The following is a 72,089-nucleotide window of genomic DNA, read 5'->3' on the forward strand; positions in this document are numbered from 1 at the left end:
AACGTCGGGATTACCGCATGCGCTACACCGGGGCCGCACGCTTCAGCTTCACTGGTTAACCATACGTACGGACTGCTTGGGCGGTGATTTTTTATATAAACTTTAATTGCGATTCGAGCAAACAGGTATACAAATTTAGGTGTGAAGTTTGCGATACTGGGCTGACGGAAACCGCAATCCACGCCGCAAAGTTCAATCACTTAAAGCAAGAGAAATACGCAAAGTTAGCTCGCAGTTCCTAGGCCGTAACCTCAAGCTGTATAAAGGTACGCCCTATAGAGGCGGGGGCGGATGCAGGGTAACCACGGGAGTGCCTTGTTGCATGGTGTTCTACACTGGCAGTGATGAAAACCAACAAGTCGCCTACCTGGTGTAGCGATCCTTAGATGTAGTGGTACAAGCCTTCTGTGGATAGAAAATGTGGTTGGGCTTCAGCACTGCTGGGTGCTTTGACGAAGTGTTACCGGCAAAGGGTATTAGACAGTTATAGTTTAGCGTTAGCGTGATAGCGGGGGTTAAGGGAATAGCGTTACCGTGCCGCAAACGTTGGTTGCGGAAAGCGTGTTTTAGTTTAGCGGGATAGCGTTTACGTGTCCAAGCCGGGACGGTGGCGCCACCTAGCGAAGGGTGAATGCGTTAAAAAAAGTGAAAAGAACAAAACCGAGAACGCTCGCCTGTATCCCCGCACGCAGCAATATTACTCCTTTTTTTAGTGAAAATAAAAGTAAATAAATACGAACTAAGCCCCAAAAGCGAAAATTTTCATGTTGCAGACTTGTTTACACCGATCTTTTAGATAGGCCTAGGGACGTTCGAAATGGGAAGCGATCTCAAAAACTACGCCAAGTTATCCGTAATACCGTGTCGTCGAAGCTACCTCAAGTCAAGCGAAGGCATTTCGCACAGTCGTTTGCTGCGAAAGAAGTGGATCCGTCCACATCAACGCTAAATTCAGTTTGAAGCGGGCGTCGAAAACCGCCGCCATGTTTTACGTACACTACGTTAACCACGCAAACACGGTAACGCTAAATCTGAAAAATAGCGTGCGTACGGTAAACGCTACGGGTCGTTTACGGTACTGCGCATGCGCACTTCGATCCCGCTATTCCGGCAAGCCCGCTATTCCGTTAAACCCGCTAAACTATAACTGTCTATTATTGTATATTTTCGTGCGCGGCTCTTTTCCTGGCGCCGCCCTGCTATCTATTGGCCTCGAGGCCCACCACTGGAAACGCCGGCGCCACCGTCGGCGTGACCTGCTTGGCAGGATCACGTGGTCTCAGCGGCCGCGTCGGCTGCTTGTGGCGCACTGCCGCCTGCTTTGAAAACGAGTTTCAAGTCCCACATGCGCTGCGGTCTGTTCAAATTCGGAAGTTTTCTCTCATTTTCTGCTCAATTGAAACCATTGTAATAGAGTGGCTGCCTCCGAAGGCGACGAACATGAGGCTCTACCGCTCGGTGCCGCAGTGCAGCGCTTACACAAAGGAGCCCAGTGTCAGCCTGCACTGGTAACCGCGGGACAAGAAACAGCGTGAAGCATGGGTTGTAAAGCTAAGAACCAGCAAGTAGCCATCCGCTGCGAGTCTTGAGTGCAACAAGCACTTCCACGACGAAGACTTTTGTTACTGCGTCCGGCCTGCTGTTCGGTGAGTAGCAGACAGCGCGCACTTAGACGATGGCTCGCGCGCGCTTCCCGCCGGCAAATGATGCTTATCTGCCACAGGATGGTAAAAGCACTACCTTTTACCACGTGCGATGCCATCTGAGAACCCTCCAATGCGACCTCTTGATCGTCAGCCCCGTGCTCAGCGTCCACAAAATCGGCTGCAGATGCGCAAGTCATTGTTTAGATACGTTAAATTAAAAAACGCACAGGGTCCCTTATGCATTCGTTAAAGATGACTAGAAGGCGAAAGCCATCTTCTCCTTGTCAGTCAATGTACTGATTCTCCCGCGCCCCCCTCCAAAAGCGTTCTGCGCCTAACACGGTTTTGCACGGCCTCCGTGACCGATCACGGAGACAATGCAAAGCGACAATGACGTATGAATACGTCATCATGTGACGTCGTATTATGCGACTTCATAATGACGCTACATATTTTGACGATCTGTGACGTCATGATGACGTCATATGGTGACACCATCACGTGACGATTATTTTTTGCATCACTCGTGTTGACGCCGACGGGCAACCTTCCCATTTGATGAGGCATGCATTGCTTCATAAGCTACATAAATTTTGCATTGCCTCCGTGATCGGCCCACCGGCCAACCCCATCTATTTTCTTGGAGCCTCATTTATTTACGTGGGAAAGATGCCACCCTGTTGGCGTTAGACACGACACTGCTGCCAAAATTCCTGGGGTACTCGCCAAATAATTACGATCCTGTTTTGCGGCTGCTGGTTGCTGCAATACCTTCTATTTTATTCACCGCTATTTCAAGTTCATGTGGGTCCTAGTTCACAGCCGACGTTCGCAGAACAAGTCCGGCAAACGTTACTGTATTTTCTTTCTTTTTCTAGGCGTCGCATGCTACTACATGCTCGGTCTCGTAGACTGGTTCTTCTTCCACCAGCAATCTCGAAGTGGTGAAGCTTTGGTCTATGAATTTGTTGATGACAGAGAGCGGCAAGTTCACTGGAATGCAAACGGAACGATAATTAAGGAGCATTAAAAAAAGGCGTCGCATTTGCTCACGTTTTGTGTGAGCACCAAACGAAACGAATGCGCCGAATAAAGAAACAGAAGCAGCGGCATTTGCCCGCTGAGAAGACCGATCAATACGCTGTGCGAGACAACTTGTCAAATCACATTGAAACGTACCCGAATTTAGACCAAAAAAGAAAAAAAAACTGAATCGTCGGGACGGCAGATCACAAAGTTGCCATGCGCACCGAAGCCGCAGTTGTAAGGAAATTGTTTTTGAACTGCTCTGATAGCGTCCGCGCAACAGTAGTTGTTTGTTTACTCACAAATTCTCATATTTTGCGGCCTAAAGTTCACAGCGCGGTGCCAAAACGCGCTCGTAGCAAAAGCGAAACCATCAGTACGAACATACATGCAGACGCTCATACCTGCAGAGGCACCGTCAGTCGTCGCGAACCCGTGCGATCGCTGGCTTGAGGCTTCTTTCTGTTATGCTCCGTTTGGTTATACAGGTAGTCTACTCTAACGAGATATTTCACATAGTATGCACTCAGCGAGTGACCTTTCACGCAAGAAGCCGGTTCAGGTGTCTCCAACGCGGGGACAGCGTGAAGCGGGTGCTCGGTTTTCCGCAAAGAGACAGCGACTGTAGACTATCTTGTGCTTTCAGTTCGTCGAAAATGATTATTTTGACAATAAAGAACACAGTTCATTTCGAAAGTACTTACAGAAATGCCCTGGAGGGCTTCCGCGAGGTGTTTTTGTAGAGCACCGACAGCAAAACCTATGGGGAGCGCGCCGGCGGTATCCTGCCTAGCACGCCATCTAGGCGCGTCCGATAGAGGGCGACTCCGTAACTCCTCGAGGCCAATGCGGAAGGTATTTTTCTTACACCGTGCCCTGCAGTCAGCCAAAGTTCCTGCCAATTCGATTCATTGTTACTGGCTGAAATCTGCAAGAACCTCTTATGAGGAACGCCGCCATGGGGTTTTCCTGAACACTTGGGATGGACGCAAATATACCGGGTGTTCAAAGCTAGGCTTTCTTATTTTGTTAAAACTCATCAATGAGAAGAACACAAAGTGAGACAACAATTATCGCTGTCGGCCATCCAATAACTAAGGTTGAATAATGAACGCTTTAATGATTGCAGCAAGCGGGCATGTTTGTATTGAAAAGTTGGAGGCAGTCGTCTTTCTACACAGATTCACTTGAAAGAATTTTTCTAGCATGTCTGTGCCCCGAGATATCTCGCTGCAAAGTTTAATTGCAGTTTTCATGATTACGCATGCAAGACGGTGAGGATCGGCGCAATGTTCCCTCCTGATGTAGCAAGTAGTCATTACTTACTATCGCCAGCCAGCAGCAAAACGGTAACCGTTATCATCTTTGCCTAAGCCTTCGACCCGTGGTCACATTAAACGCCTCACGCAACTACCGCGGGGCATCGGGAAGGAGCTTTGTGCCAGTGCTCACTGTCTTGCACGCGTAATAATGCAAACCGCAATTAAACTTTGCAGTGGAATATCTCGGAGCGCATACACGCTAGACCATTTTTTCCAAGTGGAACTGTGTAGAAGCCTGCCCACATATCATATGCAGGCTTCATGTGGAGGAAGGAATCACGTTAACATGTCTAATAGTGTTTTAGAAGAGCAAAAAGACAACCAGGCGTCACCTCAGGCGAACTGCATAACGAGTGGGTAGTTGAATGCTTCCAAACCATAACAGAGGCTCAACCATAATTCTTCATCGTCATCAGCTATAGCATCAACAAAGTGCACATAATGCCTTAGAGATGTGTAGTAGGTACCACAGTTCTCCAAGGAATTACGAATAATAGCATAGTGGACGTTTCAATACTAGGAAAAAAAGATGATGATTTATGCCGTAGTGGGTACCTTGCAAATGTACTTGTATTAGTTGCCAATGAAAAACGCTAACATATGTAACATAGCGTGGTAGGAGAGTGAGACTGCGGCCGGGTGTCACACTATACGAATTATGTACTAGTTAGTCGCTTAAATCCTCCAACCCATTGCAATCACTCAGCCATAATTCTTCATAGTCATCAGCCATCGCATCAACAAAGTGCACATAATGCATTACACATATGTACACTCTAAGAAAAAAAAAGAGTATAGGTGACTCTTTTCGGAGAGTTCTGACTTGCCGCGTATACGACGCTCTTTAAAGTGTCACGTTGACTCTCTTGGTGAATCAGAGTCGGCGCGCTCTAGGAGAGTTCCCTGACCCTCCAGGAAGCGTTGAAGGACACTTATCCGAATTGTAGCAATGCCTTGGAAATGTGCAGTGGATCGTCCTCTCCAGCCTTTTCCAGCAAAGCAATATAGAAAGCGCGAAAAGATTATCTGTGATTTCCAATTAAGAAGTTGAAGTATCCCTTACTTACATGCTTCTATGAGTATAGCGAACAAAAATGTGTGACTGATGGGCATAATGTCATATGGTGCAAAATAAACTGCAGAAATCGGCATCACTTTTTAATATTAATTCCTTATGACTACGAATAAAAGAAAAAGTGGTGACGGCTGTGCGCATCACACTTGTGACTTGTAGGTGTTCGCTCCTGTTCAGCGTGAGCACCATGAAAAACGGTATCTGAAAAGCAGAACGTGACATTATGATGAGAAAATTAAATTTGAGTAAAAGTTTGCAAAACCTACACAATAAGTGGTTCAAACAGACATAATGAAGGCTCACAACAAAACAACAAATATAAACAGGCGTGGTAAGGAAGTAAGTGTTTTGCCGTTACCGTGTAAAACACAACTTGCAAATAGTTGCTTTTCTTACACGTCACTTGGCGGCAAATTTGCAGCACAAGATGATGTGGGCCTCTTTTAAACAACAAACGAAATTGGTTTAGGCGCCTTTGCGTGGGTGCCACTTACCTCTTTTCCAACGTCGTCTTGTCCAACCAGGAGAAGTGTAGGACCGACTGCCTCGTTTCGTTGACAGGGCGAACGCCGCTGCGTATTTTCCCATCACGAGCGGTGAGGCGCCAGACCATAGCGACACCTTCGTTTCCCCGAGTGTGGCTGTCAACTGGAGTGAAGAGGCGGGAGAAGTGATCCGGGATTCTGAGAATAACCAAAATATACACGCTGATTATTTGTATTCAACACCACCCTTTGTTCAACACACCGTTACTGTACACACATGTGACACAAGTGTTTCGTTCGAAATTATTTCGCAACGAAAACAAATTTTCTCGTAAAAGGCAGCAGGAACCTCGTTCTGCAATATGCACTGGCTATGCACGAATCAAAGCACTTCTTTCTTGAGAAATCGCTTCAAAATTTGGTTTCAGAATACGCACGGCTTTGCGCCGGCATATTGCGACACCCAAGCACATCCTCCGGCAGTCAGGGGCACGGCGTGAGCAGTTACTGACCGCATGTTTTACAAACGTAGCCCATCCTTAGATACTTAGATAAACACATGCGAGTACGAGCGCCCGAACGACACGCAGCGCGCGCGGATGCCGTCTACGTCAAGATCAGACACGTCATATGCTCGAATGACCGCACACAGCTGCCAAAGTCAGGTACACTCACTCGATTCTGTTATAACGTCAAACGTCATCGCAGGTGTAGGCAAACCACGAAAACAAAAACGAGGGAAAAAGAGTGCATGGCGGCGGCCGCAACACAGCGCGCCGTCGAAAATCTCTAGATTTTTTAACTTACCGGCGCAGGGTGTCCAACTTAGTGACTACCACGTACGTCTAAGTGTTCTGTACACGGACTTTTTTTTTCACGTTCCCATGCGCGGAAGCACGCTGCACACTCAAGGTCGATGGAAATGTTGTGAAGTAGACTAAAGCGCATCTCAAAACGACATCACGCGGCTTCAGTAGTGCAGACAAAATGTGCGATCAGCAAAAATTGACCCTTGATATTTGTTTGTATTTCTCATTTTATGGGAGCCTGTACAGCAATGAGCATCACGGCGTCAACTCGTTCACTGACAGCTTTAGCTGGGTATCCGCAACAGCCCTGAGGACGCAGGCTGCTGTTGGAAATGGCTGGCAGATAACTTCCGCAGAGCTCCTGCAGACGCCCAGCTAAAGTTGTATAATTAGTATCTCTGAAAGCAGTACACCCACCGATCACAGGCGCACGTTGTCCGTGTCCGCAGCTCCATGAATATTCCGCCCTCCAAGCGTCACTTCGAGCAGGGAGACTGACGTCACCGCCACCGAAGATACGCATGTTTGCTCGAGCACAAAACTACAACACGGGCAACGGACGCAACCCGCGCAACGAACGCAATGCATTAAAAAAAATCACAGCATATCCACGGGGTGAATGATGATGAGTGGGGCGATGCTACGGAGGGAATCATCTGTAAACCGTGAAACTCTTCCGTGAAATGCGCCCAGTACATAATATAAAGAGTGTGAAACATCGTGTATATATTAAACATCAAACTTTTATTGTACTGTTGGTTTACGTGGTCCCTTCATTATCACTTGTGATCGGTGAAATGCAAGGAAGAAGTCCGCTCCCGAGCGAAAGAGCGCCAAGAGCGACCGCATTCCCCGCTCGCCCTGTGCGAATTAAAGGCAAGGCTAGAGGGAAGACAGGACGCGCGTTCCACGACGCGAGGTCGGTAGCATGCCCAACGAAAGCCAACGGAACGCGATCGTGCAAGTGCTCCGGCTTCGCATCGCCTCATGGTTCCATTTAGCGTCCCAAAACCAAATATATTGCTCAAGGTGTGCCTTGCGTTTTTCGTAGAAATAATTTCTTTATCATGTACATTAAGACGAAAAGTTCAAAGCTCACTAGAGTGTATCGCCCGCAAAGTATCTCTTTTAGTGTGATTTAACTCTCGTACGGTAGGGTCCTCGCGCCGTTGCCGGTCCACCTCGCCCGTTGACGATCGGGCGAGGTGGCTGCATACAACTACTACTACTACACTTTAAGAAAAACATCTGGCGTTCTTTCGTTCTGCTTTTACAAAACATCTGGCGTCTTTCGTTGGTTTATTTCATCAATCAACGGCGTTTTGAACAAAATTTTTATTGTTTAATCACGCACAGGAGAAATCTCACCAGGCACTACCTTGGAGGTAAACAATGGCTGCTAATGGGAATGAGAGACAGAAGAAGTCGGCTTTTAGCTAACACTTACACTTCTACTTCTACTAACGTTTCCTACTGGAACATGCCAATGGCTGCTAATGGGGAATGAGAGACAGAAGAATTCGGCTTTTAGTTAACGCGCACGCTGCGAATTTTTTATTGTTCAACAACGCACAGGAGAAATCTCCCACCGGCACCACCTTGGAGGTCAAAGCGTAAGACTTGTTACGGACTACTACGATGACGACAATTACGAGGGACGAACGGGTGCCGCCTTAAGGAGCTTCGCCCCTAATAACGAGGAGACAGAGAGGAGGCGGAACGGCGCGCCACCCCGGCACCATCGGCGAGCGAGGCGAGCCAACGCTCCACAACGGCGTCGAAGGGCAAACGCCCGATATGTACGGTGTATGGTGCCTTGATGCGCGTTTTCTTGCGCGTTTTGTCCAGGGTGAGGACATCTGCGGCGTCTCACCCCTCTACGGCAGCTGCGCTGAGAGGCACGAGACGCGGGGCAAAAAATGGCGTCATGGCGGCATCAGCCCCTTCAAAGAATGGCAACACCCTAATGGGGGCGCACACATCGAGGCACACTAGTACGGTGTATACGACAGCGCCTTCCTCACGGAAGCCAATCGAAACGTTCTTCAGGAGAGTCCGGTGACTCCTGCTGAAATGCTCTCTTTCTCTGCCTCTACCTTCCAAAAGGGGTTAAATGGACAGCCGAAGAGAGTCATGGTGCAGTGACCCTCTTTTGCCTCTTTTTTTTTTCTTAGAGTGTAGCGTGTACGTCGCTTCTCCACAAAATAACGGGTCGATTCCACGAAAGATCGAAAAAGGGTGTATATTCGATGTTTCCGATTTTCCTGATAATTTTGTATGTTGTGCACATATGACTGCACAGCACGAAATCGCAGTTCGTTTTCAAATAAAAAATTTTTTCAACACAGCAAAATTCGACAAGTGTCGCCGGTTGACGACGACCATTTTACGAAGAATGCGTTTTCGTAACTTCGGAACCATGCTGGCAGTTACTCAAGCTGCATATTACAAATATCTTTCTTTTTGGTGGAAGTAGAAGTAAAGAGGAAATAGCTCTTATCATTTCATGGAATTCTGAATAAATTATGTATTTTTAAAAATTCACGAAAAACGCTGCGTTTTTGAAAATCAGTCAAATTTGGGACGCTATGGCTACTTCTGTGAACATCTTAGCTTGTTCATATTTGCAGTATGAATAGGCCTTTATGTGAATAATGAACCTCTGCATTTGTATTTCTCTAATAATTTTCAAAGTAGTAAATTTTTATGCTCGAAACACCAAAAAGAGAAAAGTGCTCCTCCATTCAAAAATCTATAATAAAAAAAACCCAATCTCAATTTTGTTCAAAGTCCCCCAAAATGTTCTCAAAGGACTGCAGAATGATATTATGAAAAAACATGTTGCATCATTTTTGTTAGAACAAAAGCAGAAAATGTCAAACATTGTGTTTCCAGAGCGTGGTGGCCACTGCGTAAAGGACATCTCTAGTAACAAGAAAATACAGTAACACGTCTTTTTTTCTTCTCTGAGCTTCGCTAAACAGCAGTAATGATGTATTGTTGGAAAGTGGGAACTGTTTCGTGAAGAAAAAAAAAGATCGTTCCAATTAAATGCATTTGCGACACCACTTACATTATTCGTCGACGGGCAGCACGGACATTTTCATTCCTCTGGATAATTTTTTTTTAGTAAATGCGCTTATATAAAAGTAACGAAGCTAAACGCGAAATATGTGTAGCTGAGTCGATCATGCATTGTAAGAATCTGAGAAATCGCAAATGGCGGCAGTGGTGAACGGCGAGTACCGCAGTGCAACCTAAGCACAGCAGCCACACATTGTTTGCCAGGCTTTGTCGCTATGCACGAGAAAAAGCTGGGGTGTCGATTGCGTTGGTTACACGATACATTTTTCACCGCTCGTCGCTCTCCCGCCCGGTCTCTGGATCCGCACCGGGCGAATCGTGTGGCGGATCGTGTGGCCCGCGCTACAAGCACTCGTGTAAACGGAGTAGCATGCGTTAGGCGGACAGGTGCAAAGGGCGGCGCGATAGACGCCCGCCTGAGCAGACGACAGCGACGAGTACGGCTGTGCCAGTCAGCCAAACACCACCTGAGATAGAAGTTAAGCATCCAAATTGTGCTTCACTTTAATGCGATCACTATCCTACGCTCTGAAGGTGGCTACGGGTAGGCGTTATAGCCATGGCCGAGATTTTGTACGGACTGCCTCATGGTGCACAAAAAGAAAATTCCGCTGCAGCAGAATTTTCGTTACGTAGAAGATATCGGGTGGAGACTCTTTTGCGGAGGGTCATGAAGCAGGATGCGCGCTCAATTCAAGAGGGAAACCAGATCTGCCAGCACTCCTTCAAGAGAAAGAAGGATATGCAAAACAAAGCAGATGCAATGCAAACAAAACGTGTTTTGTCCGTGGCCAGAACTGCTGCCACCAATCTTCACGTAATCGATTCTTTTTAAATTCTGCATTGATCACATTAGGTTTGACAATGTACACATTTGGGTCAACAAAAGCCACACCTCTTGGCGACCGCTCTCCAGAAATTCATTTCCATTCATGAAGAGACCTTGGCTTTTATACCAATCTCTCAATTCTGGCACAGCACATCATCATAAGAGACGCATGGAGGGAATGCGTTCTTTAGCATTCAAGATATGAATTATACTCAACTGAAATAGATGAAAGAAAAAGAGGCTACAACTGAAAGTGCCTACTGTGGACTGAGGGATGTCTAACACTGGCGTGAAGTCGCAAACCACGCGAATGCATTTAATTGGAACGGTCTTTTTCTTTACAAAACAGTTCCCAATTTCCGACCATAGATCATTACTGTTGTTTAGCGAAGCTCAGAGAAGAAAAAAAGACGTGTTACTGTATTTTCTTGTTACTAGAGATGTCCTTTACGCAGTGGCCACCACGCTCTGGAAACACAATGTTTGACATTTTCTGCTTTTGTTCTAACAAAAATGATGCAACATGTTTTTTCATAATATCATTCTGCAGTCCTTTGAGAACATTTTGGGGGACTTTGAACAAAATTGAGATTGGGTTTTTTTTATTATAGATTTTTGAATGGAGGAGCACTTTTCTCTTTTTGGTGTTTCGAGCATGAAAATTTACTACTTTGAAAATTATTAGAGAAATACAAATGCAGAGGTTCATTATTCACATAAAGGTCTATTCATACTGCAAATATGAACAAGCTAAGATGTTCACAGAAGTAGCCATAGCGTCCCAAATTTCACTGATTTTCAAAAACGCAGCGTTTTTCGTGAATTTTTAAAAATACATAATTTATTCAGAATTCCATGAAATGATAAGAGCTATTTCCTCTTTACTTCTACTTCCGCCAAAAAGAAAGATATTTGTAATATACAGCTTGAGTAGCTGCCAGCATGGTTCCGAAGTTACGAAAACGCATTCTTCGTAAAATGGTCGTCGTCAACCGGCGACACTTGTCGAATTTTGCTGTGTTGAAAAAAATTTTTATTTGAAAACGAACTGCGATTTCGTGCTGTGCAGTCATATGTGCACAACATACAAAATTATCAGGAAAATCGGAAACATCAAATATACACCCTTTTTCGATCTTTCGTGGAATCGACCAACGAATAATGGCGTAGTGGGTGCTTGCCTATTTAACAAAGGTTATGCTATATTGCGTAGTGGGTACCATGCAAATGGAGTTGTAGTAGGTGCCCCAAGGGTGTATAAGAAAGGCTCTAGAAAGGCCGCTCTTGCAGCTTTCGCTGTTACTGTGCTGCGCGTTCCGCGCAGGCCTGGCATTCTTCTTTTTGCAAAGCAGATTAACAATCACGAACACTTCGTGGAAAAATGGAATTTTCTCATCAATATAACACATGGTTACCAGACAGACACGGCCAAACTTATTTAACCAGACTGTGCTTGTGTACGGTTTTTAATATTTTTCGTTTGGTTACAGCATTATCGACATTAAAAGTTATGTTTTGCTCAATAGCGTTGCTTTGTTTCATCAATCACAGGAACAAGCCCTGCTTAGCTCATGTTTGATGTGGAAGGACATTAGCGGTGCACCTGGCTGACAGCTTGTTTTTCAAGTTTCATCGCTGCTCTCCCGAACAACGTACCTTGCGCCTGTTTATGAAGTACGAAGTCGCATGATTATCCTTTAGACGTCTGCTACTTAACAACTTTACAAACTAAATTTTGTGATTGCTTAGGAATACTTGCGATGTACTATTCCAGGAGGCGTCTTCAAAACAATTGCTTTATTATATTGTCGGTTTTCGTTCTAAGAAAAGTTAAGAAAAAAAAGAGCAATTGACAAGCGGAAGGTGGAGGCCTTGTCACCAAATCAGAAAAGACAGTGCTGATACGAAGACGAGGTCGAAGAAAAAAAGCGCCCACTCCGCGACTGGCGACGATGGGGCCTGCACAAACAAGAGAAAACCCAAGCACATTTTAAACGCCTAAGCATTCCAGTGTTGACTGAACGAGAAACGTGTCGCTGCGGCTGTCCCTCTTAGACGATCGTAACTACAAAGAATAAGTTGACCCAGGCCCTGACGCTCTGAATGCGAATATCTAAAACACTGACCTCCATACCAAGGCTGGCAGAATGTTAATTCCGCCCAAAAACAAGATTCGACGGAATGCCACTACAATACATTTTCATACGGTAAGAAACTCTACGCTTACGGATTTTCTTACAGAAGTCATACAGGTTAGTCTGGGTGCAGTTTTAGCAAATCACAGAAATTAATCAGTTTTCCAATGTGTGTATTCAACTCTGCATTTTTAAAACCTACGTCTGCTTGCAAGCCACTTTGCAACATTCAACCGGCTCGAGACCCGGTTCAGTGTACACATTGCAGATGCAAATGAGGGTGGGGAAAGTGAGGTTACAGCCCATAAGCATCGTTTGCGTTCTATCATGCATTGTCCTCATAGGCGCGCGCAAGGGGGGGGGGGGTCGGGGGGAGGGGGGCTGCTACCTCTAATTATCTAAAGGAGGGCGCCAATTCTGTCCTATACAATTACTTAGAAGGACCTTTCACGTCATTTTTCAATACGCAGAGTTATGATTATGCAGGTTTGTTGACGATAATGACTAGCAAGGACTCCTGTTGGTGCATTCATAGAACAGTACTTCCCACCTTTACCCCAGAAAGCTGGGGGCTACTAAGATGCTTATGCGACAACCACGAAAACGCATTATTTTCATTTTTGCAATTATTGCGAGACTCGTTTTCTTTGAGAGTTCACGAACCGGGGGTTGGGGGCAACGCTGTGGTGAAACTTGCCCCCCCTCCCACCTTACGAAGAACCCTGCGCCCGCCTATGCTTGTCTTTGAGTTCCGCACACTTCACTTGCAGCAAAGAGCGCTATTTTCACCAGCAGTACCCGAACCAATCTCACATTTTGTGCTTTTGTCAAGGCAGTTTCACAAGCTTACAATGCAGCTAGGCACATTTGCGGCGCGCGTGCCCTATTTTTCGAGTGATATGCAGTGGATTCTGAGGCTTGATAATCACACAGATCAGTGGTGACAGAGTGCGAATAAGCGTTTATTGCGCACAGAGCAATAGATGTCTCGTTCCCTCGGTTTCACTGAATCGAAAGTTATTCCAAATCTTTTGCTCAGCTCTGCGTTCACTATTTATGAGCGATATTTCCTGGCACTCTACTGGAACATGCTGGCGGCATGAGTGTATAATATCTAGCACAATTTATCCTCTTCTGACTGTTCATCACAACAGAGTTTTGACCACGGGTAATCGCAATGATCAAATGGAATCTGTTCGAGCATGCGTGTGCGGAAAAAGTGCAATTATTCATTGATGCCGTTCCAGGGTATCTTGCTGAACACTGTCGCGCAAGTAAGGTGGTTTTTATGACTACTATCGTACCGCTGTTCGATGGTAAAAATGAGTACGCGAAGAAGCACAGCGTTATTGCTGGCCTAGGGAGAACTTAGTCGAATATTGAGCGTCGCGCAACTGAATGTGACCGCTTCATGTTAGTGGAATGTAAAGCAGTGGTGTAAGACGTAGCTTACCCAAACGCTCGTTTGTTAGAACGTGTAGAAAAAAGATGACGCAGGCCCCTATTGTCAGAGGCGTATTGGCGTCATGAAGGACTATGAGAAGGTTTCTTGACGGGCCCTCCTGCACAGACAAAAAGTATGATAGTTGCATGAAATTGTTACCACTTTCAGCTTCCAACAAATTTATGAAATTGTACATTTGTATAAATTTATTGGTTGGTAGAATGGCTTTACTGTCACCTTACGAGACCACTTCAAGAACATTTGTGTGTACAGTGATGTCTATTGCCAGCTTCTACCCTTAGAAGAGATAAGTATTCATTCTCGCATAGCGTGAAACACCACTTGTTCTGTTTACCACTTTACTTTGTTCTGTTAAATGAAACCACCGTTTTATCGAAGGAAGAAAACCATTGAGCTGCTATAATACAGTAGAGAAATGAATGTTGTGAAAAGCATCGACGAAGCGAACAATTTTAGGCGAAGCGACAGGCTTTAATCGTATTGCACGCGTAGACGGCATTTCAAGCTTAAGCTGTACGTTCTTCTTAATTTACTGGTGACTTAATCGTTGCAGCTGCGCATTCATGAAAATTCGTTGTGCACTTGCAGTCGCGACAGTGCAATGACACCTTCTTCCGTTGGGTAGTATGTGGGGCTTAACAACCCAAATCAATTCAATCTATGAGAGGCGCCGCAGTGGAGTGCATCTATCCCGTCGTTGTGAGCGATTCGAGCCGAATGTTAGCGAAGAAAACGCATTGATTGAAGCGTATTGATTACTCTTCACCTTGTCAATTGCCGAATATATGCATGAAGGCCACTAAATATTATTTACTATTACTTGTGAGAAAAGTGCGCAATCTGCCGATAAAAGGGATTCTCGCCCGCGGGGAGAGCCTGCGTTTTCACGTTTAATGACATTTATTTATTTTGTTGTGTGAGTTTAGCTGGTGTTCCGCCCAATAGATAACCATCTAGATACCCCCTTAACGAAAAGGAAGCCCGTATTCTTGCGCGATCAGTTCAAATAGCACTTTGTGTACTGCATGCACAAATATTCATCCGCATTTATTCCTTATTCAGTTCTCCTTGAAATGTACGACACCTGACACGTTTAGTCAGGATAGCTACGTGGCTGACAGCAATTTTCGCTACGGAGGCGTTTAACACGTACGCGCTTGTTTTCATTCCAGCAGCAGCATACAGCGGTAACAACACATCACAGAGCTTACTTCGATTTGTTACTTGCACTACAGTATTCCAACAAAGATCCGGTTATTTTATAGGACAAAAGCATGTTTTTCTAAGCCAATTATGTCGGGTGCCTTCCGTCAAACTCTCGCACAAATGCTTAAGATAAGGTAAAAAAAAAGATTACGTTTTGCGTGAAATAACTACGATTTAAATATAAGGCACGCCGTCTGCATTAATTTTGACTATCCGGCTTCTTTAACGCATACCTAAATATAAACGCACGGGAGCTTTTGTATCAATTTCGCCTCAAGGAAAAATTGCGCAAGGCAACTCAATTTCACTATTTCCGTATCATTCCATCTTCTGTCCTTTTTCGGGGAATAATTAGGTACCAAAGTGTCAGACTTCACACAAATATTTCTGTGTAGTGAGGCAAGAACTGTAGTAAGTAAAGCTCGTCACGTAACCTATAAACGGCAATCCCGAAGTCATACACCTAGCACAACGCGCAAGCGCATGACTTCGAACTTTGTTTTACCACTGATTCGCTAAAACGCTGTATTCGCGCGGTATTTGATACTCCTCATGTTTAGGACAACGTGCTTCTCGCTAATGGAGGGTACAACTAGCACGCACAGCATTCTGGACAAATGCATTCCCTGATCTTATTACGGTCCATATTCTGCCTAGCAAGACCAAATGCTTCTGTACACCATGTTAGGCATAAGTACGAGCAGCTAAAGTTGCACTACCACAACGGAACAAACCGCCCTTTGAGGACCTGCATGGCGTACGAGCACATGGAAACACGATGTGGCTAGCAAACGACGCAGGGAGCCATCCACACTAGGCGCGGGCCGGCCAGTAGTCGCCAGGCGGCGACTCCGCTCGCTCTCGCGGCTGATAACAATACAGGAGAGCTCTTGTCCTGTTGCCTGTCATGTATTCGTCTTTTGTAGCGCGATAATCAAGATATCAAGCGAATATAGACTTTATTACACACTTCGTGAACCTAATGAGACAACCTGCGTAGATTAAAGAGAAAGACATGCAGTTTCTCATACATGGTGATTTTAGGGTGGCAAAAAGAAGCTTATATATTTACCCCTATGACTTAACAAGCTATACGCTGCTTGTACTTAGTTTCGATAATATTGACATCTGTGGTGTAACGTGAGTGTCGGCATTAGAGGTGTGTACGGGCCTGGGCCCGCCCGAAGGCCCGGGTCCGGCACGGCCCGTGGGTCTGGCTCGGGCAGCCCGGCGTAAATATAGTCGGGCCCGTGCCGGGCTCGGGCTGGCAGGCATAAGTCATCGGGCGGGCAGTCCTTGTTCATTTGCGTGCTTTCTTTTGCGGGTAGAAGTACACTTCTACCCTCGAAAATATTTGTTTTGTCATTTTTTTAGTTTTGGCATATATGGGTTAATAGCTGAAGTTCACGGCTTTTAACACTAAGGGCTGAGGGAACAGCACAGATATGTACTAGAAGTAAAAAAAACTGGCAAACGTTTCGTAAATGTTGTGTTTTTCAGCGTATACATATTGAAAATAAAAGAAAATGGAGGGAGGAGGGCACTTATCTCGAGTCATATGCAATGTATTAACAATTTTTGTGGTGTCACGTACAGTGACCACGATACGAATATGATGCACGTGCCTCATGTTCATATCGTGGTCATGGCACGCAACAGTGGACTATCACAGTGGTACGCCACAGTGGCCGGACGGGGCCGGGCCTTGGGTATGACACGCCGGGCCGGCCTGGGCGGGCCGTGCACATCTCTAGTCGGCGTTACATCAGCTAATCGGGTGCTATTTAGACGGTAGTGCAGTTGCTCAGATTACAGAAATACGTTGATTCAGCTTGTAAGAACTGACTCAAAGTGCGGCATATGCAGTTACTCGACTGATTCGCATAAGGTAAAATCCCAAAATGCATGGGAGCTTTAAAATAATTTTTTACAGCCGTGTGTGCTCAATGCTTATACGTGCAGAATCGACCTTCTTTACAACGAACTTTGTGCATTATACCTCTACGATACTGTGCAAGTTTCTTGGAGACTTGTATGAAACATATATTGCTCTACCTTGTCTATCACACCTGCGTTTCTTTCTCTGCATTTTAACGCATACCTTCCCGGGCTTATTTCCATATCCGCTATCAATTTTAGTGCATACAATATCCGTTGAATGTAGGGAATCTCTACTCTCTTCTAGATTTCGATGCGTCCTGTAACTATATTCAATCTAGACGAAATGATAGACTCCTTAAAGAGCACAGAAATAGTTATTTGATGCTGCATTGTGCCTGCTATGCGTAACAACCATTTCAACAACGCGTGACACTTGCCTGTATTACTATATTGGGCGAATCATACAGTACTGTAATAATCGTCATAATCACTTTTTTCTACAACACCAAGAAGTTATATGCATAGTTAATGCAATAGTGGTGCGCTGTGGATTTGAACGCTGTATTAATATTGTAAAGCTTTCAAAGCACAATGACAACATATTTGTGAACGGTCACCCGTTCAGTCGTGGCAAATAATACAATTATTTAGGTACCTCACCTCGTTGTCAGTCACCGCTGAAAATGCGTCCCAGGAAGTTGACCTTGCCAGGTACGTCGTCACTACGTAGGCCGCTACGCCAAAGTAGTGGGTGGTTTCATTGCCAGCTTCAGACGACGGAGCAATGACTGGGAGTGCCCAAGCTACGGTGGTTGTAACTTGATTGAAGACGAACATATTCTTCATTACCTCCTCGTAGAGAACATGTTCTCTGGCGGGTTGGACTACCGCACAACTGGAATAGTAGCCCAGTCGAAGCCTCGCCACGCTCCCAACGGCGGTCACGCCTCCCCACACCCAAGGTGCTTTTGCCGTTTGGGAACTTATTGTCCGGGGAACATATACCATGGAGCCTGGGCAAAAAGAAACATAAGCGAGTAGTTAGATGACACTGCACAACGTCAAGCAAAGCCATCTTGACACGTGCGTTTTGGTGCAGTGCCTTGTAACAGATTACTGAGAGAAATAAACTAGGCGACAAGCAAAGAAATACGACCGTGACATCCTCATTTAAATCTACGTTGTGACTACAGGAAAAGGAACGCAAGAGAAATACACAGCGTACGACAGTTACGGTAATTAAACGTTGTTATGAACGTGATAAATTGTCACTCACTTCGTGCGAGGAGACATAAAGTACGACTGCCACAACATGTAAAAGAACATAAAAAACTACTACACAGAACTTCATATGTCACGTGCTACAGAAGGACTTGAACTTGGAAATACTGCGCCGGCAGAGACGCACACAAGGCTGGGAAGATGGCTGCCAACACAACAACAACAACAATCCTGAGCGAGAGCGCGCACTGTCCCAGAACGTCTTCTTCCATTCTTGTGGATTGTTGGCTCGCGCTCGCCGTACCTGTCATGTTGGGCAGGTGGCATTACTCCCCCTCTTAAAAAAAGAGAAACAGGCATCCTTTCGATGCTCTGCAAGTGAATATGCAAAGACGAAAAAGAGGAAAATATAAGGAAATTTTAATATTCACTCGAAGCTTTCACAATTACTTCTTCTGTAGCCACAGACATCTTCAGCTGGCTGAAGACATGATTTGAGACTGTAATTGAGATAGGTAATAAATAACGTTTTGTTAGTGGAGTTACACGGGTATGCGAAATAGGAAAATTGAAGTCCTTCATGCGAAGAATCCGTTGCAGCTTATAGATTTCGAAAAAGTGGCCTCTAGTAATATTTGCGAAGCAATGAAGTTCAAGCAAACTCAGCAGCGAAACCGAAACCAAAACGTGGAAGAGCGCAACTGCCATATCCTTCTGATACGTCCAGAATGAGTGAGCGTCGTTATATCTCCCGCCAATTCACTTCGTGGTGTGGGTGTGCGGGCTGCGCTTGTAATTATAGCACGCACGGCGCACATACTGTCGCGTTACTGCCACAGTGTCGGGGCAGACGCGCAGAAAAAGGCAAGAGACGAGCGTTCAAGCCCTAAACCCAGAAAAGCTCCTTGTTTATTGTCTGTCCTGCTTTTATAGCCTCAGTGGGCGGAGCAGTCACCGGTGAGTTCAGACGCCGCAGCCGTCCAGGAACGCGGGCGTCGCTTGGTCGTGTGGCGCATGTGTGGCGAGCACGTCGATGCGTTGTAATATTTCAGTGTATGTGGTCAGGTGGGCCGTCTGATCTGGAGGGTCTGGAGTCCCTACACTGAAGGTAGAGTCCCGGGGTAAGAGAGCTCGGGCGGAGGCATGAGGTTGCTCGTTGCCTCTGACTCCACAGTGGCCAGGTATCCATATGACTTGTTTCCAGTCCCCCTCAGTACGGCCTTCTGCTGCTTGTGAAAGTATTCTGCGTGCTAGAGGACTGATTTTGCCTTTAAGGTAGTTGCGATAAGCCGTCATTGAGTCCGTAAGGACGAAGGTCGACGCTGGGTTTCTGAGCGCGAGGGCGATAGCGACCTCCTCCATGCTTGTAATACAAAACCAAAGGCTTGCGCGGAGGAAATATCCTCCACCACATCCTCAACTCAGTAAAGCCACACAGGTAGCCTGGCGCCGCTTACAAACGTTATCGTATCCCAACCCACACATACTCTCCAAAATCGACCCTGACAAGTACCCCTCACCAACATGCAGGCTACGCAACACCAATCTAGCTACACTTTATCACATGGCATGGGAGTGCCAGTGCAACACATCCAAAACATATTTCTTTAAGGATTTCAGTAGAGATGGATGGGAGGCGGCACTGTCCAGCCCGGACCGGGGGGTCCAAGAGGCCCTGGTGGCCCGCGCAAGGACCGGGGCGCAAGCCAATGGGATCCCGGACTAGGGACTCCACCCATTCACCAATATGTATAATAAAGTTTTTCATCATCATCACGTCGATGCGTTCTGAACGCGTTCCTCGAAGCGCTGTCGCGTTCGATGCAACACCACACATACGTTAACGAACGCAGAAGAACTACACATCTGTAATTGTTATCTTGAACAGCGACGTCATTCTGGCGTCTGCTTGTTGCGCTCATCGGTGCTTCGGTTTCGGTTTCAGCGTCAACTTTGGTTGAATTTCATTACGCCAGAATAAGTACTATAATCGGTGACATGCTAAGAATAAAAAGTAAACTGTACCGCTGTCCATTTGTATTATGCGCGTCCAACTACGGCCGATCTTTACATTGACGTAACGGTTAAGACGAACCAATGAGAAATGCAACATGGCGCCGTTCGCGACGAGAGACGAGGTACCGCTGCATCGAGACCGAGATCCGTCATCTCGAATTTCCTGCGGTGTTTGTTTCTTCCAGAAGATGCCATTTCCTACTGTTATTCGTACGTACCCAGCATCGTCCTCGCCGGTCGTCATCCGATGCAGTAGAAGCTTGTGACTGTGCCGCGTTTGAAGTGCACCGGAGCGGCGGCAGCTCGGAGTGTTTTACAACGATTTAGCGCATTCCGTCGTTTCGGCAGCGTCAAGTTGCAACACGGCGTGTGTTCCTTCTATCGCTCGGATACACCAAGCATATCGCCTGAGGGTCACCACATCGGCGATTGTCGTCGCGTTCATTCGTGTGCAGTGGGGTGAAAGTGAAGTCTGAATGTGCGCGTCTGTGTACGATTTACCGCCCGCAAAAGCCATGGCATTAGCGTTGCCACATGTGCGCGTGTGTGTGTTACTTCGAGCTCGCGACGTGGGAACCTTGGTGATCTATTGTGATATGCGCCGTGCTGTGCGCCTATATAAGCGACGTATGTGCGGACGAAGCGTGAGAAAAAGAAATCGACGAACATAGCCCGTTAGCGCAACACAATGCAAAGGTAAACAAACCTGGTGTGGAGAATATGCAGTGGTCTGTGATTTATAAGAAGATCATTGTGGTCATCTGATGCGTTTGTGATTATGTGACGTGTGCCTATTGGGGCAGTTGCGTCGTATCAACGGAATTTATTTCCACCAGCCCAGAATGATGTGCTAGGTTGAAGCGCCCGTCGCGTAAGTGTCGCGCTCGATGCACGAACGCCTTGCAATGAGAAACGCCGTGCGAGGTAATCGTTGTCTACAAACCGTGAATTAATGCACTCGCTGTGACACGTCGATTGCATGGATCCTGATCGTAACTGAAGTGACGCCGCTAAAACTATTATTGAGTGAAAAAAAAAAGCTTTTGTTTTTAATGGCGTTGCATCATACTTCACGATATAATATTTGGAATCCTTGTTTTTGTCTAACGTGCGTTTTTTAGCATTTCGTGTGTTTTGTGTGCATGTATTACGCAGTGATAATTTGTTTATATTAAACCCGTGAAGCTTATAGTGCATAGACCCTTTTTTTAAGCGCTTATCCCTTCTTGTGAAGCCTCACCCCCTCACTATACTTCACGAACAAATGAAGAGGGGGGAGACTGAGAGCTGGGCCTTGACTCCTTGGGCTTGACAATGTACGAAAGAAATGTACTTACTGATTGTGTCCACCGAGATTATCTATGTACACATCTATATGTTTTCCTTTTTTTTTTCTTCGAGGATGCACGTGCTTTCTCAATGTCCGAGTGTATATTTGTCGTCTTTTGGCTCCTGATTTTTTCATTTCTAATTTTTTTCTTATTTTTTTTTTTTGTTGCTTCACCTGCACGGAGGACGATGCTATAAAAACGCATCGAAGCCTCGTAAATGGTTCGTTAATAAAGATCGGTCTCCGATCGAAATGTTGACAAATAAACTCTTTTGAGAAGCGTGTATCCTTTTCCGATTTGTCTTACGGCAACCGATGACAGCCTCTTCACAATCCACGTATAGATACATATATACCTTCGCACAGACACACAAATATAGAGAAGGTAGGGGCCCCTCGTCTAGCAAAAGTGGGCCCTCCTGCTGTAATGCCCACTGGGTTGACGCAGGTATGTAATAAATAAATAAATAAATAAATAAATAAATAAATAAATAAATAAATTAACTAAAAACTTGAACGTTCAAGGGGTAATGGCAGTGCCAGTGCAAGTTGTCGAAGCAAGAAACAATCCCACGTAAAGCTTTTAGTCAATGCCAATTTAGCCGCGTACACCTCCTTGGCGTGAACGGCAACGCACGCAATGGCCCCCACAGTTAAACGCCATGTGTGCAACATACTTTTATTTCGTTGAAACAAGACGTCAAATGAAGCCTTGGCGTCTTCCTCAAACACGATTACAAGCACGGCGACTAGAGGCGCAAATGCGGTATTTACGGCAACACCAGAGTCGAAATTCACAAAGGCCATCTCAGACCACTTCGCCATACTTCGCTTTGAGTCACAGTTGCCATAGTTACAGCAGACTGAAAACTGGCGGCGAGAGTTTCACAAAAAAATTACAAACGACCTTATTAAACGTGATTAATGTCCCTGTTTTGTTCTGTGAAACCGTAAAATAACGAATCCTTTAGTTTAAGATTTATGTTAAATCTGCTATTCTTTGTTTTATTACCACATTAGGTACTGCTCAGAAACATCGCCCTTGAGATGTACATTACTTCTTCGTATAGACTCGGAGATGAACGCGGCGGGGGGTGCGATTTAAACAACACATATATTGTTATGCTGACGCTGAACTCCGTGCCTTCACAATTTATTTTATCTAGCTTTGCTATCTTTATTTCAATATCAGTGCAGTATTGCAAAATAAGGTTTATATGAGTGAAAATTATTGCCATTGTTTAGGAACTACTTCGTTTGTAGCGCGGATGCATGCAAAATATGAGCAATGCGGCCTCGTGGGCGGAGCTTATATTTATTCTTAGGTTGTAACCGACTATAGAGGCCATTTTTTCGAAATCTGAAACCTGCAATGGGATCTTCCCATGAAGTACTTCAGTTCTCCTCTTTGACATAACCGCCTAACTCCACTACATGAAAATACAACTCTCTTAGCTACTGTTCGAAGTAATGTGTTTAACCATCTTAAGATGCCTGTGGCTACAGAAAAAGCTGTGGTGAAGACATCGAACTAATATAGCATTTCCTAATTTCTGAGAATTTTAGACACATTTCTATAAACACCTGGTATACAACACTGTGTCTTTAATTGCGACCTTTGAACAGGGCTAGGAATGATCACGGTGGTCTTCCGATGCAGTTCAATTAGCTCACTGTTCAAAATCTGAACAGCATGGAGACATCCGTCGTTAACTGATACTTTCACTCCTTTCTTACTCAAGATAACTGCGAACTTCCTCCTTCCCGAGGCGCCATAGCATCTTCACATGATGATCTAAATGTCTCACGCAGTGGTGTTTTAAAGTTGGTGTTAAAACTTGATAAGAAAAAGCCGAGTGATCCCGATAATGTATACAATGTTTCCCTTATTCGTTATGCACATTGGTCATGTCGTTGCCTTACTAATATATTTAATTGCCCATTATAACAGTAAGGTAACGACTGGACAGTTACTTAAAAAAGCAGTGACATCAGATTGAAGCAAGTAATATTTTTTTATACGCACGAGTAGTTATCGACCCCCTAGTAGCGATTCTCTGCCATGAAACTGAGAGACGAATAACTATCAGTTTCTTCATTAATGGGACCTCTATCTAGCACGATTCAAAACGGGCGCAAAGCCCTTTGAGTGGTAGCGCCGGCAGCGCTATCTCGCGGACACCTCCAGACAGGGCCCCAGCTGATCACTTGATCACAGAAAGGAGTCAAGCGAGGCTCAGCTCACATTTTGTCTGCTAGGCATAGAGATAGTCATGCCACCAGCATCACTGTCGTCACCGTCAACAGTGTCCACAAGTTATGAAGATGAAATTGTGTAATTGCGAATCGTGGCGCTTCTCGAAGTCCCAATTCATTCTTTCTTCGACCGTTTGGAAAACAGACTCAGAAATGGACGCCGTTCCCAGCAGCGACGAAGAGGTGCCCGGGGACAAAAGCTAGGGCCATGCTCGGTGGTATGTCTCACTTTACTGTATTAGAGCCGTGCTACCACGAACGAGTAATCATTGTGGACTAGCGGGAAGCTCAGGATTAAGCCATATAGACGGTATTGTGAATACACCGTTGCGGGCTGGGTCATCATGAACATCAAAGGATTATATTGAGCTAGCGGAGCGCCCAAAATGGGGGTGGTCATTTTTGACAGTTGGCCAAGGACGTTTCGTTCCCTTCCCCTGTACGGACAGCAGGGAATAGTTTTCGAGACAGATTTCTCCGTCTTTTTACCTAATACCCCTCATAAAAAGGGCGCGGCAGCAATGCCAAAATGCATCGCTCAAACCCCTTCTTGTTTGCCGTCCAGGTTATGCTTGGCATGCTGCTTTCTTCAGCTGCACCGACATCGGGCAACCTATCAATGGATTTTCACCACATTCCCACGAACACGGGACATCCTGGCCTTATCATCGGGCATCGGATGGCGTTGGCAGCCACTTCCCAGCGAACAGCGCAACATCATCCGAGACCATGACATCACGGACCTGCTACTTAAGAGGCTTGGCCAGGGATCCTTCAGTGGGCGCGGCAGCAATGCCAAAATGCTTCGCTCAAACCCCTTCTTGTTTGTCGTCCAGGTGAGAAAGCGATTTGGCAAATGCTTTCGCAGCAGTAACGTATGCCTCTGTTTGCTGCCGTGCCCACACCTTTTGCTTGAATGGTTCTGTGATTTATATTCTTCCTTGCGTTTCTTGCTGCTTCTGGCGGGGGACGTCGACACTAATCCTGGGCCTCGAGACACTGTGCTTGAAGAACAGGTCAAAATAATTGCAAAGGATATCCAGGAGATAAAGAACGAAAAAATGGTGACCAACCAAAAGCTTGCAGCTATAGATAAAAAGTTAGAAAAAATAGGCAAAATGGAAAAGCAGGTTGTGGAATGCGTGGCCAGGATTGATAAACCTGAAAATATGGTTCTATATTTGACTAAAAAAATCGACGAGCTAGATAACAGAGGCCGTAGGTCTAACCTTGTTGTGTATGATGTCAAAGAACTTGAAACTTAAAAACACCAGGATCTGCTTGATGCTGTCGAAAAGAGAATTTTTGACGATAAGATTGGAATAAAAACGGCTGGCATAGAAAGAATTCACCGTCTTGGGCGACGCAAGACCACTGGCAGTCCTAAAAGAGACCTGTAATGTTAAGTTGCTTGACTATCGGGATAAAGACAACATATTTAGAATTGCAAGAAGCTAAAAGGAACGGAATGCTCAATTAGCGACGATTGTTCGCCCGTAGTCAGAGAAATTATAAGAAAGCTCTGGGAAAGAACAAAGGAACACCGAGACCAGAAAGACAAAGTTTTCTTGTCTTACGATAAAGTCACAATTAATAATCGCCTGTACACCTGGGATGACCAAAGTAACGACATAGTGGAAGTCGCAAAAAACGGAAGCAAGGACAACGAACAAGCCGGGCGACCTCGAAACCGCCCTCGGCGCTAGTTGTGCTTGACGTTAATGCGCTCAGCCTTATAAACAAAATCGAACACTTGAAGCAAACCTGATTGCACTCGAACCCGACATTATTTGCGTGACTGAGACTTGGCTGCATTGTGATATTGGAAACTGGCTCCACCGGGCTACCTCATTATCCCAAAAGAAAGAACAGCTTGAGGCGGTGGTGTCGCCTTGCTCCTAAAACAAGGCATAAGTTACACAGTGATGCCAGGCGTTCCATGTGTAGAGGCGGTCTGGTGTAGGATTCAGCTAGGCCAGAACAAAGTCTGTGTTGGTGCGGTATATAGACCCCCCCAAGCCGTAGCGTCCTATCTTGATCAGCTTCTAGATTATATGCAAGACGGCATGGCGGGGAGCAGCATAATAATGGGAGGAGATTTCAATCTCCCCGATATTAATTGGAACTCTCTGTGCCCATCAAGTGTAACAAACAATATATTGCTAAGTCTTCTGTTCACTTTCAACCTTACCCAAGTTGTTTCCCAGGGCACTTCAAGCTCCATCTTAGACCTCGTTTTCTTGAGTGATTTCTTTTGTGAGGACACTATTCTGTGCATCGAACCTCCACAAGCACCCCATCTCTAATCTAACGCGCGTTATAGTATAAAGAATGAAAAATATTATATTTGACTGGTTTGATTGGCACACAATTGGCCATAGTACAAAATGTTTCAGCGCATTTTCAATAATTCCGCTTGAATGCACAACTCAACTTATAAAGAAATAGTACGCAAAATTGTTGAAAAATCTTTATCAGAAGGAAAGTTATCAGTGTTCGCGTAAGTGTAGGATGCATAACATCATGTTTTGAGAAAAATGCCTTTAAAGAGTACAGTCGAATGTACATATAATAAAGAAACATTCAATATGTCTGAAATTCTCCAGGATCATAGCATGGGACCTCCTCTGGAGAGACCCATTCTCCTTTTGAGCGAGCTGAAGAACATATATTTTTTCTAGCTCATTTATCTTCTCCAGCTGACTCTCATCTATGTGCGACACAGCGGGTCCACGCTTGGTATACTGATTCCAAAACTTGCGTTGATGCTTCTTTTTCGTCCTATACTTTGCCATATTTCATGGTGTACTATAACTTTCTTCTTGAAAGGCCACAATTAAATCAAAGAGCTCGAATTGGTGTACGAAAAAGCACAGACAGCCGAGCGAAAACCCGCACAACTTACACAACAGAGTGCCGCAGCCGTGTAGCGGAAATTTTCAAATAAATCGAAAACATCGTGTCCCACAAGCTTTAAAATGTACTTAGCCACTTAGAACTATGTAATATATAAAAGAAAAAACATTTATGACCACATGGCAGGTGTTGTGGAATCGGAAACATTAAGTTTCGGTTTCGAATTCGTCTTAGAGGTGTTGGAAAAATCGTCATAACTTTCGAACGGCTCATGATAACTACATAATTCTTTTTGCTAGATCCTCTTGAATAGACAAGCAGCTTGAAAAGGTGGAAGTCAAAAAGATCGTTTTTTTTCAAAAAACGCTTGTTTTTAAAGGTAGTGACCTTCCTTAACGAAAGTTACGTATAATATTTACATGATTGCACCATAAAGTGCACTTAGTTTCGATAACACCGACGTTTGTACTCTAACCTGAGGGCTGACGTTACGTCGCACCATAAGTTACCCTTTAAACGTCAGTGTTGACGACGTGCGTGGTCAGCACACGATTTGCATACAGCTACTACACTTACAAAAACACCTCGCTCCACCTCGTAATGCTTGGCTCAAAGCCATAAAATACGGCATAGAAGTACTCCGCATAAAACCGATTCCCACAACGCGTGGTATCTGCCAATTTTTTTCTCATATAATTTTTGTGCATAGGTACCAATGTATAGTCTCTTTGTGCTGCCTTATTATTGATCTATAACACGTTGAAATTACGATCTCATAAAAATAAAACTGTAGCAATAGGTAATTCACATAATTGCACTAAAACCTTTTTAATTATTGACTTCAGGTGACATCTTAAATGGTCGTGAGAACCCCTCGACCGACATATGGCATTTAGTTGTAATCAATTTTATAAACTGCAGTTTTGAGATGCGTTCAAGTGTGCGGCGGAGATGCATTGGCGCCATGTAGTTCTAGCTTCACTGGGAACACATGCAATACTAAAGGAAAGAAATTATGGCTCATTTGGCTGACATTGACTTCGCACGTCTCGGAACTCTTTCTGTGGTTAAGTAGTTACCGTCAAATAGTTCGTGCATGCTGACGGCAATTCATGCCACCTATTCAACATGTGCTGAAGCTATCTAAATAGATAACACGACTTTTTAAAAATAAATGACTCTCAACTAGCGACTAATCCTAAATATGTATTATTCACTAATTATGTTAAGCCAGTTGAAGAAGCCGATTCAGTTAACGTGAGTATAAATCATAGCCTAGATATAATACTGAAAAAAAAATCGCCAGGCCTGCGCTGAAACCGCAGCACAGTCACAGCGAAAGCTGGAAGAGCGGCGTTTCTAGAGTCCGTTGTAAGCTCTCTTGGGGCTACAATACAAGTACACTAGAAAGGTACCCACTACGGCATAAATCACAATTTTTGTGAAGTTGGGAAGCACCTACTAAGCCATTATTCGTCATTCTGCGGAGAAACGATGCACCAGCTACACGTCTGTAAGGCATTATGTGCACTTTGTTGACGCGACGACTGATGACGATGAAGAATTATGGCTCAGCCCTTTGTAATGGGTTGGAAGCTTTAAACGGCCCACCAGTTATGTAATTTGCATAGGGTGACGCCCCGTCGCTATTTCCCTCTCCCGTCATGCTGTATAACATACGCTGACGTGGGAGAGAGACGGGGGGGGGGGGGCGAAGAACTTTACTGAGACCCCGAGGAAATGGATCATGAGCTTATGGGCTTCCTTGGCAACACATACAAGTGCACTTGCGAGGAACCCACTACGCTATAAATCATTGTAATTTTTGAGAAGTAGGGCAGCAGGCACTGTGTCATTTTTCGTCATTCTACGGAGAGCCGTGGTGCCTGCTAAACGCATGTAAGGCATTATGCGCACTTTGTTGATGCTGTGCCTGATGACGACGAAGAATTATGGCAGAACCCTTTGTAATGGGTTGGAAGCATTCAACAACCTACTCGTTGCGCAATTCGCATTGTGTGACGCCTGGTTACAGAATTCGCGTTGTGCGACGCTTGGTGCTTATTTTACTCTTCTACCACGTTATATTGCATATGCTAATGTGGTTCCTTCCCGACATGAAGCCTGTATAGGACCTTTTTGCAAAGCAGTTTTAAGCACCGGCATGGCTCAGAGGTTGAATACTGGGCTCACACGCAGAGGACCCAGGTTCGAACCTCGTTCCATCCTGGAATTTTTTAGGGGCGAAGCTCCTTAAGGCGGCACCCGTTCGTCCCTCGTCGTGCTCGTAGTAGTGAGTAACAAGTCTTACCCTTTGACCTCCAAGGTGGTGCCGGTGGGAGATTTCTCCTGTGCGTTGTTGAACAATAAAAAATTCGCAGCGTGCGCGTTAACTAAAAGCCGAATTCTTCTGTCTCTGTAGAAGTGTAAGTGTTAGCTAAAAGCCGACTACTTCTGTCTCTCATTCCCATTAGCAGCCATTGTTTACCTCCAAGGTAGTGCCTGGTGAGATTTCTCCTGTGCGTGATTAAACAATAAAAATTTTGTTCAAAACGCCGTTGATTGATGAAATAAACCAACGAAAGACGCCAGATGTTTTGTAAAAACAAAACGAAAGAACGCCAGATGTTTCTAAAGCAAAACGAAAAAGACGCCAGCTGCTTAACGAAAGACGCAAGGTGTTTTCTAAAGCAACGGTTTTCTAAACAATGAAAATTCACAGCGTACATGTAAAATTAAAGTGAGCTGCAAGTCGTCATAACTCATCGAACCTTTAGTATAAACGCGCCCGATCTCACGTCGGTGATGATGTACTGGGCAGAATTCACGGAAGATTCACGGTTTACCGATGAACCTCCGCAGCTTCGCCCACTCATCATCATTCACTCCGTGGATATGCTGTGATTTTTTTCTTATTTCGTTTTTTTTTTCTTATTTCCAGCGATACTGGTTACGTACACCGGCGGTGGCGGACAACTGCGGCGCCAAAAACGGCCGGTGACTGTAAAACGAACGTTGGCCGTGAATAAGCCATGCACTTACCGTTGGGCGAAAGGTCACTGGCCCATGCGTGGGCCAAGCGCAGCCACAATAAAGTCGCCGGCAGCCATTACGTTGGCCCGACGCCGATTGCCGGCCGCGTGCCGGTGGTCGGCAAACTGGTTGGCCACTTACAAAAACTAAGCCCGGCCCCATCCCAGTGGCCGCGATCGGGCCATCGCCTTCGTTACCTGGCCATGGGCGTCAGCCCGCTTTTCCGCCGATGTTTAAAAACAGTGCGAAGAAGACGCGGACAAGAAAGAACACAGGACTGGCGCTTTCTTGTCCGCGTGTTCTTCGCGCTGTTTTTAACCATGGATTCTTAGCAACTGGATCGCATTCACTCGCTTTCCGCCGAGCTCATTTCTTTTTTTTACTTGGGGGGTGCTTCCGACACAACACCGTTTATTAAGGCGAAAGCCTTAATAAACGTGTTGTTTATTAACGCAGCACGCCTATTGGGTTTATAAACACGACACGCCTATTAAGGCGAAAGCCTTAATAGGCGTGCCGCGTAGGCGGCATTCTTCACATCATATCATGCAGCCTACATTGCCAGAGGCTGAAATGGAGCAAATGAAAGACGCTAACCGCAAGACTGGCAGAGGTCGCGTGTCAAGTGAACGCGTGTAAGTTTTGTGATACACTGGTTGAAACTTGTCTGACGAAGTTTTTTTTTGTTCAATTTCCTAAGCAACTAAAGCGCAACAGCGATATCCGCACGCAGACACTTACACACACACACACGTGCGCACACACACACATACACAAACACGCGCACACACACACACACAAACACGCACGCACACAAATGCACATACACACAGGCGCGACGCACACGAATGCACACACATACGCAGATACGCACGTACATGCCCTCACACACACGCATGCATGCGCTCACGCACACGCTCACACGCACGCACACACACACGGAATACACACACACATGCACGCAGACGCACACAAATGCAAACACACACGCGCACGCGCATGCCCTTATACAGGCGCACGCACACATGCAGTCACACACGCAAGTACACTGCACACACACGCACACGCACACGCGCGGTCACACACACTCGCAATACACAGACGCGCGCATACACACAAGTACGCACGCACATTATCGCCTTCCTTATCGCTAGCGTGCCTTCGCTCTTCGGTGGAGACTGCCGCAAGGTAGGCCAAACCGCAAACGCCCTCGAGCTGCTATCCTTATTGCAACTACCTCGAATTTTCACTCACAGCCAACGCCGCTTTTTTGCTGAGAACCAAAGACGCCGACGTCGCCGACACCGGAATTTCAGCGAAACGAGCTTTTAACGCGGTCGCGTCAAAATGCAACCGCTCTCCAGACCAACGTTTGCTGCTGTCGGGACATTTATATGACAAGAACGCTGTTGTGAAATAATCTTCATATACAATTAGAAAATCAATTTTGTTATTGCAGAATCCCAGCGCACTAATTTATTCAGATCAATGTACGTAAGCATCTCGAGCGTAATAAACAAGGGAGGATCCCCAGCAATAACCTACTACGCGCGGATCGGTGCCTTTCCGTAATGAGTCCCTAAAGTCACGTCGGCTTACTGGGAGCGCGGCAACACACAACGAACGAAGGAAGAAACCACAGAACACGAGCGCTCACTCTCAAACTGGTTTATTACTACATCTTGTGGGGTTCCCCGTCCACTCCAATGAAACTTGGGCCGCTCGTCGACGTAAATCGATCATTTATTAATAAAGCTTAAGAACTGCTAGGGTAAGAAAACGACAATACGTAAGAAATCAACTTCCACGAACATTTCCGTGTCGGTCCCGCTAACCTTGGCCTCGGCGGACCGCACGCCGCGCACACACGCGCACCTCACGGCAGTTCGCACAGCGTCTACCAAACAATCACAGCTGCAGTCAGCGAGAAGAGTAATAATAATAATAATATCTGTGGTTTAACGTCCCAAAACCACGACGTGATTATGAGAGACGCCAGCGAGAAGAGTAGGTCAATGAAGAAGACAACCCACTCTGTTACTGCCACGAGTGGCCCTGCACAAATAAGAGAAAAACCAAGCACCTTTTAAATGCCTAAGCATTCCTGCGCTGACTCAACGAGAAAAGTGTTGTTGCGGCTGTCCCTCTTAGCCGATTGTAGCTACAAAGAAGTAGTTGACCGAGGCCCTGACGCGCTGAAGGCGAATATCTAAAACACTGACCTCCATACCCATGCTGGCAGAATGTGAATTCCGCCCAAGAACAATGTTGCAGGGAATGCCACTACAATACATTTTCCTACGGTAAGAAACTCTACGCTTACGGATTTTCTTACAGAAGTCATACAGGTTAGTCTGAGTGCAGTTTTAGGAAATCACAAAAATTAAATCAGTTTTTCAATGTGTGTATTCATCTCTACACTTTTGAAATCTACGACTGCTTTCAAGCACCTTTGCAGCATTGAACCGGCTCGAGACCCGGTTCGAGAACCGCTTCCTTTAATCATTTAAAGGAGGGCGCGGCGCCAATTCTGCCCCATTCCTTTACTCAGAAGGACCTTTCACGTCATTTTTCAATGCGGAGAGTCATGATTATGTGGGTTTGTTGACGATAATCACGATCAAGGACCCCTGCTGGTGCGTTCAGAGAACAGTGTAATTCCCACCTTTACCCCAGAAAGCTGGGGGCCACTAAGATGCCTATGCGACAACCATGAAAACGCATTAATCTCATTTTTACACCTATTGCTAGGCTCGTTTTCTTTCAGACTTCACGAACCATGGAGGGGGGGGCGGGGGAAACGCTGCCGTGACACTTGCCCCCCTCCCCCTCCCCCCCCTTTATGAAGAAACCTGCGCCCGCCTGTGCTTCTCGTTGAGTTTTGCACACTTATGTTGCAGCAAAGAGCGCTATTTTCACCAGCAGTACCGCAACCACTCAAGCCAGTCTCACAAGCTTACAATGCAGCTAGGCACATTTGCGGTGCGCGTGCCCTATTTTGCGAGTGATATGCAGTGCATTCTGAGGCTTGATAATCACAGACAGATCAGTGGTGACAAAGTGCGCATAAGCGTTTATTGCGCACAGAGCAATAGATGTCTCGTTCCCTCGCTTTCACTGAATCGAAAGTTATCCCACATCTTTTGCTCAGCTCTGCGTTCACTATTTATGAGCGATATTTCCTGGCACTCTACTGGAACATGCTGGCTGCATGAGTGCATAATATCTAGCATAATTTATCTTCTTCTGACTGTGCATCACAACAGAGTTTTGACCAGGGGTAATCGCAATGATCAAATGGAATATGTTCGAGCATGCGTGTGCGGGAAAAGTGCAATTATTCATTCATGCCGTTACAGGGTATCTTGCTTAACACTGTCGCGCAAGTAAGGTGGTTTTTATGACTACCGTCGTACCGGTGTGGGATGGTAAAAATGAGTACGCCAAGAAGCACAGCGTTATTCCTAGCCTAGGGAAAACTTAGTCGAATATTGAGCGCCACGCAACTGAATGTGACCGCTTCAAGTTAGTGGAATGTTAAGCAGTGGTGTAAGACGTAGCTTACCCAGACTCTCCTTGGTAAGGACGTGTAGAAAAAAGATCACGCAGGCCCCTATTGTCAGGGGCGTATTGGCGTCATGGAGCACAATGAGAAGGTTTCTTGACAGTCCCTCCTGCACAGACAAAAAGTATGATAGTTGCATGAGGTTGTTACTACTTTCAGCTTCCAACAAATTTATGAAATTGTACATTTGTATAACTTTATTGGTTGGTAGAATGGCTTTACTGTCACCTTACGAGACCACTTCAAGAACATTTATGTGTACAGTGATGTCTATTGCCAGCTTCTACCCTTAGAACAGATAAGTATTCATTCTCGCATAGCGTGAAACACCACTTGTTTTGTTTACCACTATACTTTGTTCTGTTAAATGAAACCACCGTTTTATCGAAGGAAGAAAACCATTGAGCTGCAATAATACAGTAGAGAAATGAATGTTGTGAAAAGCATCAACGAAGCGAACAATTTTAGGTGAAGCGACAGGCTTTAATCGTATTGCACGCGTAGACGGCATTTCAAGCTTAAGCTGTACGTTCGTTTTAATTTACTGGTGACTTAATCCTTGCAGCTGCGCATTCATGAAATTTCGTTGTGCACTTGCAGTCGCGACAGTGCAATGACACCATCTTCCGTTGGGTAGTGTGTGGGACTTAACAACCCAAATCAATTCAATCTATGAGAGGCGCCGCAGTGGAGTGCATCTATCCCTACGTTGAGAGCGATTCGAGCCGAATGTTAGCGAAGAAAACACGTTGATTGAAGCGTATTGATTACTCTTCACCTTGTCAATTGCCGAAGATATGCATGAAGGCCACTAAATATTAATTACTATTACTTGTGAGAAAAGCGCGCAATCTGCCGATAAAAGGGATTCTCGCCCGCGGGGAGAGCGTGCGTTTTCACGGTAAATGACATTTATTTATTTTTTTGTATGAGTTTAGCTGGTGTTCCGCCCAATGGATACCCATCTAGATACCCCCTTAACAAAAAGGAAGCCCGTATTCTTGCGCGATCAGTTCAAATAGCACTTTGTGCACTGCATGCTCAAATATTCATCCGCATTTGTTCCTTATTGAGTTCTCCTTGAAATGTACGACACCTGACACGTTTAGTCAGGATAGCTACGTGGCTGACAGCAATTTCCGCTACGGAGACGTTTAACACGTCCGCGCTTGTTTTCATTCAAGCAGCAGCATACAGCGGTAACAGCCCATCACAGACCTTACTTCGATTTATTACTCGCACCACAGTATTCCAACAAAGATCCGGTTATTTTATAGGACAAAATCATGTTTTTCTAAGCCAATTATGTCCGGTGCCTTCCGTCAAACTCTCGCACAAATGCTTAAGATAAGTTAAAAAAAAAGATGACGTTTTGCGTGAAATAACTACGATTTAAATATAAGTCACGCCGTCTGCAATAATTTTGACTATCCGGCTTCTTTAACGCGTACCTAAATGTAAAAGAACAAGAGCTTTTGTGTCAATTTCGCCTCAAGGAAAAATTGCGCAAGGCAACTCAATTTCACTCTTTCCGTATCATTCCATCTTTTGTCATTTTCGAAGAATAATTAGGTACCAAAGTGTCAGACTTCACAGAAATATTTCTCTGTAGTGAGGCAAGTACCGTAGTAAGTAAAGATCGTCGCGTAACCTATAAACGGCAATACCGAAGTCATACACCAAACACAACGCGCAAGCGCATGACTTCGAACTTTGTTTTACCACTGATTCGCTAAAACGCTGTATTCGCACGGTATTTAATACTCCTCAAGTTTAGGACAACGCCATGTTTAGGACAAATCGCCATGTGCGCTTTGCGATGTGCTTGAACCACGAAGCGGCACCCTGACTGAAATGATTCTCGCTAATGGAGGGTACAACTAGCACGCACAGCATTCTGGACAAATGCATTCCCTGATCTTATTACAGTTCATATTCTGCCTAGCAAGACCAAATGCTTCTGTACACCATGTTAGGCATAAATACGAGCAGCTAAAGTTGCACTACCACAACGGAACAAACCGCCCTTTGAGGACCTGCATGGCGTACGAGCACATGGAAACACGATGTGGCTAGCAAACGACGCAGGGAGCCATCCACACTAGGCGCGGGTCGGCCAGTAGCCGCCATACGGAGACTCCGCTCGCTCTCGCGGCTGATAACAACACAGGAGAGCTCTTGTCCTGTCGCCTGTCATGTATTCGTCTTTTGTAGCGCGATAATCAAGATATCAAGTGAATATAGACTTTATTACACACTTCGCGAAACTTAATGAGACAACCTGCGTAGATTAAAGAGAAAGACATGCAGTTTCTCATACGTAGTGATTTTAGGGTAGCACAAAGAAGCTTATATATTTACCCCTATGACTTAACAAGCTATACGCTGCTCGTACTTAGTTTCGATAATATTGACATCTGTGCTGTAACGTGAGTGTCGGCATTAGAGGTGTGCACGGGCCTGGTCCCGCCCGAAGGCCCGGGTCCGGCACGGCCCGTAGGTGTTACTCGGGCAGCCCGGCGTAAGTATAGTCGGGCCTGGGCCGGGATCGGGCTGGCAGGCATAAGTCATCGGGCGGGCCGTCCTTGTTCATTTGCGCGCTTTCTTTTGAGGGTAGAAGAACACTGTTCGTGAAAAAAATATTTGATTTGTCATTTTTTTAGTTTGAGAATATGTGGGTTAATAACTGAAGTTCACGGCTTCTAACACTAAGGGCTGAGGGAACAGCACAGATATGTACTAGAAGTAAAAAAAACTGGCAAACGTTTCGTAAATGTTTTGTTTTTCAGCGTATACATATTGAAAATAAAAGAAAATGGGGGGAGGAGGGCACTTATCTCGAGTCATGTGCAATGTATTAATAATTTTTGTGGTGTCACGTACAGTGACCACGATATGAACATGATGCACGTGCCTCATGGTCATATCGTGGTCATGGTACGCCACTGTGAACTGTCACAGTGATACGCCACAGTGGACGCCACAGTGGTACGCCACAGTGGCCGGACCGGGCCGGGCCTTGGGTATGACACGCCGGGCCGGCCTGGGCGGCCCGTGCACATCTCTAGTCGGCGTTACATTAGCTAATCAGGTGCTATTTAGACGGTAGTGCAGTTGCTCAGATTACAGATATACGTTGATTCAACTCGTAAGAACTGACTCAAAGTGCGGTATATGCAGTTACTAGACTGATTCGCATAAGGTAAAATCCCAAAATGCATGGGAGTTTTAAAATATTTTTTACAGCCGTGTACGCTCAATGCCTATAAGTGCAGAAGCGACCTTCTTTACAATGAACTTCGTGGATTATACCTCTACGATACTGTACAAGTTTCTTGGTGATTGTATGAAACATATATTGCTCTAGCTTCAAGTAGAAAACAGCTCTACGAGACGGGACAAGGAAAGGGCACAAACACGGCGCTGACTACCAACCAAATGTGCTTTATTCCACCAGTCTGCATATTTATACTCCATCACGACTAAAGAAAGCATAACAAAAAAGCAGAAACAGCCCGGTACACCAACAAACACATATTTGTACCCTACTGCTGCTCTACCTTGTCTATCGCACCTGCGTTTCTTTCTCTGCATTTTAAGTCATACGTTCCCGGGCTTATTTCCATATCTGCTATCAATTTTAGTGCATGCAATATCCGTTGAATGTAGGGAATCTCTTCTCTCTTCTAGATTTCGATGCGTCCTGTAACTATATTCAATCTAGACGAAATGATAGACTCCTTTAAGAGCACAGAAATAGTTATTTGATGCTGAATTGATGCCTGCTATGCGTAACATCGATTTCCACGATGCGCGACACCTGCCTTTATTACCTATATTGGGCGAATCATACAGTACTGTAATAATCGTCATAATCACTTTTTTCTACGACACCATGAAGTTATATCCATAGTTAAGGCAATAGTGGTGCGCTGTGGAGTTGAACGCTGTATTAATATTGTAAAGCTTTCAAAGCACAATCACAACATATTTGTGAACGGTCACCCGTTCAGTCGTGGCAAGTAATACAATTATTTAGGTACCTCACCTCGTTGTCAGTCACCGCTGAAAATGCGTCCCAGGAAGTTGACCTTGCCAGGTACGTCTTCACTACGTAGGCCGCTACGCCAAAGTAGTGGGTGGTTTCATTGCCAGCTTCAGACGACAGAGCAATGACTGGGAGTGCCCAAGCTGCGGTGGTTGTAACTTGATTGAATACGAACATATTCTTCATTACCTCCTCGTAGAGAACATGATCTCTGGTGGGTTGGACTACCGCACAACTGGAATAGTAGCCCAGTGGAAGCCTGGCCACACTCCCAACGTCGGTCACGTCTCAACACAGCCAAGGTGCTTTTGCCATTTGGGAACTTATTGTACGGAGAACATACCATGGAGCCTGGGCAAAAAGAAAAACAAGCGTGTAGTTATATGACATTGCACAGCGTCAAGCAAAGCGATCTTGACACGTGCGTTTTGGTGCAGTGCCTTGTAACAGATGACTGAGAGAAATAAACTAGGCGACAAGCAAAGAAATACGACCGTGACATCCTCATTTAAATCTAAGTTGTGACTACAAGAAAAGGAACGCAAGAGAAATACACAGCGTACGACAGTTACGGTAATTAAACGTTGATATGAACGTGATAAACAGTCTCTCACCTCGTGGCATGAGACATAAAGTCCGACTGGCACAACATGTAAAAGAACATAAAAAACTACTACACAGAACTTCATATTGTCACGTGCTACAGAAGGACTTGAACTTGGAAATACCGCACCGGCAGAGACGCACACAAGACTGGGAAGATGGCTGCCAACACAACAACAAGAACAACCCAGAGCGAGAGCGCGCACTGTCCCAGAACATCTTCTTCCATTCTTGTGGATCGTTGGCTCGCGCTCGCCGTACCTGTCATGTTGGGCAGGTGGCATTACTCCCCCACTTAAAAAAAGGAACAGGCATCCTTTCGATGCTCTGCAAGTGAATATGCAAAGACGAAAAAGAGGAAAATACAAGGAAATTTTAAGATTCACTCGAAGCTTTCACAATTACTTCTTCTGTAGCCACAGACATCTTCAGCTGGCTGAAGACAAGATTTGAGACTGTAATTGAAATAGTTAATATATAACTTTTTATTAGTGGAGTTACACGGGTATGTGAAATAGGAAAATTGAAGTCCTTCATGCGAAGAATCCGTTGCAGCTTATAGATTTCGAAAAAGTGGCCTCTAGTAATATTTGCGAAGCAATGAATTTCAAGCAAACTCAGCGACGAAACCGAAACCAAAACGTGGAAGAGCGCAACTGCCATATCCTTCTGATGCGTCCTGAATGAGTGAGCGTCGTTATACCACCCGCCAACTGACTTCGTTGTGTGGGTGTGCGGGCTGCGCTTGTAATTATAGCACACACAGCGCACATACTGTCGCGTTACTGCCACAGTGTCGGGGCAGACGCGCAGAAAAAGACCAGAGACGAAGGTTCAGGCCCCAAACCCACAAAAGCCCCTCGTTTATTGTCTGTCCTGCTTTTATAGCCTCAGTGGGCGGAGCAGTCACCGGTGAGTTCAGACGCCGCAGCCGTCCAGGAACGCGGGCGTCGCTTGGTCGTGTGGCGAGCACGTCGATGCGTTCTGAACGCGTTCCTCGAAGCGCTGGTCGCGTTCGATGCAACACCACATCATCTTTTTTTTTTCTTTTTTTGAGTCACTGCACTGTATCACTGCACAAGTGCAAAAGAGCCACACTGAAAACACAATACAGCACTTCAGGCACTGGATACGCTAGAACCACACACGAATAGCGACACCAAAAATTTTTACTCCTAGTAACGGTAACGTTTCGGTGCAATCACTCTCCTTCCCGAGCGTGTCACGTAATCTCTTGGTTCTTCCGATGGCAACGGACCAGTTTGACTGTCATCGGTGACATTTGGCTCGGCACTCTCCTCACTTGGCGGATGGAGCAAATCTTTGGCTGTGCTTGGCGAGCTTACACCCTGTGGGAAGTCATAACTTCCCGCCTCATAATCAGCCTTCGGCTCGAGCCGCACGAGAGCCCTCCGATTTCTCTCGATTTGGGCCCCAGAGTCCATCCTGACAACGTATGAACATAGTCCCTCAAGGACTATGGTATGACCTTGGTCTCCCGGCGTTCCGTATGACTACGCTTGCAGCTTTACAGTCGTTGACCCACACACTGGTTCCGGGAAGCAGGGGTGGAATATTGCGGGCAGCATGCCGGCGATTTAAATTCCTCCTCTGCATCTCCCTCACCGCACGATCTTTGTCGCGTACTCTTTTCATGTTGATGGCCTTGGGCGAAAGCTTTTTGGAGTGCAGGGGAATCGTAGTACGCAGTCGCCTGCCCATCAAGAGCTCAGCCGCGGTTTTCCCCAAAGGTCCAGGGGTATCCCTGTACCCTAGTAAGGCGAGGTATGGGTAACGGGATTTCTGAGTGAGACCTTTTATCATCTTGACCATCCTCTGCACCTCTCCGTTGGCCTGTGGATACCTCGGGCTAGATGTGACATGCCGGAACCCGTATTCTTGAGAGAAGGAGTGGAGAGCTGATGAGCTAAATTGTGTTCCATTGTCTGAGAACACCATTTCAGGAACACCATGCCGTGCAAAGATGCTTTTAAGATGGTTTACGACGTGATCGCTAGCAGTTGATGCCAGACGGGCCACTTCTGGATATTGAGACAGGTAATCGACAGCAACTAGATAATCCGCACCCTTGATTTGACAAAGATCAATGCCAACTTTCTGCGAAGGCAGCATCGGGGTATCGGACGGAATCATTGGTTGCGCAGCCTGTTCGCGCGACATACAGCACTCTCGGTAGTTGCTTACTAGCTTCGCTAGTTCTGAGCTCAGTCCCGGCCACCATACCGACTCGCGCGCACGTGCCCGACATTTAATGATGCCCTGGTGACCATCATGTAGGTGACTCAAGACTTCGGCACTTTGACGATGCGATATGACGAGGCGCATGCCTTTCATCAAAACTCCATTACAAACTGAGATTGCCGCCCTGGATTGCCAGTATGGTTGCATGCAGACTTGAAGCGAACGATATCGTGGCCACCCGTTTCGACAGAAACGAACCAAGGTTTGGCACACGGAATCTTTTGCCTGACCCTGCTTAACTTTCTCAAAGCCGCTAACTTCAGCCACGGTATCAATGCAACCTTGTGCAAAGCGCTCAATCTCAGATACAGACAGAGCTTGGGGATCTTTCTGACTAGATTGGAGCGGAGCCCTTGACAAAGTATCTGCTAAGACCAGATTCTTCCCGGGCACGTACTCCATCTTGAAGGGGAAGCGCTTTAGCCTCATTCTGAAGCGCTGAATTCGCGGAGGGAGACAATCGAGCGGCGCTTTGCCCAGCAGCGTTACGAGTGGTTTGTGGTCAGTCTCGAACTTTACGTCGAGTCCTCTGATGTACCCTTCAAACCTCTCCGCAGCCAATGTTAAGGCTAAAGCTTCCTTCTCGATCTGTGCGTACCGAGAATCCGTTGGCGATAATGACCTGGAGGCAAACGCTACTGGACGGCGTTCTCCATCATCTTGCTCTTGGAATAATACTGCGCCGAGCCCGAATGAAGAGGCATCAGTGGAAACTATTCACGGATGCTTTGGGTCATACTTTGCCATGCAACGATCAGAACATATCTGTTCTTTGATTCTACTCAGAGCAATCTTCTGAGGTTTACCCCATGTCCACTCGCGACCCTTTTGCAAAAGTTCACGCAGTAGTGCTCTTATCTGTGACAAATTTGGAATAAACCTGGCGAGGTGATTAGCCATTCCATGAAGTCTACGCACACCCCTTACGTCACGAGGTGGATCTAAATTTCTAAGAGCATCCACTTTTTCGGGTCCGCTTTGATGCCTTCTTTATTGATAAGGCATCCTAGAAAAGCCACTTCTGCGACGCCGAAGCAACACTTCGCTTTGTTAAGCGTTATGCCTTCTATTTCCAGCTTTTCCAATGTTTTCTCGAGACGCTGATCATGCTCTGCCTTCGTGCTGCCAAAAATTAATATATCATCGATCAAATTGACAACGCCTGGCGTGCCAGTCACGATTTCTGACATCCTCTTCTGAAAGTACTCTGGCGCCGATGTGATACCAAAGGGCAGCCTTTGAAAGCAGTACCTTCCGTACGGCGTTATAAAAGTGGTCAAGAGCTGACTCTCTCTTGACAGCTTAATCTGGTAAAAAGCAGAATTCGCGTGTAAGTTTGAAAACACTGTTGCTCCACCCAATAACTTTAGCGTCTCATCCACGGTGGGCAGGACATAACGTTCTCATGTATATTTTTGTTTAGGCGCGTTAAATCCACACAAATTCGTATTGCTCCTGATGGTTTCCACACAGGAACCATTCCAGCGCACCACACGGAAGGCCCCTCTACATTCCTTATTACGCCCTGTCTTTCCATGTCGTCCAACGCGTGCTTTACAGCATCTGTCATGGGAAGAGGAACGCGGCGCGCCACGTGAACTGCATAGGGCACAGAGTTCGGCTTCAAGCAGATCGTATACTCTCCCGATAGCGTACCTAATCCCTGAAACAGCTGAGGGTACTGATGCTCCCACGATCCTGAAGACGTTACGCCGTCAACAAATTTAACAACCCCTAGCCGTTCTGAGGCCTCTATACCGAGGAGAACGGATCGTAACGAAGCAACGACAAATACTGTCTGTTTGATAGCTGCCTGCTTCCAACTAATAACCGCAGTGAATTTTCCCAAAACCTTTAGTCGATTACCGCTCGGTCCCGTTAGAACTATACCAGTTCTCTCTAACTTTGATGGGATGCCAGGGAATGTTGGAGGAACTACTGATACCTCAGCGCCCATGTCTACCTTCGCGGAAGCTGCCGTTCCGTTAATACATACCTCAAGAAACTTGGCACTCGCGGCGCAATTATCAACAGTACCGAGAAAGTACAATGCATTGTCTTTCTGAAGGGAAGACAGTCCTACCTTGCTCGTTGTCAAGCCCTTCTTGCGACAGACCGCGCTGAAGTTTCCCTTCACGCTGCAGTGGTAACATCTGGCTGCCTTCGCCGGGCACATCGGCCTGGAATGCGACGCCTGTCCGCAGAAAGGACACCGCTGACCTTCAGGTGCCGCGCCCCCGACGCGATGCGTCTGATGCTCCTTTCGAAGAGGGTGTGAAGACGCGCTCTTCTTTTCGACCGCGTCTACGTCGGTTTCCATTGTAGTAGCGGACGAACTGTCGTTGTTTCGCAGCTGATGCTGTTGCTCGTGTACAGTTTCCTTGAGACGGGCCAATTGGCAACGGCACTTGCTAGCGTGAGATCGGCGTCCACATGCAGCGTTTCGGAGAGCTTCGTGTTCCTGAGGACAACGACAAAGCGGTCGCGAATCATTCTCTCTTTGAATATGCCGAAGTCGCACCTGTCCGCATGCGTGTGCAGAACTGTAACGAAGTTGTCGACGGACTCTCCGGGATTTTGACTTCTGCGGTGAAAGCAAGCGCTTTCGTAGACGATGTTGCGAGCAGCAACGAAGTGCTTGTCAAACTTGCCCTTGACGACCACGTATTTCTTGGCGTCGTCTTCCGACAAGTTGAAAGTTTGGAATATTGTCATCGCTTGCCTTCCCATTGTGTAAAGCAGTGTCCTGACTTGATCTTCCTCGCTGCGCTCGTTCGATCCCGAAGCAAACCGGTAGTCGTCAAATTCTATATCACCCGCCAATATCACCCGCCAATTGACTTCGTTGTGTGGGTGTGCGGGCTGCGCTTGTAATTATAGCACGCACAGCGCACATACTGTCGCGTTACTGCCACAGTGTCGGGGCAGACGCGCAGAAAAAGACAAGAGACGAGCGTTCAAGCCCCAAACCCAAAAAAGCCCCTCGTTTATTGTCTGTCCTGCTTTTATAGCCTTGGTGGACGGAGCAAGTCACCGGTGAGTTCAGACGCCGCAGCCGTCCGGGAACGCGGGCGTCGCTTGGTCGTGCGGCGAGCACGTCGATGCGTTCTGAACGCGTTACACGAAGCGCTGGTTGCGTTCGATGCAACACCACACATACGTTAACGAACGCAGAAGAACTACACCTCTGTAATTGTTATCTTGAACAGCGACGTCATTCTGGCGTCTGCTTCTTGCGCTCATCGGTGCTTCGGTTTCGGTTTCACCGTCAACTTTGGTTGAATTTCATTAAGCCAGAATAAGTACTAGAGGCCACTTTTTCGAAATCTGAAAGCTGCAATGGGATCTTCCCATGAAGTACTTCAATTCTCCTCTTTGATATAATCGCCTAACTCCACTACTTGAAAATTTAACTCTCTTAGCTACTGTCCGAAGTAATGTGTTTAACCATCTTAAGATGCCTGTCGCTGCAGAAAAAGCTATGGTGAAGACATCGAACTAATATAGCATTTCCTAATTTCTGAGAATTTTAGACACATTTCTATAAACACCTGGTATACAACACTGTTTCTTTAATTGCGGCCTTTGAACAGGGCAAGGAATGATCACGGTGGTCTTCCCATGCAGTTCAATTAGCTGACTGTTCAAAATTTGAACAGCATGGAGACATCCTTCGTTAGCTGATACTTTCACTCCTTTCTTACTCAAGATAACTGCGAACTTCCTCCTTTCCGAGGCGCCATAGCATCTTCACATGATGATCTAAATGTCTCACGCAGTGGTGTTTTAAAGTTGGTGTTAAAACTTGATAAGAAAAGGCCGAGTGATCCCGATAATGTATATAATGTTTCCCTTATTCGTTATGCACTTTGGACATGTTATTGCCTTACTAATATATTTAACAATTGCTCACTATAACAGTAAGGTAACGACTGGACAGTTACTTAAAAAAAGCAGTGACATGAGATTGAAGCAAGTAATATATTTTATACGCACGAGTAGTTATCGACCCCCTAGTAGCGATTCACGACCCATGCAACTGAGAGACGAATAACTATCAGTTTTGTTCATTAATGGGACCTCTATCTAGCACAATACAAAACGGGCGCAAAGCCCTTTGAGTGGTAGTGCTGGCAGCGCTATCTCGCGGACACCTCCAGACAGCGCCCCAGCTGATCACTTGATCACAGAGAGGAGTCAAGCGAGGCCCAGCTCACATTTTGTCTGCTAGGCATAGAGATACAGTCATGTCACCAGCATCACTGTCGTCATCGTCAACAGTGTCCAGAACTTACGAAGATGAAATTGTGTAATTGCGAGTCGTGGCGCTTCTCGACGTCCCAAATCATTCTTTCTTCGACACTTTGCAAAACAGACTCAGAAATGGACGCCGTTCCCAGCAGCGACGAAGAGGTGCCCGGGGACAAAAGCTAGGGCCATGCTCGGTGGTATGTCCCACTTTACTGTATTAGAGCCGTGCTACCACGAACGAGTAATCATTGTGGACTAGTGGGAAGCTCAGGATTAAGCCATATATACGGTATTGTGAATACACCGTTGCGGGCTGGGTCATCATGAACATCATAGGATTATATTGAGCTAGCGGAGCGCCCTAAATGGGAGTGGTCATTTTTGACAGTTGGCGAAGGACGTTTCGTTCCCTTCCCCTGTACGGACAGCAGGGAATAGTTTTCGAGACAGATTTCTCCGTCTTTTTACCTAATACTCCTCATAAACAGGGCGCGGCAGCAATGCCAATATGCATCGCCCAAACCCCTTCTTGTTTGCCGTCCAGGTTATGCTTGGCATGCTGCTTTCTTCAGCTGGACCGACATTGGGCAACCTATCAATGGATTTTCGCCACCAACACACGAACACGGGACACACCTGGCCTTATCATCGGGCACCGGATGGCGTTGGCAGCCAATTCCCAGCGAACAGCGCAACATCATCCGAGACCATGACGTCACGGACCTGCTACTTAAGAGACTGTCTTGGCGAGGAATCCTTCAGTGGGCGCGGCAGCAATGCCACAATGCTTCGCTCAAGCCCCTTCTTGTTTGCCATCCAGGTGAGAAAGCGATTTGGCAAATGCTTTCGTAGCTGTAATGTATGCCTGGTCTTGCTGCCGTGCCCACACCTTTTGCTTGAATGGTTCTGTGATTTATCGTCTTCCTTGCGTTTCTTGCTGCTTCTGGCGGGGGACGTCGACACTAATCCTGGGCCTCGAGACACTGTGCTTGAAGAACAGCTAAAAATAATTGCAAAGGATATCCAGGAGATGAAGAACGAAAAAATGGTGACCAACCAAAAGCTTGCAGCTATAGATAAAAAGTTAGAAAAAATAGGCAAAATGGAAAAGCAGGTTCTGGAATGCGCGGGAAGGATTGATAAACTTGAAAATATGGTTCTATCATTGACTAAAAAAATCGACGACCTAGATAACCGAGGCCGTAGGTCTAACCTTTTTGTGTATGGTGTCAAAGAACTTGAAACTGAAACGCACCAGGATCTGCTTGATGCTGTTGAAAAGAGAATTTTTGAAGATAAGATTGGAATAAAAACGGCTGGCATAGAAAGAATTCACCGTCTTGGGCGACGGAAGACCACTGGCAGTCCTAAAAACAGACCTGTAATCGTAAAGTTGCTTGACTATCGGGATAAAGACAACATACTTAGATATTGCAAGAAGCTAAAAGGAACGGAATACCCAATTAGCGAGGATTTTTCGCCCGTAGTCAAAGGAATTAGAAGGAAGCTCTGGGAAAGAACGAAGGAACACCGAGACCAGAAAGACAAAGTTTTCTTGTCTTACGATAAAGTCAAAATTAATAATCGCCTGTACACCTGGGATGACCAAAGTAACGACATATTGGAAGTCGCACAAAACGGAAGCAAGGACAACGAACAAGCCGGGCGACCTCGAAACTGCCCTCGGCGCTAGTTGTGCTTAACGTTAATGCGCTCAGCCTTATAAACAAAATCGAACACTTTGAAGCAAACATGATTGCACTCGAACCCGACATTATTTGCGTGACTGAGACTTGGCTGCATTGTGATATTGGAAACTGGCTCCACCGGGCTACCTCATTATCCCAAAAGAACAGCTTGAGGCGGTGGTGTCGCCTTGCTCCTAAAACAAGGCATAAGTTACACAGTGATGCCAGGCGTTCCATGTGTAGAGGCGGTCTGGTGTAGGATTCAGCTAGGCCAGAACAAAGTCTGTGTTGGTGCGGTATATAGACCCCCCCAAGCCGTAGCGTCCTATCTTGATCAGCTTCTAGATTATATGCAAGACCACATGGCGGGGAGCAGCATAATAATGGGAGGAGATTTCAATCTCCCCGATATTAATTGGAACTCTCTGTGCCCATCAAGTGTAACAAACAATATATTGCTAAGTCTTCTGTTCACTTTCAACCTTACCCAAGTTGTTTCCCAGGGCACTTCAAGCTCCATCTTAGACCTCGTTTTCTTGAGTGATTTCTTTTTGAAAGGGAAATACAAAGTCGAAGTCCTTGAAGGAATATCTGACCATGATATGGTTTTATGTACGCTAACTATTCCAGAAAAAAGTGCTCAACGTAGTACTCGAAAGTCCGTGTACGCATTTAACAGAGCAGATGACGATGCCATTATGACCTACCTAGCCCATGAGTACTACAACTTCCACGAACTGCTCTCAGACGGCTCGGCTGGCTTTGACGAGATTTGGCTGCTGTTCAAAGCACGTGTTATGCACTGCTTGAGGCAATATGTCCCACAAATTCAAAAGAACACTAAGAAGTACAACCCATGGATCACACGCGATGTAATTCACATAAAACGAAGGATGAAAAGACTGAGGAAATCTACTAGGGTCCGTCCGGATTCGGATTTCCACCAAAAAATAAATTCGTTAAACAGGCTACTAAAAGAAGAAATAAAGTTAGCAAGACAGCGCTTCTGCAGTACAACGCTTAGCAACTTTATCCAGGATTCACCCCAAAAATTCTGGCGGTATATTAGATGTAAAGAAAGCAGTGCAAAGCCACTGTCACCCAAGGAAGAAAAGCAACAAGCAGAAGCGTTTAACGTTTTTTTTTCATTCTGTATATGCCCCTGATAATGACATTGCGCATGCCTACAGGCCAGAAAATAGAGCGAAACGCGACGCTAAGTGCACCAGTCATAACCGAAGCAGGCGTGCTTTCACTCCTGTTGAAGTTAGACGATAAGAAGTCCACCGGCCCAGACGGAATCCCGAACTGCTTCCTAAAACGCTCCGCCGATCCCGTAAGCAAATACTTATGTCTTCTTTATAACAAGTCAGTTTCAGAACAATGCCTGCTAGCCAAATGGAAAATTCCAAAAATAGTGCCTGTTTACAAATCTGGCGATACTTCTTCTCCGTCCAATTATAGGCCTATTTCTCTCGCGTGTACTTGCTGCAAAATTTTAGAGCATATTATACTAAAATCTATTACCCAGTTCGTTGAGGAAAATAATGTTCTCCATCGGCATCAACATGGCTTTAGGGCTGGTCTCTCTACCGTTACCCAACTTGTAGAAATCCTGCATGATCTCGCTAAAGGAATAAACGACTAGACACAAATAGACATAATTTTACTAGACTTTTCAAAGGCATTTGACCGTGTCTGCCATGCAAAGCTTCTTCAAAAGCTCAGACATATTCTAGGGGATGGAGCAATCTTCCGCTGGATAAAGTGCTATTTAACTGACCGCCGCCAATTTGTACAGTTAGGAGCCAGCACTTCTGAAGTTATGCCGGTGCTTTCTGGAGTACCTCAGGGTTCGGTTTTGGCTCCTATCCTGTTTCTTTTGTTTATAAACGACATAACTTGTAGGGTTCAACCTAAAATTAGGTTATTTGCAGATGACTGCGTCCTGTATAGAGAAATACAAAGCCAGCAAGATCAAATAAGTTTGAACAATGATTTCGCCTTGTTAGCACAATGGTGCGAGAGTTGGCAAATGGTCATCAACTTCGATAAAACAATTGCAATGACAGTAACAAAAAAGAAATCCAAACTTACTTTTCCGAATGGCTATGATAGCATCATTCTTAAAACAGTCACTCAGTACAAGTACTTGGGCGTCGTCATATCGTCAGATCTCGGATGGACGGCGCATGTAGATCACGTGACTGGCAAAGCGATGCGGAAACTAATGTTCTTAAAGCGGGCCTTGCGATACTCGACAAGAGAAGCCAAGCTCTTGGCCTATGCGTCGATTATACGCCCTATCTTAGAATATGCGAGCGTGGCATGGTTCCCCTCTACCCAAAATCACATAGCCACTATTGAGGCTATCCAGCGCAAAGCCGCGCGTTTTATCTGTAACAGATATAGGCGCACCGACTCGCCTTCGAAAATGCTCAGAGATTGGCCTTCACACGCTAACCAGTCGTGTGATGCTATCCCGACTCAAATTTATGTACCTAACTCTACACAACAAACTTAAAGTAAATCCGAACACCTACGTTTCAATCAACACTTCCAGAGAAACCCGTCACAAGCATCACCTCACACTCCAAGAATATACTTATGCGCCAACAATGCTTTTAGTTTTTCGTTTTTCCCGCGGGCAGTAAGAGAGTGGAATGCTTTACCTGAGACGGTGGTTGCGCAGCCCAATGTCAACAAATTTCTTGAACTTGCTGGCCAAACCGTTCTGTCAGCTACATGATAGCGACGCTACCAGGATTGTACTGATCACTGTCCTCCTTTCCAGTATACTTCAAGTTGTGATCTAAAAAGGTGGAAGTCGGTACCAACTTTGTGTGTTGCGTGCTTTCCTTTTTCTTTCCTTTATGTGTTATCTGTTTTTTTTTTTTCAGTGTGTGCACATGGGACTGAGACATGTGCACTCGTTATTATTGTAGGTCCATTATCGTTATTATGTACCATGATTTTTTTGTAATCGTACCAATGCAATTGTATAAATATGTGAATATATAATGTTTGTAGACACTTTTCAACCCACTCCTGTAAAAATGCCTGACGGGATTGACAGTATTGCTAAATAAATAAAAAAACGGGCAAATAGTACACCACTTCACAGTAAGCCCATTTCGTTGTTGTGAAGGACCCTTTGCATAAACGTTAGGATGATAAAACATGGTGGGTGAGAGAAAAGAAAAACAGAGGCGCTGCTCGTTAAATTAGTGGTAGAAAAAATATCATTAAAAGCCACCATGTCGTAGTTGGGGGCTTTTTTGATGGCGCCCAGAGTGTAGGCTACGATGCACGACCCTGTTTACGAAGCAAATGGCACTGCCAGAATTCAATTTAGCGGCGCTAGCGGCTTGGTGCGGGCGTTTAAAGGGTGACGTCTCTGCCTCGGCAGTGCATTTTCAGGGGTCACGCATATTGGCCTCGAGGCCCACCACTGGAAACGCCGGCGCCACCGTCGGCGTGACGTACTTGGCAGGATCACGTGGTCTCCGCGGCCGCGTCGGCTGCTTGTGGCGCACTGCCGCGTGCTTTGAAAACGAGTTTCAAGTCCCACATGCGCTGCGGTCTGTTCAAATTCGGAAGTTTTCTCTCATTTTCTACTCAATTGAAACCATTGTAATAGAGTGGCTGCCTCCGAAGGCGACGAACATGGGGCTCTACCGCTCGGTGCCTCAGCGCCGCGCTTACGCAAAGGAACCCAGTGTCAGCCTGCACTGGTAACCGCGGGACAAGAAACAGCGTGTAGCATGGGTTGTAAAGCTAAGAACCGGCAAGTAGCCATCCGCTACGAGTCTTGTGTGCAGCAAGCACTTCCGCGACGAAGACTTTTGTTACTGCGTCGGGCCTGCGATGTTCGGTGAGTAGCAGACAGCGCGCACTGAGACGATGGCTCGCGCGCGCTTCCCGCCGGCAAATGATGCTTATCTGCCACAGGATGGTAAAATCGATACATTTTACCACGTGCGATGCCATCTCAGAACTCTCCAATGCGACCTCTTGATCGTCGGCCCCGTGCTCAGCGTCCACAAAATCGGCTGCAGATGAGCAAGTCATTGTTTAGATACGTTGAATTAAAAAACGCACAGGGTCCCTTATGCATTCGTTAAAGATGACTAGAAGGCGAAAGCCATGTTCTTCTTGTCAGTCGATGTACTGATTCTCCCGCGTTACTGTATTTTCTTTCTTTTCCTAGGCGTCGCATGCTACTACATGCTCGGTCTCATTGACTGGTTCTCCTTCCACCAGCAATCTCGAAGTGGTGAAGCTTTGGTCTATGAATTTGTTGATCACAGAGAGCGGCAAGTTCACTGGAATGCAAATGGAACGATAATAAGGAGCATTAAAAACGGCGTCGCATTTGCTCACGTTTTGTGTGAGCACCAAACGAAACGAATGTGCTGAATAAAGAAACAGAAGCAGCGGCATATGCCCGCTGAGAAGACCGATCAATACGCAGTGCGAGACAACTTGTCAAATGACATTGAAACGTACCCGAATTTAGACCGAAAAAGAAAAAAAAAACACTGAATCGTCGGGACGGCAGATCACAAAGTTGTCATGCGCACCGAAGCCGTAGTTGTAAGGAAATTGTTTTTGAACTGCTCTGATAGCGACCGCGCAACAGTAGTTGTTTGTTTACTAACAAATTCTCATGTTTTGCGGCCTAAAGTTCACAGCGCGGTGCCAAAACGCGCTCGTAGCAAAAGCGAAACCATCAGTAAGAACATACATGCAGACGCTCATACATGTAGAGGCACCGTCAGTCGTCGCAAACCCGTGCGATCGCTGGCTTGAGGCTTCTTTCTGTTATGCTCCGTTTGGTTATACAGGCAGTCTACTCTAACGAGATATTTCCCATAGTTTGCACTCAGCGAGAGACTACCTTTCACGCAAGAAGCCGGTTCAGGGGTCTCCAACGCGGTGACAGCGTGAAACGGGTGCTCGGTTTTCTACGAAGAGACAGCGACTGTAGACTATCTTGTGCTTTCAGCTCGTCGAAAATGATTATCTTGACAGTAAAGAACACAGTTCATTTCGAAAGTACTTACAGAAATGCCCTGGAGGGCTTCCGCGAGGTGTTTTTGTAGAGCGCCGACAGCAAAACCTATGGGGAGCGCGCCGGCGGCATCCTGCCTAGCACGCAATCGAGGCGCGTCCGATAGAGGGCGACTCCGTAACTCCTCGAGGCCAATATTCAACATCAGCGAGGGAATTAGGCGTCACCCACGGAGCCTTCATTGAAAGGCTGCATTGTTGACTCGTGCATCCAATGTGCGAGAACACCCTTTATATTCAAAAAGTCTATGCGGGATCTGCTTTCCCGAAAAAAAGCCTTGCCGTGAGGGAAATTCTCCTTTGTCGTGTGCCACTTCACATGAAGGCCTTTCTGGAAGATGGCCTCCCACGTAAAAAAAAATAAAAAGAACCACTTCAGAGAGCCTTTGTGTCAGGCTACAAAACAATGAACTTGCATGTGCCGGGCGGGCTGGGAACGAAGACATCGCTGCATTTCAATGACAAAATTGCAGTTGCGGGATCCATGCGAAAACTCTTTAAACGCAAAAATGTTCCAAAAGACGGTTGAATGGGTTATTGTAAAATTCTTACTCCGATCTTACAAAACAACTATTGACGAAATGACAGAGACGTTTCGCCACCTATGCACTGTTGTGGCATTGCCTTGCCGGCCCCGACCACCGACTGAAATTGAGAACAACATTTTTGAGTGGGCTGATCCTCTCAACAGCCTGGCCTTATCCCGTCCAGGTGCGACTAATGGTGCGTTCAGACGACGGACCGAATGCGGATTTGGAGGGGCGGACGGCGCGTCACGTGGCCGGAAATCAGCGATACCCCTCGTCCGCGCGCTAACGGACAGATGACGCCAACCGGTTTTTCACATCGAGATTTAGGCGGCGGGACGCCCCAGCTTTAGCGGGCAACTAGGCTGACAACCAGTACACTTTTAGATGCGAAGTATCTTATGGCGGAGTTCAATCCAGTGGTGGTGGTGGTGGTGCGCGGCGTGATCACCCTTACTGCGCATGCGCATACCCTCTCCCCTCACCCTCTCCCATTCCCCTCTCCACTCCCCTCTCCGCTTCCCATCTCCCCTCCCCTTCTCCACTTCCCGTCTCCCCTTTCCCCTCTCCCCTTTTCCCTCTCCCCTCCCCCTCTCCACTCTTCCTCTGAAACGCGGGCTAGACATGCCGAAATTATCTCCTGCGCAACGCCTCGATGAGCACCAGCGCATGCGCGTCCCCTCCCCCTCTCTCTCCTCTCCTACGCTGCCCCCTCTCGCACGCCTGCTGACTGCGTTCCCCGCTCGCCCTGTGAGAATTAACGGCCAGGCTAGAGGGAAGACAAGACGCGCGTAGCGTTCCTCTTCGAGTTCCACGATGCGAGGTCGGTAGCATGCCCAAAGAACGCCAACGGAACGCGATCGTGCAAGTGCTCCGGCTTCGCATCGCCTCATGGTCCCCTTTAGCGGGAAATGGTGTAATTTTTCTTCTGCTCGAGCCGTATGGTTCTTCTCGCAGTTTATTTCATCGCTCCTGGCGCTTACTTCAGTTTATTTCTGGGGCCGTATTCTGAGACGATCACTTTTGAGATGTCGATCACTTCTAAAGCGCGCCGATTGGTAGGTTGGAGAGTAGCGGGTCAGTTGTTGCTTTAATCATTGCACAAGCAGCATTGTGCGGTCGGCAAAGTGGTGCTGTCACCGAACGCGGTTGTCTCAGCACACGGCCCGTGTTTGAGCACTCATTTTAAAGTGAAGATGCCAACTAAAGAAGGAAGCATATTGTGCAGCAGGGCATTGTGCACTGTCGCTACCTGTTATCCGGGAAAAAAAAAGCTGCCCATATCGGCGCATCACTGTATCGTCTCTTCGTATGTGGGGCCCCATGTGCGACGGCAGCGAGATCCGTCTTCAGCAGCTCTCTGTAAAGCAGATTTTTCTGCCCATGCAGCCATTCCGCCAACAACACCATTTTCACCAAAACAAATTACATTCCTCGACAATCCTCAACGCTAAACAAAGATTGGCGAGTTTCGCGTTCTGTCGGCCACCATATTTTTGAATACCATCAAACCGGTCTGCTGGCAGAGGGCGCAGGTAAGCCCAGATGCTGCGGTCGAGTGTATTCCGTCTCGACACCGTCCGTCATGTTGATGCGCCTGTTGGCGAATGGTCCCCAGATTGGCCGTCCGCGTCCACGACCGAATCCGCATCCGGATTCAGTCCGTCGTCTGAATGCACCATAAATGACGTATTTAAATAGCTCGCGATTAGTAAGCTGAAAAGCGTACGCTATGTGGACGAGTGGTATCGCGTCGCGCGCTGCCTAGCGCGAGGTCGTATGTTCGACTCCCGGCAAAGAAACTGTTTCTTAAAGTTTTTTTCTTTGCCGTCTGTTAGTTTATATTTTACGACGTCATATCCGTGATGTAAATACGTCAGTGGAGCTGTGGTGGACCCCGGCATAAAACACTTTCGTGTTAAAAAGAAACGGGAGCTCATATTCGATAAAGTTGGATCAGCCCACTAAAAATCCTAAAAAAGCTAAGCTTTTGTTCGTTAAATGCGCCCTGAAAAATCGTGCCACCTTTATGATCTAGTACTGCGAAGCAACTACCAAGTAGCCCGACACGGAGAAGCATGTTTTTTTATTTAGTATCCTCGTGGCTGTCAGTGATAAGTTGCCTAATGTTTCATAAAGATGCTACGTGGTGAAAGGAAAGCTCGGGCTGATGCCATAAAAGATAAAAAGTGGATCAGGCCAATAAACTCGCCCCAGGGCTATAGAACAAAGATAAGCCCGTAGTTAAAATGTGTACTACGGAACACAGATGCAAGTGTATTGCTAGTGCAGCAGAAGACCATGATCGCATCTCATTCTGCAGCGTTCTTTGTTATATGAGACAAACGGGTTCTGTTGAAAGGCAATACTACGAGAACACCTTTCATTATAGAATATTGCACTGCCCGATTTGGGACTCCAGTGCACGCGGCGCGGTTGTGCACCCGTTTTCGCTAATACCTTTGTAGTGTTGCAATATTACCGCCATTTCACACGAGAAGCAGCGCAAGCATTTTGTGTAGTGATGCGCGTGTTGCCAACTTTCAGTTATGTTGCACAAAAACGAATATTGTTTTATTTGTAAATGGCTGACCTAAAAGCAACCTATTTTCTGAAGCGGGCCCCATTTGATATGCGCGCTTATGTGCATACAGTAAAACCTCGGTGATACGATCCCGGCTCGTACGAATTTCGGCATGATACGAATTTTTCTGTGGTCCCGGCCAAGGCCCATTAGCCTACAATATATTGGAGTACAGTTGTTGCGAACCGATTTGCACCCCGCGACGTTTGATACGAACGTATGCTGGCGCACAGGTACGAAGAGGTGCTGCCCGCGCTGTCGCGGAAGACGCGGCAATCGGGCGCAGGCTTGCGCGCTGCGCGACCATCAACGGTGCGTCGTTGCCTTCGAGATAGTGCGCGAATCTTGGAGGCCTTTATGCCCCTTCGTGTTTAGATTACAGATGACGTTGACGTCGCGTTTTTTTTTTTTTCGACGCCTTCACGCGTGCCCCTGAGCTCGAGACAGCAGCGTCGTTGCACTGTGTTAACATGTGCCTGCCACGTCGATCCAAGCCATGTCCCCGCAATCAGATGTTCTATGAAACAAGACTGAAACTTGTGCTGCGGGTCCTTCATGAAGTCCCATTAAAGGTGGACGAAGACCCCAAGAGACGAAGCGGAGGGTCTTGGCGAAGGAGCTTGACCTCTTGTGTTCAAAGCACTTCTTAAGTGACTTTCGCCGCAGTACTGTGATGTCATGCAGAAAAGCGGTGACGAGGCACAACACATCTGGTTCAGTAATTACCCACGCGAGCATGCACCGTATAATTACGAGTACAAGTGTGATCGCTGACGTCTAAAAACTTCACTGGCAGTCATTCAGAGCTTTTCGTGTCATCGCTGCGGCCCCGAAGAACACTAAATCAAAACTCATGCCAACGTTCTCTTGTCGCATACTAATTTTCCATGTTTTCTGGTGATACGAATATTTTTGGTAACCCCGCGAGATTCGTATCACCGAGGTTTTACTGTATATGTTCGTGCTTGTTTTTTAGATGCGAAGCAGCTTATGAACTAGGCCTGTGTCCCCCCCCCCCCCCCCCCGGCGTAACCAGTGCACAACATTTAGCATAGCCATCTGTAGAATGCGCACGCTCGCGCGAAAGAGGTCTTCTTCCTCTTGTTCTTCGAGAGCCTTGATGATGATAATAACGCAGGTAAAACCCGATTATCTCCGAGCCAGCTCCTCAATCATTATTCACTTCGCGGATATGGCGTAGCCAGTGCCCCGCGTGCCACTAGATGTATGGAAGAAAGAAGAGGACGAAGTGTTGGCACGAGAGCAGAGCTCGCGCATGGTGTGCAGAAAGGAATGTTTGCCTGAGTGAAAGCTGCCACTAGATGTATGGAAGAAAGAAGATGACGAAGTGAGAGCGAAGTGTTGGCACGAGAGAAGAGCTCGCGCATGGTGTCAGAAAGGAATGTTTGCCTGACACATGGACGTGTGGTAGAGCGCTCACTCCACTGCAGCGCGTGCTCTAGTATAAATCATGCAAGGTACCCACTACGACATATATCATGCAAGGTACACACTACGCCATATATCATGCAAGGTACCTTAGATGCGAAGCAGCTTGTGAACGAGGCCTGTCCCCCCGGCGTCGCGTCGGCGTAGCCAGGTAGCCAGTGCCCCAGCTGATCCGGAGCGGCGGGCTCGCGAAGCCGAAGCGAAACGGGCGCGTTGACATCGCATTCTCAAACTTCAAGCTACAACCTTTAAAGCAAGAGCCATTAAATAACTTTATACTTTACGGACCACAAGGTTGTTATTTTCAAGGGGAAACGTTGCCCTGAGCTTAAAGTCATATATGACGAGTAACAACATCAGGGGAACCTCGAATGGAAGGACCATGAACAGTGATGAAGATAATAAATATTTACAGAAATCTAAGTCGGGCTCATGGCTGCCTCGCATACTACTCAGGGTTCCCTTTACGGGGAAATGGTGAGATTTTTTTTTTTTGCATAAACCTTCACTTGGCAGTCGACCGCTGTCTGTCTTTAGTCCTCGTTTTCTGTCCGCTGTTTTCTTTAAGAAATCAATACGTGTTAACTAGCTCAACATGCCATCCTGGAACATTATATCTCTTGTACACACGGTTGCATTTCTAATGCATTTCTAACGCATTTCTAACAATATTACTTGTCAGCCACTCACCCTAAATTCACTGATTTCGCTACGTGTTTGTCAAGCGAGAGTCGCTTTGTGGCATGTGCTTGTTGGTGTGTGACCTCGTAACCTATAAGCTTGATGTGGCCGGTTGCCACTCTCTGCGCACCACCGAAGAAGAATGTGCGCATCTTAAGGTCCGAACTTTGGATACAAGTTCATGACTTCATGGGCTGCCTGCGTGTGTCGAGCGACAGGGATGGAAGGCGGCGCGAGAGTTACTTCACGAGGATACAATGAATTCCTTTGGAATGCAGTGTCCTACGCCCTATCTAAAAAAATTCACAGCACATCCACGGGTGAATGATGAAGAGCTTGGGCGAAGCTCCTGAAGCAATCATGGTTACACCTTGAAATCTTCAGTGGTTTCGCCCAGCAGTAATCAAAGCGATAGCCCAGTACATCATCAAAGACGTGACAAACACTGTATGTATCTATACAAGAAATTTTATTTATCGTAAGTGGTAGCTAGACGTGGCTTCCGTTCCACCTTCATTATAACCGCTTTATGGTCGTTGAAGTGATGGATCGGTGATGGATCGTAGTGGGATGTTTGCAAAGACGAAGTAGTGGGCACATTGCAAAGGATCGGTGATGGGTCGTAGTGGGATGTTTGCAAAGACGAAGTAGTGGGCAGTTTGCAAAGGTGGTTACTCCGGACAACGGAGACGTGACAAGGTTAGACTAAGAGGAGCTTCGCCCCTAAAATGAAAAGCCAGGGGTCTTTCGAAAGAACCCGCTAAACCTGAGTGCTTCCCCGCTGCCCGAGGCAACGTAGATAGTGTTGGGTGTGTCGATATACAAACGAACACGAGGTCCAAGTCAAAAGTTCTGATTTTGATTAAATTCACTCTAGGCGCAGGTTTTAGGCACAGAACAATGATTTCGCAGTCAGTTTTGCTAAAAACTTTTCGTTGACCTAAGAAATACAAAAATATTGACCGAAAAAAATTCTCTGCCCATTTCGCCATTCAATAACTTTCAGCGCACCTAGCAAAAATGGTGTGGTTGTTGCTCACAATATTTATTACCACCAAAGAACCAGTGAAATTCCATCTTTGAGTACACTATTTTCCTTTGTCATCGTAGAAATTTCGGTGAATGATTCTCAGACGTGGTAAACTGCAAAGAATATGCACTTCAGGATATTGTTCCTGCAGACAACTTTAATAGAGGACAATAATACCCTGCACACATTCACTTTGATATCTCATTGTGCGTTTCAAGAAAATGTCCTTTTCGCGCTCACCTTCCCCTCGTCCGCTCGGCTCGCGGACGGATGACCCGAACCTGTTTTTCAGATCGGGATTCTGAGGGCGGGACCCGGCAGCGTTAGCGGACAGTCTGGCAGCCAGTACACTTTTCGTCTGCTCGAGCCGTACGGCTGTCCTCGCAGTTGATTTCAGCTCTCTTTGGGCTTTCTTCAGTTTATTTCTAGGTTCGTATTCTGAGACGATCAACTTTGAGATGTCGATCAATTTTAATATGTTCTGATTTGCAGGTTGGAGAGTAGCGGGTAACTTGTCGCGTTCATCATTGCACACGAGAGATACTGTGGCCGGCGAAGTGGCCTTGTCACCGAACGCGGTTCTCAGAACAGGGCTCGTGTTTGAACAGTGATTTTAAGGTCAAGATGCGAACCAATAGAATGAAACAATGTGCAGCAGTGCACTGTGTAATGTCAGTACCTGTTATCCGGACAAGAAAAAAAAAACTGCCGATATCGGCGCATCACTGTGTCCTCCCTTCGTTTGTGGGGCCCCGCGCGCCACAGCAGCGAGGTCCGTCCTGAGCAGCTCTCTGTAAAGCAGAATATTTCTGCCCATGCAGCCATTCTGCCAACAACACCATTTTCACCCAAACAACTTACAAATCTCGACGATCCTCAAGGCTAAACAAAGATTGGCGAATTTCGCGTCCTGTCGGCCTCCATGTTTTTGAATACCCTCAAACCGGTCTGCTGGCAGCGGGCGCAGGTAAGCGCAGAGGCTGCGGCCGAGAGTAATCCGGCTCGACACCGTCCGTCGTGTGGATGCGCCTGCTGGCATAGGATCCGTGGATTAGCGGTCCGCGTCCACGACCGAATCCGCGTCCGGATTCAGTCCGTGGTGGAAGTGATGAATGACCCCTTCATCATCATCATCATCATCAGCCTGTCTACGCCCACTGCAGGGCAAAGGCCTCTCCCATGTTCCGCCAATCAACCCGGTCCTGTGCTTTCTGCTGCCACGTAATACCTGCAAACTGCTTAATCTCATCTACCCACCTAATTTTCTGTCTCCCCCTCACGCGTTTGCTATCTCTTGGAATCCAGTCAGTTACCCTTAATGACAACCGGTTATCCTGCCGACGTGCTACGTGCCCGGCCAATATCCATTTCTTCTCCTTGATTCTTATTCTTGAATGACCCCTTGCAGTGAGAGAAAAAAGAGCGGGGGGGGGGGGGCGAGGGGGAGAGTTCATATTTTAACACAACATGCTGAATGAAAGCATGCTGAATGCTATCCCTCAAAAGGAAAGTATATAACAGCTGCATCTTACCGGTACTTACCTACGGAACAGAAACTTGGAGACTTACAAAGAGGGTTCAACTTAAATTGAGAACGACGCAGCGAGCGATGGAAAGGAAAATGATAGGTGTAACCTTAAGAGACAGGAAGAGAGCAGAGTGGGTCAGGGAACAAACGGGGGTTAAGGACATCATAGTTGAAATCAAGAAGAAGAAATGGATATGGGCCGGGCACATAGCACGTCGGCAGGATAACCGGTGGTCAGTAAGGGTAACTGACTGGATTCCAAGAGATGGCAAAAGCGTGAGGGGGAGACAGAAAATTATGTGGGTAGATGAGATTAATAAGTTTGTAGGTATAAGGTGGCAGTAGAAAGCACAGGAGCGGGTTGATTGGCTGAACATGGGAGAGGCCTTTGCCCTGCAGTGGCGCTGATAGGCTGATGATGATGATGATGATGATGATGATGAATGAAATAGGTGCCTTTTGTTACTCCCTGCCAAGGAATGGTCAAAAAAATTGCCCCGCCAGTGCAATCTCAACAGCTTCTCAATCAGTTGTGCTGTCTGTAGCCACGTTCAACCTGTTTCTAGCTATGTTTGCCCTTCAAATATGCAATCCTCAAAACAAATCATGCTTGCGTGCATATGCCGTACAAAACTGCCACAATAGCTTTACAGCAATCTCATGGAAAAGCGCAAGCACAAGTGAACTTCACCAGAATAAAAGTGTTATGCGGTGCAGCACACAAAAAAATCAAAGGGAGCCACTGTCATGGAATAAAGTGTGCCTGCAAAAAAGAAAAAAAAACACGCCTGATCCCTCTGTCGTAAGAATCGGTATAACACGAAAGTGAAACGTGTCTTCACAGACGTAGTTGAGCGTTTGCTCTGCATTCATTCGCCCCAGGGGCGAAGGAATCAATCCTATAGCAATAAATTATAATGTCACGCGAAGAACGGCAAGCATCTCGAAACTTGCTATGCGCTGCTCAAGCAGAAAGGACACACGGAATGAACATACACAGGATAAACGCGAACTAGCTGTCACAATTGTAACTTATTTCTGTGTGAGCAGGGCACTCCTTTCTAAAAGCGGCCGCCGCAGTGAGCGAAGTGACATTCGTGCTCTCAACGCAAACTTTCGGTGCGTACAACTACGGTGCGTACAACGTACAAACTACCGCCATCACAAGGTAAGCGCGCGCACGAGCGACCACGCCCCGTAGAGGCTCGCGTCAATGGCAACGCGTGGTGCGACGACCTTTACAGCGCGCTCTTCGGGCCCTTCGCGCCATCTCGCTAGTGATAACGAAAACACGCTGACATACCACCGATCTTAGAGTGCCACGACCGGCAAATGGTGTATATAAAGAGCTCGCGCTTAGCATGGCGAAGAACGTGGCGTCTATGGCCGAATCGTTTCGGGCCGCGCGCTGTGCAGCGGGGGCCCGCTGCATAGCGCAGGTCCGTTTCGTATAACAGCCTGGCAGACTAAAGCTGCACCAGACTGTTCCCTGCGCGCATGCGCATATTCTTGTTCATGACGCCGTTACGCTCAGTTATAGGGCGCTTATCGACTCGGCGGTCGACGCTCGCACTTTCAGGTTAAAAAAATGGGCGGCTGTACAATCAAGAACCGATGAACAAAATTATGCGAAGTTTTTGGGTATTTGGTATATCTATTTCTGCTCACTACCTAATAGAAATAGCGAAGCAAGACTGTGTTTAAGAGCTTTCTATTCCTAATAGCAAGCATACCTTTTTTTACTGTTCGCAAGGGGAAAAAATGTAAACATGCATGAGCATTACTTGACCGTATATATTTGTTCTCAATACCTTCCCTCTTGTGAAAGGAATTCTTAGGCGCGAACAGGAACACTGACGAAAGAAAAGACATACAAGCATACAACAGGCGTTACGACGCTATAGCCTTCACTGCGTGGTGGCGAGCAGCCGCCGCCGCCACTTCGTGACATCTGGGCGACAGTCTTCACGCCTTGAAATTTATATGGAGGTTGTTGGGTCACCACACTGCGGCGGATTATATTCGACGAAGCTTCGCTAAGGAATTCCGAGAGCAAGTGAGCATGCGGTTACGACCGAACCTGTTGCGTTTGGCACCGAAGCCAGAGACGGGGCAGCCTGCAAGAGGCTGAACAGGCTCGGTTCCCTAGTTCCGAATAATTCACAGAAAACGAGATAAGCTTTGGTACCGAGCTGATGCGTGCCAGCGAAGAGATCTCGCACTAATGACAGGCCATGCAGCCGTTTCAAGGACTACGTCTCCAGGTGCAGGGACTGGGCACCATGGAACTGGAATGACCTCGACAATGTTGAATTGTCGTGCCAATACAGAAAGTTAAGGATCAGCTTCACGAGTAAAGGCTCTGTTATACTCCGACGTGCGTTCGCGGCAGCCCGCTGCGGCGTGAGTTCGCGACGCCAGGTTCGTCACGTTACGTTGACGCGAAAACAGAGCACTATATACTCCCACTTACGTGACGCACTACGTCGCCTAGACGCATGCGCATTTGAGCGCACTCGGCGTCCCTTCTTCACGAAGAGACGCAGACGCACTGCAGTCTGGGTAACGTCGCCGATGCGGTATGCAGCATGTAGCATCTCACGCCGGCTGCAGCCGGGGCGCGCTGACCGACGCCGGACGCGTCGGTCGCGCCGTGCGTCGGACTATAGAGTGCTGCGCGTTTGCTAGCGTAGCGTCACTGTGCCGAGCGTGCGCGCGCGTCGACGTTACGCTGGAGTATATCAGCCCCTTAATCCGTCGCTCGGCTTTTTGCGGCAGTGCAGCGGCCCAAAGAAAGGAAATTCTTGTTGTAGCAATGTGGTTGGGGCTTGGGGGACGTGCCCAACCTTACAGGCCCGCCTCGCCCTATCCCGGGGGTGGAACTGAGGTGGTCCGATACGTTCTTCCCTTTTTGGAATGTCGTGTTGATAATTCAGTTAGCTCATTAGACGATTGAGTTGAACATTGTTTCCCTATCAAGCGGCTTATGGACACCGAAAGTCCTTTAAGCCGGGCTTCGGCCTGCATGAAGAGGAATCCGCTACCACATGTACTAATCAAATAAACATGACCGTTTTTTTCTCGCAACCTCGCCTAACGTCTTCCTCACTGCTTCCGTGACTGCACCTAGCCGGAAGGCGTGTGCTGACCAGTGCTGGGCAGTATCGAAGATACATGTATCTTAGATGCTATCTTAGATACTCATTGGGTATCTTGTACTTGTATCGCGACTCGTCTCGCAAGACGTGTATCAGTATCTGTATTTCCGATACATTGAAGAATGTATCATGTATCTTAACATAAAAGATACTGCGATTGCGACACCACGGTACGAAACAATAAACGTTGGTTGCACAACGCTTCTGAAGCTGATACTGCTCCCACTAAGCTACCAGGATAAAACAGAAGACAGTGATATTATTTTACCTTTCCGCCAGAGTTTTCCAGCGAGGCCAGACGATAAGCTCCGAGCGTCCCTATTGAGGGAGCAGAGTCACGTGGTGGTGCGCGCGTCGTCTCCGCAGACAAACGCGCGAACTGCCGGACGACCTTTGTTTTCACGGTTTCTTTCTTTCTTTTTAGGTTTGTCAGCCCTATTATACTTGGCTCTTTGCCACTGTCCTGTGCCGCGCACTCCGCGCACAAATTCTGATGCCGCTGTAGTGCCGCCATCGAAGTTTCTCTTGCGTTGTGCTTCGCTGCAATGTCAGAAGAATGCAAGAAAAGGCGTTTCTTTGCGTCTCGTGGCTTTCCAATGTCATCGATTTGAAGGGCCTCGTCCCTGCATAGCACCACCAGTACCAATGCTGGATCTTCCAGAACAAGCATTCACTTAACAGAAGCTATCTTGGTGTACGCCTCTTTTTTCTGTTATTCAATGAGTTCTCAAAATCATAATTTGATTTTTAGCCCAAGTTCTTCCTGAACTCTCCTTTTCCATCCCATACATTACCGAGCTATGCCTATATACTGCTTTTTGTTTCGGGTATGTTTACGGGAATATCCTATTAACGTGCAGGCACGGTAAACTCTCTGCATGCTTTATTCTTAATTTTAGCTGTCTGCATTATTCCTGCTACTGTTTACAGGATTATATTCCACTTGTATTTACTGTTATGCCAAGGCGACGTTGAGAACAAAGATATAATAATTTGCGCTTGTACTATACAGTAACAAATATTCTGTTTACTGCTTAGTAAAACAGCGATATTGAGTTTTCATGATAACAACGTAAATTAATAGAAGCCATCTCAAAGTTGTTAGCAAAGGGTTTAGAGAAACATTGTTTTACAAAATGCTCCGTTTTTCTAATGAGCGTGCTAACGAGCGGGCTTACGCCATTTTATATAGGCACTGTATTTTCTGTGGTCTTACTTTAAAGGAGTACTGACCTGAATTTTAAAATTTTTCGGGTTGTTGCTCTAAATGAAAGCACGGGTGTCGAGAACCCTAAAAAGAGTGTCGTGGTGCCTTAGGATGCATTGCATATATTTTTAATACCGCTTCTTTCAACCAGCAGTTTCGGTTTCGGTTTCGAGAGGGCGGCTTCATAGGGACGTGTCAAGTCTGCCCGTGACGTCACGGGGAGACTGCAATCCACGAAATATGCACCTGCTCTCCTTTGCTGTCAGTCGAACGTGGTTCATGATGAGTGAACTGTCGTCCAGTGCCTCTGACAGCGATTTCTGTGATTTAGGCTGCATGCAGAAACCAGACTTCGCAAACCAAGTGAGCTGACTTGAAACGTCATAGGGCTCTCCATGCGGTGAAGCTGCCTTGCAGATGCTGGGAGATGAAAACTTTAAAATCAAATTTAAATAGTTATACGTGTTTCCCGGATGCGGTGTGGGGAGAGCGTTAACACTACATGCCAAGGAAATTAAAAACGTCCGTTCTGCTGCACTTCAAAATCGTGTCAGTACTCCTTTAAATGGCCAATTATCATAGCTATTAGGGGTTACCCGCCGCGGTGGTGATTATGGTGCTTGAATGCTGACCCGTAGGTCACGGCGGCCGCATTTCGATGCCCGTGTGCTTATATTTAAGTTTTAGAACGCCACGTAGTCGAAATTTCCGGAGCCCTCCACTTCGGCGTCCCTCATAATGTCATATCGTGATCCTCGGATATAAAACGCAACAATTATTAATATCTCTTCGGAGTGCCGCCTGCATCGTGCTTATATACTTAGTCACTGTGTTGGATACGGAACCGCTTTTCTATTTAACTTAGTTACATTTGTCTTTCTTTTTTTGTGTGTATTTTAGTCTTCATTAAACACTAAGTAATCGGAGCTCTAAATGGCCATATATATATATATATATATATATATATATATATATATATATATATATATATATATATATATATATATATATATATATATATATATATATATATAGTACTTTGGGTATGAAGATCGATGGGTCCGGTACGATAGATGAGTGAGAAGAAGGACTCACGTACGAAATGTAGTTTTCTTAACGTTTCGGCTGGTGGGCCAGCCTTCGTCAGAAGGCTGGCCCACCAGCCGAAACGTTAATAAAACTACATTTCGTACATGAGTCCTTCTTCTCACTCATATATATATATATATATATATATATATATATATATATATATATATATATATATATATATATATATATATATATATATATATGCAACTTTAGAATACGTCTGACACGTTTTCTGTGCTACAGATGTCCTCTCATAGATTAAAAATCGTTAAAAGTTCATTCATTACTGAGTACGTCGATAGCGAAATGTTTACCCCAGCAGATATGTAGAAAATAAAAATCATTGCAGTTCTAAGTTCTATGTCCTCTACGTAAACACGGTGCATTGCAAAGAATGTCGCTCCTAGCGGGTTGCTGATGTTACCTGTCCGGTGATCGGTCATTGCGAGAGCCGTGACACGGTGAAAGTGGAACTCCACAGCGGTATTTGCACCTATGCGCGGAAGCTTCTTATTGAAGTTCTTGCGATTCGATGGCAACCCGCTAGCTGATAGGCAAGCAGAGCAGAGACTCCACCCAATTACAAATGCGACAAGCAAAAACCGCTGTCAGCGAAGTGTAAAAATAGCTGTCATGTTAAGCAGCTAAAGCAACCCTAATAAGTTGTTCCGGAATGAAAGTGACATACTTTGAGCAAGAAATACAAAACCTTTGAGATACGAACAGACATTTCGCTCTAATGAAACAAAATTGGTCGCAGTTAATAAATTTTCAAGCGAACATTACCGTAAATACAGATATATAATAACAAATTTCCGAGCGAATCGAAGTATCTTAAGATACAATTGAAATGTATCGCATCGGATACAATCAGCGTTCTTGAATCTTGTATCTGTATCTCAAATACTTCTTGCGTGAGTATCTTGTACCGTACCGCGATCACAGTGTAAGAATAAGTTAGGTGATGACTCTGCCGCCGGCGCCGCGTCCAGATTGTGTTTACCGCCTTGGCTGTTTCCTTTTGGCTGCGAGAGGTGGCGCTAACAGACGGGGGCTCAAATGTAATGGTCGGGGGTGGAAAGGTGTAATGGTTCCGGGGCTTACTTTCGGGAACTCAGTGGTGTGCATGAGGGCAGAGGTGAAATCGGGAATGGATATAAATCAAAGGACTGTGGGACGCCTCGCGTTGGGTGCTCACGGGAAGACGACAAATGAGGCTGTAAAGGGCGATATGGGATGGGCAGGTTCTGAGGCGAGGGAGGCTCAGAGCAAAATAAGGTACGAAGAAAGGCTAAGGAATATGAAGGAGAGTAGATGGGCAGAGAAGGTATTCCGTTGCTTGTATAGGAAGAGCGTGGACACACAGTGGAGAAAAAGAACTAGGAGGCTCACTAGTAAATATACGGCTGGTAGTGTAAGCAGTATGTCAACAAAGAGCGTTAAGCGAAAAGTCAGAGAGGCGGAGAGGATTTACTGGATGGCAGCTATAGAGAAAAAACCGGCTTTGAGTAACTACCGAAAAGGCAAAAATGAAATAAGGAGGGAGGCATTTTACGACAATTCAATTGGAAGCGCTTTACTGTTTGAAGCGAGATCGGGTTGCCTTAGAACGGGTAGTTATAAAGCGGGATTCAGTAAAGAAGAAGAACAATGCACGTGCTGCGGGGAAGAACAGGAAACGGCGGAGCATCTTCTGATTAAATGTGGAGACATCCACCCAGGTGTACGTTTGGGCACGAGCCTACATGACGCCTTGGGTTTTAGAGACAATGGAAAGCTGAGCACACCCGCGATTGAAATAAGTAAGAGACGGTTAGAATATTGGTGGCAGAAAACTAGAGAGAAAGGACAAAAATAAATACTGGAAAAAAATAAGGACATTCTGCCGTAAAGGGCAGAGAACGGAGCTGAAAACTTAAGTTTTTTTTTTTCTTCTGGAGTAAAATAGTTTTAATTGAAGTAAAGACACTAGGCCAACACTAAGAAAAAAAAAGAGTAAAGTTTCTTTTTTTTTTTTTTGTCGAGCCTGGTGGCACACTTGTCACCGCCCCGTTATAAAGGGGACGCTCATAGCATCCATCCATCCATCCATCTTTGGGGAAAGACGCCGATCCGCGCGTAGTAGGTTACTGCTGCGGAGCCTCGCTTGTTTATTACGCTCGATATACTTATCTACATAGATGTGAATAAATTATTACACGGGGATTCTGCAGTAACGAAATGGATTTTGTAATAGTGTATGAAGATTATTTCACAACAGCGTTCTTGTCATATAAATGTTCCGACAGTAGCAATTACGTTGGTCTGGAGAGCGGTCGCATTTTGACGCGACCGCGTTAAAGAGCTCGTATCGCTGAAATTCCGGTGTCGGCAGCGTCGGCGGCGTCGGCGGCTTTCGTTCTGAGCAAAAAAGCAGCGTTGGCCGTAAGTAAAAATTCGATGTAGTTGCAATAAGGATAGCAGCTCGAAGGATAGAAGCTCGAGGGCGCTTGCGGTTTAGCCTACCTTGCGGCAGTCTCCACCGAAGAGAGAAGCTAGCGATAAGGAAGGCGATAGTGTGCGTGCGTGCTCGTGTGTGTGCGCGTGCGTGTGTAGTGCGAGTGTGTGCTCGGGCGCGTGGGTATGTGTGTGTGTGTGTGCGTGAGTGAATTTGTGTGCGTGCGTGCGCGCGTGTGTGTGCATTTGCGTGCATGCGTATGTGTTCGCGTCTGTGTGCATGTGCATGTGTGCATTTGTGTGCATGCGTGTGTATGCATTTGTGTGCGTACGCGTGCATGTGTGACTGTATTGCGTTTGCGCGCGTGTGTGTCTGCGGGTGTGTGACTGCATGCGTCCGTGCGTGTGTGGGGGGCCATGTGTGTACATTTGTGTGTGTGTGTGTGTGTGTGTGTGTGTGTGTGCGTGCGTGCGTGCGTGCGTGTGCGTGTGTGTGTGTGTGTGTGTGTGTGTGTGTGTGTGTGTGTGTGTGTGTGTGTGTGTGTGTGTGTGTGTGTGTGTGTGTGTGTGTGTGTGTGTGTGTGTGTGTGTGTGTGTGTGTGTGTGTGCGCGCGCGGATATCGCTATTGCGCTCTAGTTGCTTAGCAAACTGAACGAAAAAAAAAACTTCATCAGAGAAGTCTCAACCAATGTATCACGAAACTATGTGTTAGCTGATAGTTCTACAACATTTAATGTTCCTTGGTCCTAATAGGCAGAGATGAGGCAGCTCAAAAAGTGGCATCTGAATTTAAAACAAGAACTTATGTGAACTGCAGTGGGTTGGCAAATGTGCCCCATCTTTACCTTTTAGTGAAAGCTCGTGTTCCCGCTCATTCACGCACCTTCCCGTCTGGCCGACATACGTCTTGCCACAGGATAGAGGAAATGCACCGGGTGGCACACAACCTAAAGAAGGTTGCTAACAGACATGGCGTGCCAATTGTTTTTTCTGCACCGCGGAAGCTGTCTCAGCTATGCCCACGTATCCTACCTGATGGGAGCAAGAAAGGTGGTTGCGGCAAGAAGCACGCCAAGTCGTACACAAAATGTGCCACCGGTGTTGTGTGTGAATTTCCGCTATGCTGTGGCAAGACGTATGTCGGCCAGACGGGAAGGTGCGTGAATGAGCGTGCGCGGGAACACGAGCTTTCACTAAAAGGTAAAGATGGGGCACATTTGCCGACCCACTGCAGTTCACATAAGTGTGAGCCGTGCTTGAATAAGATTCAGATTCTGGGTAGAAGCGGGGACACCACGGCTCGAGAGTTGTTGGAGGCATATCATATCAAAGCACGAGGTTCCATGTGTATCAGTGACACTTCATTGTCTCTTTCGCAGGCAGAGCGCAAGTTGTGATTAGGGTGGTATGCGCTCGCTGTGTGTGCAGTTTTCTGCGCATGTCTGTGCCTATATATTTGGTTGCACTGTCTCTTGAATAAACAGTCGAAAGTTTGCGCTCCCCTGGACCCCTTCCCTCGTTATTTCCTCGCGCAAGAAACAGCCATACTTTGTGGCTTGTACTTGGACATGAACCGACTAGCCCAGCAACGTGTACTGCTACGCGTATGTTTTGCGCGCTCGTGAAAGTCGCTCTGACAGAAAGTTCGACAAATGCCGCATACATGTTATGTTGCCGAATGCCCGAATGGTGCACGTCGCCAGAGCACGCCGCCGCGAAGTAAAGGCAGGCAACGTTGGGCACGGCAACAGTGACGTGCGAAATACCGTTTTCAGGCGCGAGGTTTTGAAATGCGCTAACGCGATGCGGACCACTAAAATGTGATTATATTTCAAAATAAGCCCATCCTTGGCACAAAAGTAGCACTACGAGGTTTCTGGGCCGCTATTTCAACAATCAACGTCGACTAAATATTTGCCTTTAGTGTCCCTTTTGGCTCTCGCGGTTCAGCTCAAACGCTCAACACTTCTGCACACTCATCGACTCACAGCAGCTGGGATAAAGAGCAGCGGTGATTCTATACTGCAGAAGAATTGAAAGCTGGGCCAGTTGGTGACAGTTGTTGAACATATTGAAACACAGCGCAACCACGACGCGGACCAAGAGAAAAGGAGACAGAGCACAGCGCTGTCTTGCAACTGGATGTTTATTGAAAGCACGCGGCAGACGTCATGTCATGACCGTCATATGCTGTCAATAAATATCCATTTGCGAGACAGCGCTGTGGTTCGTCCCCTTTTCTCTTTGTCCGCGTCGTGGTTGCGCTGTGTTTTAATATGTTCAAGGAATTATATACGTTTTCGAAGAAAGAAAATGAATTTCCGGAAACAGGAAGCGCGTTTGATCAGTCCATAAAACGTTTGCTAGTTCCCGCTCATATTTGCATGCCGGTGACGTAAATTTCATTTCAGGCAGAACAACAGAACAAAAGCATGACAAAGCGCTGTAACGTTATGGAGCCTCTACCGAGTGGTAGCCTCCTCTGCAGCACTGGGACGCATGGCACGAAAGCGCCGCAGAGGCAGCTCGCACCGCTGTTCTTTATAGCATAAGCGTAAGACAGATACGCCATGAAATTTCATTATATAATTGCCTGATTGCTCTGTTGAAGGAAAACTTCACGTCAGTTGTTTTTCCAGGGTGCAACCGACAACGACCACTTCGAAAGTGGAGCGCTCAGCCTTCCTTGTTTTTCTTAGACGTGTGTGTGTGGGGGGGGGGGGGGGAGGAGTGGCTAGCGCCTTTCACGCCCCCCGGTGGCGACGCCTATGACCAGAAGCATTAATGTCGAACCAGTTTTTTGTACAAAACAAAGTTTCTGAATATTCGAAAAACCGGAAGTATGTTCTGAACCAGAAGAGCTTGGAAGCGAAAAAAAGAGTGTGGCTGCATGCTCGGGCTGCTGAAAAATTCTGGAACCCTTGTCCTCTCCGGAAAATGGGGGACTTGCGTGTTTATGCCTCAAATACGATCTTTCTTTCTTTCTTTCTTTCTTTCTTTCTTTCTTTCTTTCTTTCTTTCTTTCTTTCTTTCTTTCTTTCTTTCTTTCTTTCTTTCTTTCTTTCTTTCTTCTTTCTTTCTCTCTCTCTTTCTTTCTTTCGCATTGCATAATGCTCCCTCCCAACTTTTTTGCTTCTTCTATGCCGGAAATTGGATCGTCATCCGCGTACTTAGAGGCGCAACAGGTGAGACAACAACGACGGTCATGCGTTCAGATCCGGGCAACAACAACATGTGGCAACATGAAAGGACAGGTCACATCGATAAAATCGATAAGAGGTCAGATTGCCGTATCACCAATGGCTGATGGCCGACAAGCCCACGATCGATAGAGCGTGAACTATTGGAAAACGGCGCATACAAAAAAAAAATCCGCAGATCCCACGCAGTGTGGGAATCGATGTAATGCGAAGCAGCCAGCATAGAGCTGCATACATCGTCTTGTTTGTCATTGAGGCTATTGAAGTCATTCATGTTGTGACATCTAGTTCGCTATATATCGCGAGATTGTCATACATGCATGCGTGTAAAATCTGGTATACGCCACGCTAATGAAACATCTGTTCTGCTACATATATATGATGCGTGACCTGCTATTCATGTTCGTCACGTACTCCTGTCATGCCATACCAATTAACGTATATATCCAATTAACAAAATGGCCGCGAGTGCACCATGAGCGTGGCGTCTAAATCATACCCTACATGACGCGCATGTCAAGATTTTCGTATTACCACCTGTTATTTATGTTCGTCACACAGTCACGTTGCGCAATACCAATTTTGATTTATATCAAGCTAGCGAAACGAACGCCAGACACCATGATCGTGGCACGTAAGTCGTGCTGTACATGACATGCGTGTCATGATTTTTCATATTAACTCCTGTTATTTATGTTCGTCACGCAGTCACGTCGCGAGGTGCCATTTTTGGTGTATATAAAGCTAGAGAAACGGCCATCAGTGCACCATGAGCGTGGCACGTAAGTCATGCTGTACATGATATGCGTGTCATGATTTTCATAATAGCTCCTGTTATTTGTGTTCGTCACACAGTCACGTCGCGAGATGCAAATTTTGGTGTATATCAATCTAGCGACACGGACGACAGCGCACCATGAGCATGGCACGTAAGTCATGCTGTGCATGACATGCGTATCATGATTTTCATGTTACCACCTGTTATTTGTGTTCGTCACAAGTCACGTCGCGCAATACCAATTTTGGTGTATATCCAGCTAGCGAAACAGCCGCCAGCGCACCATGAGCGTGGCACGTAAGGCATGCTGTACATGACATGTGTGTCATGATTGTCATGTTACCATCTGATATTTGTGTTCGTCACATAATCACTACCCGCTATACCAATTTTGGTGTATATCAAGCTAGCGAAACGGCCGCCAGCGCTCCATGAGCGTGGCACGTAAGTCATGCTGTAGTGTCATGAGTGTCATGTTACCATCTGTTATTTGTGTTCATCACATAGTCACGACCCGCTATACCAATTTTGGTGTATACCAAGCTAGCGAAACGGCCGCCAGCGCACCATGAGCGTGGCACGTAAGTCATGCTGTACATGACATGTGTGTCATGATTTTCATGTTACCACCAGTTATTTGTGTTCGTCACACGGTCACGTCGCGAGATATCAATTTTGGTGTATATCAAGCTAGCGAAACGGCCGCCAGCGCACCATGAGCGTGGCACGTAAGTCATGCTGTACATGACATGCGTGTCATGATTTGAACGTTAGGACCTGTCACTTATGTTCGTCATACACTCTTGTCACGCCATACCAATTTCGGTATATATCAAACTAACGAAACGGCCACAAGAGCACCAAAACAGTGGCATGTAAATCATATCGTTCATGACATAGATATCATGAGTGTCATGTTATGACCTGTCATTTATGTTCATCATAAGGTCATGTCACGCCATACGAATTTTGGTGTACATCCTATTAACGAAACGGCCAGGGGAGCACAAAGTCGTAGGCGGCTAGATAGATAGATAGATAGATACGCTCAAAGTCGCAGAAGTTCGCTAAGAAATGCTTCGCATTTAATAAGCATGTGACCGGCCCACCTTCGAGGGCTGAATTTCTTTACGCCTGTAGGCGCTGGGTGCGTTCCTTGCGGTCACAACTAAAACGGCCAACGACACTTGTCATGCAATGCGGGCTTCGCTTGAAAAGCGTCAACAAAGGGGAGTTGAGAGGGCGCTCTCCAG

General features: G+C 46.4%; 1 protein-coding gene across 1 annotated transcript; it reads left to right on the forward strand.

Moving 5' to 3' along the window:
* Nucleotides 1-24,300: 24,300 nt before the first annotated feature.
* LOC119403553 (uncharacterized) lies at nt 24,301-46,097 on the forward strand. Its single transcript, XM_037670482.2, has 2 exons — nt 24,301-24,622; nt 44,949-46,097. Exons 1-2 carry the CDS (start codon nt 24,308-24,310, stop codon nt 46,095-46,097), a joined length of 1,464 nt encoding a protein of 487 aa, XP_037526410.2. The 5' UTR covers nt 24,301-24,307.
* The last annotated feature ends 25,992 nt before the right edge of the window (nt 46,098-72,089 follow it).

Source organism: Rhipicephalus sanguineus, chromosome 8, assembly GCF_013339695.2.
Source record: "Rhipicephalus sanguineus isolate Rsan-2018 chromosome 8, BIME_Rsan_1.4, whole genome shotgun sequence".
NCBI lineage: Eukaryota > Metazoa > Arthropoda > Arachnida > Ixodida > Ixodidae > Rhipicephalus > Rhipicephalus sanguineus.

Bases quoted from the DNA above. Each gene is read 5' to 3' on its own strand.
- LOC119403553 (XM_037670482.2), top strand. From the start codon at position 24,308: ATGCCAAAATGCATCGCTCAAACCCCTTCTTGTTTGCCGTCCAGGTTA. The intron at 24,623-44,948 runs GTGAGAAAGCGA...TTTGCCGTCCAG, and splicing joins CCTTCTTGTTTGTCGTCCAG to GTTATGCTTGGCATGCTGCT.